The sequence below is a fragment of the Battus philenor genome, unplaced genomic scaffold (genome assembly GCF_028537555.1).
Source record: "Battus philenor isolate CCGP_79_NKW_IND1 unplaced genomic scaffold, ilBatPhil1.0.hap1 SCAF_27, whole genome shotgun sequence".
Lineage (NCBI taxonomy): Eukaryota > Metazoa > Arthropoda > Insecta > Lepidoptera > Papilionidae > Battus > Battus philenor.
In genome coordinates, this window is record NW_027181690.1 from 5,089,309 (window position 1) to 5,158,313 (window position 69,005).

A 69,005-nucleotide genomic window follows, 5' to 3' on the forward strand; every position below is an offset into this window, starting at 1 on the left:
TATGTAGTTAGTCACTAGCTATTAGCTAGTTCCTAGGACAACCTGATTGGGGCCGAAAGGTTTCAAACATAGTGCAGGTACGCCCCCCACGAAGTGAACCGAATACGAGCCACTGGATGCGGGCAACGTAAGACCAGTTTTATGGCAGTCTTTGGTAAAAGTCTATGCTTCGCAGTGGGCGTCTATCAGGTGAAAAGAAGTTCCTTTAAAAAAGATAATAAGTAAACTTTTGCTCAATATTGGAATGAAATGTAGCCTGTCACTGAAGTCTGTCTCAAGCATTCGCGTAATAAAATGGGCGAGGTATAATATAAAAAGTAATCGTGATGATGGACAGTTTAAAGTTTTCCAATTTCGCTTCAATTTAATAAAAAACTTTGTGCGCAGTTTCATAAAAATTCTAAAGGAGTTTCGTCACATAAAGATAAACGAAACTAACTTCAACTGTATGAAGTAATAAACTTTTTTTTTCAACCATTTATTATAAATGTGGTAGAAAATGGTATCCCAAATTTTATTTGTCATGAAAAGTCAATGTTTACCTAAGAGGTACGATTAAGCGTTTAGTATAAACCCTACGAGGGTTTGTACTAAACGCTCAATCGCACCTTTTTGGTTTGATTTTCTAAGATGTTGTCCTCTCCTGGCATTTTGCTTATGACCTGTAATTATATAAATGGATAAATAAACTTCTTATTTAGTAAATAAGTTCGAAGAATTCCTTGAAAACCTCGGCTAAGGCGGTTATATAAATATTTCACCGGATCGAGAGGTCGACAAACTTTAAGTTTGGTCTTTGCTTGCTTCGTGGAGTGATTAGGCAAAGCAGAATCCGAAAGGGTCGAATATTATAAGAATATTAAGCTAATGTCGAAACATTAGCTACAGACTCATTACCTCGTTAAAAGGTTAAGGGGATGTTTACACATTTTACAGAGGGTACAAGTACAATCCCCGTTAGAAAGAATTTGGTAAAAATCCTTAAATAATCTTATGTGAAAGTTGAATGTTATACATCTACTAACTTCTATTTTATAGAAGCTTAATTCCCCAATATGGTATATTAAAAAAACCAAAACAAGACCAAAACAAGAAAGTCAAAACGAGAAAAGATAACTATTCGTGATTCAATAAATCTTTCAGAATTCATATTAAATTCATATATTTATTTGTTTATAGGCTGCATACATTGTACACACACAGAGAATTAAATCTAATTTTTTTTCACATGTACCGGAATTAGCGTTAAATATAGATTATAATAACATTATTAGAGATGATAGTATACAAGTCTATCGTATATTATAATTGGAAAAAGATGAAAGATGCAGTAAGGATACATAGTAAAAACGTATTATCTTTACAACCCTCTAACTAGGATCAATGATCTTTGGTTTGCTTACAGTGTAGTGGCAGTAGTTATAGAGTGAAGACCGGCAAGTAGACCGACCACTCAGTAGGCCCTGTAGGCCCAGTAGTGGACAACCTACTGCTGAAAGAAAGATCATTATCTCGAACAAATTATATTTGAGATTGACTGGTGTTTGTTTAAAGCAAATGTTAAATCTAATAGTAAAGTATTTTGTGAAGATAGATTAGGTTCTGTTGTTGACGCCTGTTGAAAAGAGAGCTGATACCAAAAGTACTCTTTGTTCATGTGTCAAGGAATTATACTTTTATATATTAATTTGTAATGTATCAAGCTATCCGCACGTAATCATTTCGTCTGTACTCTTTATAAATAAAATACCAGCAATGAACTACTTAAACTATAACATTTTTAATGAAGCTCAGTGAAGGGAAGATAAGAGTCCCTAACTTGATGAAAAGCTTCTACCGTGTACATATGAAGAAAGAATAAATGCCTTTTCTCAAACATTAAATTAGTGTTCCCATGAGCACCATAAGTCAGGACTATAAATTGCTTTCTCAGTCTACCGAACTCTCAAAGGTATTGTAACTTCGCAAATACTTTCTAGTGGAAGTTATTGAGTTTTATTCCACAGCTCTTCTAGTTATAGCAACACGGAGAACTTGATATCACCAAACCAATCGCCTAAAACTACTTCGATGATTAATTTAATAATTAAAAAATACACGAAATTATTTACTCTCCTTTGTGCTAATGATTATGAATCATTAATCTGTTTCAAAACGCAAAACTCAAGAACATCTTTACTAATTCAGCTATTTTTTTTTATTCGCATGAGGATTATTCTAATAAGGAGAAATAACAAAAAAATCTCAAAGAAAATAAACAAAACAACGCTATTATTTTCTCATATACACCTCAGTACAATAAAGCAATAACAGCTATACTTCTACCGAAACCGCTATACCGCGCCTTAGGTATGCCCGCGGCAAGAAGGGGGACCTTCTGTTTTTTCATCGCACCTTGGTTTCGGTATCACTAAAGAACCTATCTAGTTGTCAAATATTGAACATCAATGAAAACAAAAAAGGCGTATAAAGTCTTGCAGCTTCCGAAACGAAATCACTCTGTATTATTTATACATTAAGTCAATAAATAAAGTGATTATTGTGAAATACGCTTCAATTGTTTATTTTATGTATTGGACAGCTATCCATAAAAAAGTAGATACTAAACATAACTTTACCGTCGGCTGTCATATAATCACTGCGTCAATACGCGTACTGACGACATGTGCAAGTAAAAGCAAATCGGCTAAAGAATGCATTCAAAAGCGTACGCTAATTGAATTATGCGATTACACCCTTTATACGCAATGCATAAATAAACCGCACTGTTTTGTTTTAATATTGTGACATGACATCATTTACGAAAAATTACTAATTATTTTGCACATTTTGAATATACTACAAATTGTATATATATTACAACAACATATTGTAACAACTCGTACATATATTACTATGTGACTATTTTTTGTGATACAAAATCTTAGCGCTTGTTTAAATTTAAATTGCTCTAGTAACACCCTTTGAAATATATGATAATAATGTTAATTTCGCTTACATGTATTACATAGCTTACATGCTTACATATGTACACCATACATGCATTTCTCTAACACAAACCATGAAAGAAATCCAACACTATCAAGTAATATTTTACTATTTGTCCGTCTCACATGGCAGTAAGAGATAAATGTTTTATTTAACGGTATTCTTTATATGCGAAAATTTGTTGTGTTTAATATTTTTAGCACTAAAATTACATTTCGTCAATCTACATTTATATAACTCAATAAAAACCTATCTTAACCGTGTCGAATCGGTCTTGAGTTTTGGGCTTCTTCTTATCTGCCTGTAAATGCCCACTGCAAAGATCCCTCCTGAACATAGCCACGATGTTCGTTCCTGCGCTATCTGCATCCAGCGACTTCCTTAACGATGCCATCGGTCCATTTAGTAGAGGACCTATTCACGACACCCGCCTCGTGGTCTCCAATCGAGAACCTTTCAGTCCCCCTGCTACTATAGACAAGCGATTCTTTGACTCGCGTAGTAGATTTTAGTTCTTCTGTGGATTTCCTTAAATCTGGTTGAAAATTTATTTGTACAAATACGTTCAAATGGTTAAAATTAGTGACAGGTTATAATAAAGAAGCACGCTTTTTTCTGAACGAATATTTTAATCTGTCACAGGTATTAAAGATTTACGTATTAAAATCTGTACTATGTGCGTACAATTGGCGATAAATATTACATGTTCCTTCACATTCAGTACAAACAAAGGAACAGAATACATATACATTATTTGGAATGATTTTTATAGGTCATTTGTGAGTCTATTTTATAAACTTCTGTCCCAGATGTAGATATTCAGAGAGATTGCTACATAGACAAACGGTTATTAAACTAAATTTTGTGAAGAGAATAGGTTACAGAAGTACTAGAGCAGTGGCAGCGCAGCGGCGAATCCTAACTGCAGAACCTAACTACAGAAGGGGTATAGAAATAAGTATAAAAAGAAATAAATAGGCTGAGTAACAAAAAATATATAGGAACGAATCGTGGCACCTATTCTTGAGGGAAGGCGACGTAAGAGAGGCGAGGTATGAAAGAAAAACAAAGAATGAAATAGAATGAAATAATTAGCGACGAACAAAAGAAGAATGAATGGGTGACATTGAGATGGAAGAAAGGAAAATAAGAAAATAATAAATTTAAATAAATTATGATTGTAATTGCTTCAAAGACGAACTCCAACATTTTCATTATGGAGAAGGCGGCGTTAGCATCTAGAAACAATATCTAAGCGGTCTAAGCCGTCTATTCCTTCTTTCTCCCTTTGTAACGGCAGTTCCATTCGTGAAGCAACTACAAACGAATTAGACGCATAATTTCCACTCACCTGTACAAAGTGATCAGTCTAAAATAAATATTTTTCTCTCTATTGGACTCGACGGGCCTATAGCTTTTTGCCTATAGCAAAAAGCTATAGGCCCGTCGAGTCCATTAGAGAAAAAAAATCATATATATGTTTATATCATATAGCCACTGCAAGGCATAGGCCAGATAATAAACAAAATGATTTTAGTTTGAATTTGATAATAATTTTGAAAACACTTTTTTACCATATTATCATTACGATATTTATTATTTCTGACCATTGATTGATAAGCTGTACATACATTCACGCACTTTAAAGCTTTTAGACCAACCACTCTTATCCAATCACCCTGTATAGATTATATTGGATTTTGCTTTATTACTGTTTTAAATCCTTTAGCTGGAATCCATACGGGCTTAGATAACCTGGCAACTCGTGAGGCAATATTGGAAAAATGCAGTAAATCGATTTGCGTGCATAACTGACCTTGCATGCATTTTCGTGAAAATTGCATTGTGTCTTTGTAAAATCTGTAATCGAACTTTTACTATGCAATATTCAGCGACTGAATACTTTATATTGCAGCAATCATTTTAAAAATAGAAGCTTCACGTCACGTTAAAACTAATCCGGGATAAAGCTTGGGCATTAAAACTTTTCTAAAGGGTGATTTTGTTAAAGCTACGTGAAAAATCTTCGTTATTTAAATTATTTGTATATATACGTAAATAATATGTATATATAATTATGTATATATTTGTATACATACGTAAATAATATGTATAATGTACTTATGTATTCATTTGAACATCAAAGCTCTTATCCACAACCAAAAACCTGTACATCGCAAAGATGCTCCAAACCACATAACATTGGCCTAGGCAGCAAATACAACTTACATGTATGTTAGAGCCTTTGATTTGTGCACGAGATAATACTCGTACTATCGACATTTTACAATAACGGGAAGCTTTAGTTCTATCGGAATGGTACAAAACCAGTGCAGTTGAAACTACGGTAATGTACAATGTCATTGTTCCTGAATTATCACGTAATAAATTTAAGAATTTCATTAAACAAAAACTTGTTAAAAACCCTATAGTACTAGGAAGTATTCTATAAGTGATAAAGAGTGTGGATTATTTTTTCTACTACTCTATTGTAGATATTGTAAAAGTGTCTACTTAAAAACCTGTCTGAATTTTTTGCACAGCATATTAAAGACCCATTCTAGTATCCAGTTTCTATTAAATTTAGTTCTTCTGACATTCTTCTCGTGGCTTACTCAAGTGGTCACTCTTATGATAATGTGTATAATGTTATGAATAAATGTGTAAGTATTCCCCATAAAGGTATCAAGACTAGATAGGAGAGTTTGTAGAAGTCTAACATAACCCTTTCAACTGATAGGTATGTAAGATTTTCCCATATCTAGTTGTCGTCGTTTCAGTCCATAGATGCCCATTGTAATTTATAGGTCTCCCTCAAAGATAATAATAAGCATAATCGCCACCTTTAACAGGCGGGATAGCGGTAGCAGTGTGGTATTTGGTATGTAAAGGTCGCTGCTACCCATGCTCTGAAACCTTTTTATTAGGAGTGGCAATCCTATATCGAATGGAACCTACGAGCTACCATAGCAAGTCTAAATCCTCTACCGCTGGGCTACCACTGTTCTCAGTTTCCCCATGAGAGGAAAGTAAAATGCAGCTCCAGTTCTACCTACCAGTCGGGGCCAGATATCAGTGACTGTAAAAATTCAGTTGTGAAAACTTTCCTGTAGTTGCCACAAGGTTTGCCAAAATTTAAAAATAAAAACTGTTCAATACTTCTAAATCTAATATCTGTATCGGACTTAAAGAAGTGTCAGAAAGATCCAGTCGTATCCATGTTATTTCGCAATATAATGGTATGTATTATTAAATTTCCGTGAATATATCTCTGTAATATCCAGTACAAATGATATAACTTAGCCATAAGCGAAATAATACCACGTTCCATATCTATTGTTGGAGAAATATAAGACATATAATCAACATTTATGATCTGAAGCGTTGAAAAAAGTCACACGATACGGAGTAATGTCATCACTAACTTACTTCAGAGGCACTGTATTATCATATATATTATTACTAAAGATTTATATACCTATACTATATTTACCATATCATCTATATAAATACGAATAAAAATAAATCACGTAATGCGTTTGTAATAAAAAAAAACTATTCAATCTGTACGGCATTTTTTACAATTTATCGCTAAGGCTCAAAAAAACTGTGAGAAATATAGTAGAATCGACACTATTTTTTTTCACATATACTATATATTAAGTTATAACATCTGTCCCTAAATATCAATACGATGTCAATCAAAACCTAAAGAAGGCGTGTAAACATCTAATCAAACCAAAAATTTCGTATACCATATAGCATTGTAATAAAAACATAATCACATTATAAGTGTTAAAGTGTACAACAAAAATAACTTATTTTTATAAGTCATCGTTGTTGATTATAAACACATCGATTCAATAAATAAAGACATTATTTTGAAGTGCGTATCATTCGTTTATAAGCCTACGGTACAGGCTGAAACGTGGACTCTCACTATAGGTGTCATAATCAAGTTTAAAGCCAGTCACTCGCTACGAGCCATGGAGAGGAGTATGACTGGACTCTACGAGGTCGAATCAGGGATAAGGAGATCCGTAGTCGAACGGAAGCACACGACATAGCCCAGAAGATGAACAAGGAAAAGTGAAATAGAGCGTAAAGGTTCTGGAGTGTTATGAATCCGCAAGCGTAGCGAAGGATGTCCACCCACAAGATGGATAGAGATAGAGATGCAGGCCACAGTGAACAACCAACAAATGAAATGATGATGATGATGAAAGTAGACCAGAAACTTGTTACGAACAAACCCGTCCGATTGTCTTGACACCTAGTAATAAATATGAAACAGATATAAAGATTCTTGATACTTCATGCTTTTGTCTGCCTATTTGCTAATGGAAACATTTAGAGCTATCGTTTAGGTGCCAAATTGACATTATGTTGACATTATGAAAATAATATATAGTTTGTAAAAGATAAAAGTTCGAAGCCGTATCATCCTAAAACGAGTAATAGATGCTTTATCGGAATATATTTCTGCTATGAAAGTACCTAAATTGTAGCCACGTTAGGTCCGTGTATATTCGGCGCGACCCTGACATTCGTTTCATATGTCTCGGCATTTGAAATATTAATATTTAATTTAACGTATCTATAATTATTTTATGCTAGAAAAGTTAAAGATTTTAACTATTATGAATACATAATATACTAAGTCTGTTAGTGCTATTATAAATGCAATACTTGAAGTAGTTTCTTGAATATATATAAAAAGAGTGCAGACATTAAATCCATCCTATTTAACTGTGAAATGATTTTAAGATGACTTATATTCTATCGAACAGTGTTTTGAACGAATTTATTTATTAAAAATTTATTAAAGATACTAATAGACATAAGTTTAAATAAAATAGTGAAATATAAACTTATGAAAACATTAATGATAGATTACTAATTTGTTAGCATGTTTTATACGAAAAGTTTTTTTTTTTATCAAAAATGTCTTCATACGTGAGATTTGTTTTTTTTTTAATATTTACCTTTTATTAAGTAAAATTTTGATTAATTAGGTTCAGAGTTAACAATCAATATAATCCAAAGCGCTCTCAAAATCAAAATGAGAATTTAGTATCACCGTACAAAACGATTGTCAGTGTCTCTCTAGCCTTTTATTATTATTTATTTCTATAGTACAGATCTCATAAACATAATACGTAAATAAAATAAATAGTTGATTGACAGACGCATTACATCTCTTTCATGTCAATAATACATTCTCAAGGCATGACGTAAGTCAGGTCATTAAAAATATCTGAATGCCAAACTGATAATCCACTTCGAATATTCTTTGATATCTATTTAAGCTAGGTCACGATCTACATTAATATTAACAGATGACTAAGTGTCTGGATTCATGCTAAAACTCTGTAATATCTCTTACACTTATAACATACACTTTATTCGGATTGTTTGACTCTTTCAGGTTAATAGGTTTTTATACATTGTAGCAATACTTCATTTTTTAAGTCTTCAAGTCAAGAGTGAATTAAGTATCTTCTAGCATGTACCATCACAGGCCTCATGATGCAGTTCCAAAGACAGGCGAGACAAAGGACAAATGCTTTTCCTATAATCAATAAAACAAAACACACCCAGGTTTACGAATTTGCCGCTCACAGTACCAGAGCATTTCATTGCCGCCATTCAGAACCATTCAGAAATGAATATTTGTTACTCAATTTACCACTTAGCCTGAAAACATAAACAAACAAAACTTTGTTGTTTTATTTTCAAAGTGAATCAAATTTAGTTCGTAAAACGCTCTTGAGTTTTAGCGAAATTTGAACAAGTCTTTAAAATTTGTTGTACTTAAAAATTTGCCACCCCAAGCCCGGGCTGATGCGGCTCATGACTAATAAGCCCGGAATTAGGCGCGAGCTTGTATTGTAAGAATAATTATTTTATCATAAAATATCAGGCATGTTACATCAAGTATTTCTTATTACAATAAAGTCCAGTAGGTTACAGCTCTCATATAGAATTTTGTCAAAACCACGGTAACGCCTTCGCTTTTCAACGGCAAAGGCCTGCTTCGATGTCTTATGGCAGAGCTGAAGTCCCTCACCCATTATCCTGAAGACACGAGCGAGGATTACCTCACGCACCACTGTAGGGTCAGGACTTACTTGTGGCGGATCACCCCATCCTTCGACAAGACCTTGCAAGAGGAGTCGATAGGCCCTCTCCTTTGTACAGGATGTCTGGTAGTATATTTATGTTATTAAGTACGATTAAATAAATAACAAACGGTGAGAAGGGACGGTGGTGCCGTTGGAATCACTGACCGTGCAGCTTTCTCGCTCATAATATTCTAGTGGTCAAGTGAGCATTGCGCGTTCACTGTCGAGCGTTGAGTATAACTTCTCCTGCTGTACGAGTCTTCAACTGCGAACGCAGAGTTTTGAAGTTCTTTCTCTCACCCTCTTCGCAGCCTCTATCAGTTGCATTAATTTTTGCGCAGAAGGACCATGACCTTTTGTTTTGCATTATCTGCCTATCTTAATCTTCCTCTGATTTCACCCTTCGTTGTTTCAGATTAATGTTATTGGTCACGTATTAACAATATTAAAACTTCGAATTCACTGAGCTGTGAACCATATACGGATTTAACTTCGGACGACAAAAGACCTCGTGAATAATAGATTTATGACGTAATAATCTAACCGAACGACCAATTAATAAACTACAATCGGAACAATATTATTCAGTAACAAACCTAAACGTATTCATGTCCTTACAAATCGATTAATGTCCTACTTTTTTCTTATGTAACGTACTTTTTTGTCTGGTATATAATAATTGAATATATATTTTAGCGTTGAGAAGCTAAGTTTTCATTTTTAGACATTTCTATCAAGCAATCAAGGAAATTGGTTATAAGCATAAAAGCTCTAAAGAAGTGAATTTATATCACAATAGTAAGCAAAAAACTTTAAAGTTTTAGTCATCCTGTATGAAGCTATCACTCTGAAATATATTACATTATTTAATTTTTTATATTGAAATACGGCAATAACTCCCTGCAATATACTGCAAAGGCAAATAGTAAACAATAATTAAATTCAGATATATATAGTAATTCGAATTTTAAAACGGCTTTTCTTACTACATTATCATTATTACTGAATTCATTGATATTTTTTAGAATGTGTCATACATTTTTCGTCTTTTCAGCCGATGCATGCCCACTGCAAGGCATAGGCCTTCCTCAAAGATCGCTACGATGTCCTGCACTGACTGCATTCAGGAATTTCTCGTGACTTTAACTATGTCCACGGGCCATTTATTTTTTTATTTATTGATAACAAATGTACTATACTAAAGTATAAACAAAACCTGATACAGTACCTACATCCTATTAGCTCAATAATGTTAAAAGCTATGGATAGTGGCTTTACATTAAAACAAAACGCAAACGCAACGTTAAGATACAAATCTTTATTTTTAATATATTTAATAGAAGCTTTAATCAAATTTAGTTACCTATAACGACATTCTTCAACTTGATCAAACGCATGTTAAGCTAAGCCCACAATAAACTAAATCAGGTTTCATCGATTAATATTTGCCAAGCCGTACTCTAATTATAAATATGAGTACTTTAGTATATTTTGTAGATGTTTATTTAAACTACTTAAGTTTATTGCACGAAAATATACACGGATTGCAAAGCGTACATAGTTGCCTACAGAGTTTAATTTGACTCATTTTTCAAAGCCTTTGTTTTATATCTATTGCTCCTTATGAACAATACTATTTTTCTTTTAATTATCAACTAATCTCGGTAACCCTTTGTAAAACATACTTACAGCCAGAACAAGGAGGTCTAATATTACTAATTTGTCGTTGACAATTTGTAATATATATTCCATAATCCGTCAGTAAAAAGTAATAAACTAAAAGATATATTATAATAAAAAAGTAATAAAAATTTTCACCATAAATCAGTATATCTATATGTTGATTTTTTTAAGTATAGAATCGAATCCAGGACACTTGACTGACACAATTGACGAGGGACCGCGTCCTTCACTTTACCCTCTTGTTTCCGAGTGTATCAAGGTGATGTGACATGTGGAATAAACTGACCTACTTCGTAAGACGCCTTTGACACTTTCATACCCTCCAGGTGTCCAAGACAATGCGGAAAAGGCTTTACAATACATAACTTACCTTTTGCGCAAATCTTTTAAAAAACAAGGTATTCTTTTTCTTATAAAAGTTATAATGGACTATGCTTATGTTGTTGAAATCTTTGTTCACTAAGCTAAAACTTTTCCATATTTTTAAAGCATTTATTCATAATACGACTCACCAGAGTCCACTTTTAATAAGTATTTTTATGTTTCTGTAATTACTTGAGACTCAGTGAAAGATGACTTATCCATTAGAAGTCAATTATTATCGTTAATTACACAAACATTTTCATCGTCATTGTTTCACCCCAGACGACGCGCACTGAAAACATTAAGCCTCCCCGAAAGATATAAATGATGGAATATACCATACTCACCACGCTTAGCAGGTGGGTTGGCGATCGCAGTGTGGTATTATAGTACACAGAGAACGTTATTGCCCATTCTCTGGAAACTTGTTTGTGCGGTATGGCAATCCTATATAATTAATGCATAAAGTGTGAATTATATAAGACGCAAGTCTCAGTTCCATATTGTTGAACTACCACTGCTCAAAATCTTACCATGTTTTAAAATAACTGTAACGGTAGTATCACGGGTCAATAGAAGGGTAATACGGCCACCTACAAGGTAGAGACGATCATATCAAAGTATTCGAAAAACGTCTAATACAAATCGCTTCCAACCGGTCCAATTTGTAATCTACATGAATGACATAGGTCCCGTAGTGGACGTCTTACAAATGAAAAATTGATGATAATATTAAAAAGTAATAGTACTTGCCATCAGTTATAAAAATTTATGGCTGGTAATGTAAACTCAATTTTTATTCTGCGATTTTAAGTTTCCCAAAAAGAACATTGTTTCTTTTTAAAATTAATTATTAAAATTAACTATTTCATTTCTCACTACTGACAAAAGTTATTGGCCCTTCTCTATCCAAGTTTCGTTATCATTTCAGTCGTAGGAAGCCCAGTGCTGTACTCAAGTCTCCCGCGTAGTATTCAGTTTATGGTTTAATTAAAAAAATTGTGTTATTATTTATTTATTTAATATCTTAATAACAATGATTTATGACAAAAATAGGTTTTCTACATCGTACACAGCAAGGCTTCAATAATCTGATAATATTATCATAGTAATGCTTTATGGTACAAGGTACTATTTTGATTACATTCTTGGGCAAAGTGGAAGAACAGGTGATAAATTTACTCTATGGTTTTTTTAAACATAACATAATTTTATTATTTTGTCTACATCTCCATGGCACGATCTTAAGATTATAAACGAAGCCCAGCTCAGCTAAAGAAATTAGCTCTGATGGCTGTACTTCTAAAACATTTCATTGTATTCCAGTTAATTTAAAGTAATAAAATATAGAGTTATGGTAATTCTAATTGTTTAAGTAAAACTTTACGAATTATGAATACAAAATTTTGTTCTTTTATAGAAAATAGTGTAACATAAAAACAATTATTTGTCCTTAAGAAAAACCTAAAGCTCTGTTAAAAAGTCGAATAAAAATAGTTGATAATCAGACATTCTTCATAAATTTTAAAGGTTAAGGCACACCTTCAGCTATAAAATTTATAAGGAATCTTATAAATAAAAAAAATGTTTATATTATAATAGTTCATAGCACAAGGTTCCAATTTAAATTGAGTGAAATCAGCTCTTAAAAAAATTATCTCGCTAAGCCTCTGACTGGCTACAAACCATTAATACATCAGCGATTTGATCTATGTAGTAGATAAAAATATTACAATAGTCTTTGACTAGCATTTTTTAATCTCTGCTTTAAAGTGCATTTATTAACTTCATAATATAACACGTGATCATGTATACGGTCAGCGATTAAAACACAAAAGGGAGCTATTCATAAAATTTAAAATGTGAGAGCTGGATACTTCGTTAGGAAAAAGTTTCATGAATGAAATTATAATGTCGATACATAGGTGATATTTACATATGCATATTACAATCTAGTGCAAATCAATAAATATAAAAAATAGCGTCGTTCTTAAAGGTAGCACTAAAAATAATGATAAGCTCGTTATATCTATCTGTAGGTTTCATAAAATTAGTTATTCATGTGGGCAACCGTATTCGGTTTACAATACATTCCCATATCTTTAAATTATCACGTAATAAATTTAAGAGGTTCATTAAACAGAAACTTATATAGAAATCCTTTTACAGTGTGAAGGATTTTAAGTGATAATAAAGCTTGGGAACTAATTGCATACCACTAAATTAAGGAATATATATATATATATATATATATATATATATATATACATAAATATATATTATTTATATACATATAAATATATCATATATATATATATATATATATATATATATATATATATATATATATATATATATATATCATTTTGCTGTGGTCTCTTCTAACATCTCTCGTAGCTTTTAATTAAAAAATTTCATTAAAAGTAGGCTCAATATGTTATTATTCTAGTTTATACGTATAATGGTCAATGTAAATAATTCTGTATGGACAGTAACACGACGAAACATCATTAATCTTTGTCTCATATCTTAATCCTCGTATTAACATTTAAACTTCTAAATTTAAATTTCAACATCTTTACTTAGTGTAATACTTGACTCTCCAGTTCGAATATTTTTTCTTTATTTTTGTATAAATAACAAAATTCCGCCTGTTGCTTTATGTATATACATATCAGAGTAGTTATAAATTTTGGTTAAATAACAATAAAAGGTCATATTAAGAGAAAGCAGGTGCTCTTAGTGAATATATTGAATAACCCCTCAGTATCTATTCGATTTTCGACCTGTTTTGCTTGTTCGATCATAGTTAGTCAAGTTTTGGTTCGTATAAACATATGATACACCGTATAGCGATATTATGGTGACGTATATAAATTAGAACACAGGTATGATCTAAGAGAAAGTTTCAATAATTTAGCCTATAACATTTTTTATGTTTATTTACCTTGTATAAAACTGGAAAAAAGTGCTCTCTTTGTGTATAATGGCTGTGTTAATAGACGTAAAACTGTTTAAAATGTGATATATATTAGTGAAATAATATTTTGGAAATATTTATATTAAACCAATATACATTTCAGCAAAACTCTATCCAAAGCTGTATAAAATGCTCCTAACAATAGAGTCACATTTACCAAACAGTACCGTCGTCCTATTTCGGCATCGATAGGTGATACCTTCGAATATATCTACGAAAACTTATACAATAACTTACCTTAATGTTTAACAGCAATATGGTTGACAGGGACAGCTGAAAACCACGAGATATAATTGTGTGTTTATAATTTTAGACACGAAAACGCGCGATAGTTGAACAGCGAAACGCGTGCTCTTGCCTCGATCGCTGAGGCTCGAATGAATGGAAATCAGGGGTTGACATTAGAGGGCGGAGCTCCTCTGGGCGGATTACTCGACTAAATTGGAATGTCTTGCCAACATCTCGCGTTGCAGAGTGATATGGACCTATTATTTCTGCCGAGCTATACGAATTCGTAGTTAGCTGTTAAGAAACGCATTTTCGGCACTTTTTCAGTTATTCCAATTTTCTCATATAATGCGCAGTAAGGCGTAAGATATAGAACGACAAAAGCCAAACCAATTAAATTCCCGCTTGATAATTTTTTTGACAGTTTAATCGAAGAATTCTAATCTTAACTTTAATAATTTCTTTAATGGAGAAAGATAAGAACAAGTTTTATTTTTTTATTTCTTATAAAGGACTACCAATTACAGTTACAATTAATAACATATAACCTTCTTATGGCAGCCACATTTACAATTGTTGATTCACTAATTCTTCACCCGTTCGGTGTATCCTTCACTACTGAGGTCCGTGACTCTCTTTTGTAAATTTATCACGCACAACGTTACGCTATCTGTGCTGGGCTTTGGTATGTACTATTTCGGTGCCAGCAGTATCGAGTGTAGCTCGGACCACATCTGTCGAGCGTATAAGGATGCACCTTCATGGTCGCCATCTATCCAATTTTCCGGCATCAAAAGCTTTACTGCCTATATTACTGAAAAACTCGAAATCATTGTGCATATAATGGAAAGGTGCAAGGACACATTCGTAACATTCGCCTCAAGTATCACATCCCAAACGCGTAGACAATACGTCCACTTTTCTTAAGGTCCAAGCCCCAGCCCCGGATAATTATGATTATAAATACAATTACTAAAGTACAGAAATTCATACTCGAAAGAGATATAAAGAATACAAGTACAATTAAGAGCTGTGCACCAACACGAGTACTATTGCTCCCCACACTAGACATAATCTCTACCGCAGGGGCAGTCACAGTGATATTCACAGATCAAATAGCACAGCAACATACAAAATAAGATTAAGAGTACAATAAAACAAAGTTAGAGTACGTAGTCTAATGAGATATACACAGGAACAAAAGTATTATACTTAATATTGAATTAAAGCAACAAACCCAAATACTATTTTATTACTTTCAAAGTGTTTTCAGTCTCGTCAAGAGAATAAAAATAAAATAAAAACATTTAGACCTATGAAAAGAAATTGTACACTAATACAGTACTTAATAATAAATCAAAATAATAATTAATATAAGTAAATGGAAATTGAAACAAAAGTTTAAGTTTCTATTATTATAAAAAGTGTTTAATTAAATTTTATTTTTGGCTATGCAATCTTCATCCGATGCAAAATGCTAAAACTATTTTTATATATTGCTATTGCACGTAGTACACATACCTTACCGTGACCTTTTCTAATTTTACTTTGTAGATTCCAATTCATTTTTCAAAATATACAATTTTTATTTCTGTATTACCGGTATATATTATTATTATCGTATTAATATTAATAGTCGTTTAAGACATAATAGAAACGTATATTTCGTTTAGATGGAATTAGGCCTGTCATTAGAGCATTCTTGCTTCTCAAAGCAATGTTAATGTTCTTATGTGTGAAAATGTTGTGAGATTCCATTCAAGATATTAAAATTCACATCTCCAGAATGACGCATTATTTTTTCTACTACTACAGTAAGACATTAAAAAGCTTTCCGAGAATCAAAAGGCACTGAATCTGACCTGAATACCGAAAGCGGCTGGACAGCGGCGTCGCGTCCAACTCTCATTTACCGGTCTTTTGACTTATTTAGAGTAATTTTTTAGGCGAGAGCATACTTTTTTTAAGTGGAAGTGATATCACATTTTCCTAGGAATTGCGTTATACAGGATGATTGGTTATTGTACAAATATATATAGCTCTTTTGTTATCAATTAATATTTATGATACACTGTCCAAAATACAATGATTTAAAAAAGAATAATCAACGTGACGTGTAAAAGACGTCATCAAAACCCAGAGTACTACAAAATAAAATTTATTATTGTTTACTATTATCCTTTGACTTTGTAGAGGCAAAAGTTATTGGCTTGTCGCAATACATTGTCGTAGATTCAAAAAATAAATAATCTAACATATTTCAGAGTGTTTAATATGTAGATAGAAGAGTAGCGAAGTAGGTGTCAAATCTTTTAAACATTTTGCTGACGTATAAGCTATACATTCACCTGCTTAAAAATTTTATACCTATAGCCAATTACCCTGTAACTTCTGTCTTGATGTCTTCATGAAATTGAGACTTCATTGACTTATCAAATATTTCTATGGGCAACATATTTACTTTTACAAAAGGATGATAATGTTTCGAATACTTTCATTGCTAAATAAAAAAAAGTGCAAGAAACGTTAGTAACATTAGATTTACTACAATGGGAACATAGATGGCAAACTGAGAAATGACGTGTTCGCGTCCAAACTATTTAAATATTGTCACCACCAACCCACAGGTTGGGGATAAGGAAACGTGGACTCTCAAAAAATACGCCTTTTAATGTTCTAGAGTTCGGGCAACGAAACTGGCAGCTATTCCGCCCACAACCATTCCTTTTTTGGTTCTCACTCAGCACTTACAGTTCATGAAACAGCCCTTCTGTTCTCAAAATCATGAGCCTTCTTGTTCTTCACTTCTCTTCAGGGTGTAGACTGGCCTAGAATGCCTCCAGTATTGGCTTTTATAATCGTTTACGGCATAGAATGCCATGTATGTAATAATTTTGATATTTGAAAGTTTGAAATTAATGACATTATCAATTTTCTTGCAAGCCAGCTGTAGTATACCTTTGCACGTTACAAAACTATAATTTTGATACTCGTTCTAACGGATTTTAGTCATAGAAACTTCTTCAATCTTTTCTAAACATTTTGTGTGTGACATTTATATTGACGCTTCCTGCCTTCGTGACAATATTTATTAAATATATAATTTTATATTATTTAAAATTGATATGTAGTCCTAAGTCTCTTTCGGCTGTTCTTCTCAGGTCTGAGATATTTATCATCAGAACAGGTAGCTAACTTGACGTAAATAAGTGATTAAAAATAAGCATATTATATAATTCTAGAATTTGATTTGAATATTAGTAGGTGATTCTGCTACCGTTAGATATCTGTGACGAAGTTTCATGACAGTGATATCATTTGATAGTGTCTAAACTATCAAATGATATCACTGTCATAAAACGATGTGACAATCATTGGATAGTTCAGATGTGGATGTGTGTATATATATTGTAATAATTATTCAAAATACTTCTGATGTTATATGATACAATTATCATACAACATCAGAGATATACAAAAACAACGTACAACGACACTACAATAGATATAGTTGGACAGTAATGACGTCACAAGATAATTATAATAATGGTTTGACCTTGTTAGTTAACTTATCTTCGTCGGACAATTATAACGTCGCAGGGAAAATTTGATTACCGGAATTTGTTGTGGACTTTTGTATCAGTGTTGGGAAAGTCAATCTGCTTCTAGTTCTCATCAAATCGAATTATCCTAAGATTCTTCTTATAGCGGACAAGTAGAACTTTACTGTAAATAATCCCAAGTCTATAATAACGTGATTAATATGTGCTGGCATTGTAAGATAAATATTACGTTGCACAGTTGGTTTAATCGACATTAAATAACTATAAAATAGTTGAGTAGTTTTAGTCTATGTATGGTATACATGTCGTTAAATGGTTGTGAAGTCGGAGAATATCATATCAATATTGTAGTAGCAATTCAGGAGGAACGGTGAAAGAAAAGAGACAAGGTATGAAGGGTGAAGAAATGGATGGGAATAGAAAATAATGTAACGGATTAAAGAATGAGTGGAAAATATTAATAAGGACGTAAGAAGAGTGGGAAAGAAAAGGAATGTAAATAAATGATTAAGCAAAACTATGCCTGCGAACCTAAGACAGGGGTTCTAAGAGGAAAAAAAACTTCAAGAAAACATCTCCGATGGTAAAACTGAAACAGTAGTATATTGCCAGCTGATATAAGTCCAAGTACCATACTAGAGTAAAAAGTTGATTAGTACATAAAAGTAAGAGTGAAAATAACTTTATACATTAGATAAGTTGTAAATATACAAGAAAATGCACTATTAAAAAAATTTAATATGTAGTAAATAGCAATAGTCAAATAAGGAACACAAATGTGCTAAATGAAATTTAAATCTGGAATATAGATTGCTCGTATATATTGTACAATAAGATTTGACTTACGTAAGTTTAGTAAATTTGTTAAAATGTATAATAATAATAATAATAGTGATTTTACTGAACAATTGTAGAAAAAAGTTAGGATAGGCACAATGAACAATAGTGGCGTAGCGGTAGAGGACTGAGACATGCGATCGCAGGTCGCTAGTTCGTTTCCCGGGGTACAACCTTATGTAGTTGACACTTTCATTAATTATAAAGTATTGCCACTGTTCACAAAAAAGATTTCAGAGAATGAGCAGCAGCGTTCTTTACATACCATAATACCACACTGCGATCGCCAATCCACCTGCCAAGTGTAGTTATTATTACCTTTGATAACTTTGAGGGAGGCCTGTGTCTTGCATTGAGCGTCTATGGTCTGGAACGACAAGACCCAAGCCTTATAGAAAAAGTAAATGATAAATGAAGATATAAAAACGTAAATAAAAATAGAAAATACTAGATGAAAATTATGGTCAATTAAACTTAAACTATTTATACATATTTAAAAACGTGTCAAACATCAGATTTGGTGGTTGAATATCTATCGGATTTCTATATCTATACTATTCTAATTCCGTCATAATTTTATGTTCATCCTTTGCAAATAGCAGTGACGGTTAACACAAAATGTTTTTGGGAAGCAAATCTGGATTCTTCAGTCATGAATAAGTTCTTAACTATTGAGTCATTCAATGACATGGCTTGTCATTAACAATTCCTAACACATTCTTTGTTCATCATCATTATTTACCATAGAACATCTTCTGCTGGACATAGCCTCCCTCATAGATTTTGAATAGGACCGGTTAGTAACAGCCAGTATCCATCGTTTTCCAATGAACTTGACAAGACCGTCGCTCGTTGTCGACCGTTCGTTGTGCTTTCCGATTCGTGGTCCTACTTCCAGAACCTTTAAGCTCAACTGTCTTTAGTACTGCGCGTTATGTGGCCGTCAAACTTCGATTTCACCTATGGGGGTTTAAAGCTATGTCAGGTTATTTTTTTTGTCTATAGAACTCATTATTCTTGGTTGGCATCACATTACAAATATACTTCGGTAACCCTCATCAAAGTACGTGAGAATTAAATTTCAATGCATGTCGATTGTAAAGTTTAAATTATACCGATGTATTGGGTAAGGGGAATTCGGAAACGAGGGATCGTGTCCTGTCAGAAGTTGGCCGTGATAAACAACAGACTCCGAGCGTCGATACAATTTAAAAGCCATTATACGGACACGAACATCTTGCCACTGAGATTATATATACATGATTATATATGTATGCTTGTTATATATATATTTTTTCTATTTTAGTTTTAATAACCGAATATTTTTTAACTGTGAAGTAAACAGACGGGATAAAAAATTCGCCTGATGGATATTGTTAGACTTAAATATACATAAACAAGTAATTTTTGTGCAAAGATATAAAATAGATTAATTCCTCTAAACTATTGCAATCTTAAAAACTCAACAGTAACACTCGGTCGTGGATAAACTAAAGCCCTTTATAAAAATTTGTTGAAATAAGCACGGTCATTTAAAGGTCCTTTACTTGTAATAAAATCAGCGTTTACGAGTAAATTTAAAGTTTATATTACATGTTACCGTTAGTAATAATTGGGGGGTGGGGGGCATATTCAGTAATGAACAATTGAATCGTCGTTAGATATAGAAATAGGTCTTTCCTAAAGTTTATGAGCAGTGGAAGTACTATATAATCAATGCATAAAGTATGATGGTTCATACTTTATGCATTTATTATGAATAAGATTGTATCCCGAGAACCAAAACCGTGACTTACGATCGCTAGTCTCAGTCCGCTACCACCAGGCTACCACTGCTCGCATGTTTATAAGAATATATTTAAATGTATCCTAGCATATTCTTTAAACAATATTAAATAAATAAAAAGCAATACATATTTAATAACAGCTATGTACATAAGGTTACCGATCTCTATCTAGATATAAAGATAAGCTTCTTACACCTTTCTCTAGGCCTTATAAAATTCTTTGATGAACAACTTTGTACGGTTTTGCAACACATTACCGTAAAATGCCTATGAAATATGAAATGAAACATTAAATTATTTACCAATGATGAGATGTCCGACCGTTTCGCATGCCAGATTTTTAAAACTAATTTATAAATTATCTGTAGAATAAATTTTGTCTACAATTATTCAATAGGATAATTTATAAAATAATAAAATTATATGTTACGGTTTTTTTTTTTAATTTGTTTATTTTTGCATTATTAACACATTCCGTGAACCTTATAGACATTCTCTACATGTCAACTTAGAGTGGTACAGATATAACCGGTCGGCAGTCGCAAACATATCAACAAAGAAACACATAATGTGTATTAAACAAGTGATGTAATGATAATAACATGAATTTTTCCCACAGATCTATCTCGAACTTATTCATGAGCAATTTTGTTGACTCTTGAAAACCTTTTCATATCATTTTAGATACAGATATGTCTAACACTAAGTCAAATTATAATATATATTTTTATATCAGAAAGTAAGGCGTGGTATCAACAAGTATATTATGCTTTTTCTATTTCTTTTCAGTCGATAGACGTCCACTGCAAGACATAAGCTCCCCCTTAAATCGCCACGGTGACCGGTTTAGCGCTGCTCGCATCCGGCGACTTCTTGACATCAGTCTACTTAGTGGGGGACCTTCCCGCGCCCCATCTACTTGCTCGTTGTCCGCGTCCTCGATCATCGGTTGCATGAGCAGTATTCCCCGTCAACTGCCACTTCAGACGAACAATTCTTCGAAATACGTCGGAAACCTTGGTTCTTCTGCGGATCTTCTCATTTCTCATTTCGCAGCGAAACTCCAAAGACAGCTCTTTCCATTGCACTCTGTTTGACCTTCACCCTTCTTATAAGGCCTACCGTAAGCAACAAGCATTGACTGAAATTATTCATAGTGTCTGTATTGAATATATAATAATGTATGAAATATTCATTGTGTCTGCATTTACCACGTCATTAAGACACCTTTTATTATGACAGTTATTTAGACCCTTGGAACAAAAGATACCCTGAAAGAAGATGTCGCAAAATCTTACCTCTTTAGCAATCTGGCCTGCGGTGTTACCTACATAGACCTCGTGTCTAAGACATGTCATGTAAAAAATTGCCAGACTTAAAAAAATCGTTATAACATCACATTCAGTTCCACGAACCTATTTGCAATCTCTTAACAGACGCGGCGCTAAAAATAAAACTCCTTTGATCGAGTATCCGTTTACATCGATCCGGAACGATGGCCGATCGTGTTTTCTTTTAAATGAAACAGATTGGAACTCGTCTTGCGTCAATATTTAGTCTATGCTATCGTCAAGATCTCGTCAAATATTAAGTCTAAACGAAAAGAGTCCTCAATAAAATTTTATGTCAATATAATAACAATTCGAATTATGGTGTTTGTCCTGTTAATTGCTACTTGTTTATGTGTATCGTCCCTAATACAAAATGATAAAAATAAAATGTCGTTACTGTGATATAACTTTGAGATGTAATTCTTTTCCATACTAATGTTTAGGTAATCGAATATGAAACCGATTAATGGAGACTAATTGATCATAATAAAACCGTATCAGTGGTGAAGATCATCACACGAATTTGTTGTTGGCAGACTTTCCAGTATATGAATGGACTTAAGAAAACCTACACATATTACAAAAGTATTAGGAAGACACTTAAATACAACTGTAGAGAGAAGATAACTGCCCTCTCCTTCATGTCTCTCATCTCCATCTAAAGGTTGTCTGGTAGAGATCATGATCATGTACCATGTGTATTGTACATATATTTTTTTCAATATTTGTTGTCTATTGTCCACAAAAAAGTTTTAATAAATTAAATTAAATATTTGTATTTCCGAGAGACTATCTAACCGATTGAACGATGATCTTTAAGTAAAATACCGATGTTAAATTATCATTAAAAATAAACATAAGTAATATACCATTACTTAGGCTGCATAAAATTAGCAGCCCTTAGGTAACTGGGCAAGCTTTTACTATTTTATTTATAAACTATTTTATCGTATCGCTAAAAACGCAATGCATTCAAAAACTTTATCAAACAAAATTTGACTGAAGAACTACAGTTTTAGACCATGTGAAGAAAATTTTTAAGAAAAATCGGAAAAAAATCCTGTTTGTTGTGAGCTCCTCACGGATTAGAACCTGTTAAAAACCTTTGAAGCCACGTTTTAAACTGATGTATGCACTTATATGAATTATAAAATTCCTGGGGTAACATATCTCAACATGTGTATATACTTTCTCAATATGAGCATAGAATCTAGAACATGTTGTATTTGAAAAACTTAGATAACATTGGGCCTGTGTTGGATGCTTTACGTATCGTAGGCAATCGTCAAAAGAGTAAATATAAAAAGAGTTTGTAACTTTATCCATAATAAATATACAGATGCAAGGATATATTTTTACAAAATACAAGAATGAAGTAAAATACCGCCAATTGCTCTATCTTTTGCCTATTTTTTTGAATTAGTTTGAATATTCTAGATTTACAAGTTATAAGCATGTTATAATTTATTTATTATATTATAAAAATTTAGATTCGATTTGTGTTAGGTTAGGTTAGATTAGAGTCGCGGGTGTTTAAGATGGGGGCCCTAAACTCCCACTAGCTTCAGCGACTCTGAGACGGACAAGGGGATGATGTGGTCGCGAACCATCGTAATAGCACTACGAGGGATTCGGGGGTAGCGAAAACCACGCGTACCCCGGGACGGATTATAATAACACAGCGCTGGAAAAGATCGGGTGGCGATCCCTGACCGGGAGATACCGGGATCCCGCGCATAGTGTAGAGGGCGATTATCGAGGGGGTTTTAGTTGGAAGGAATCCCACATAATCTTGTCCTACTGTCCAGAGGCAAGGCATCTTAAATATCCGGAATTTTTCCCCCAAACAAAAAAAGGTTAGGTTAGGTTTAACTATAATTTTCCCATTGGACAGGTACGAATGCCTGCGGTCTGCATTTAGCATTTTAATAAGGTCGACTGTCCACCTGCTGGGTGGACGTCGACCTTCACTTCTTCTTCGTCGACTTCAGAACCTTAAATCCTCAGCGGCTCCGTGTTTTCCGCGCTACATGACCTTGCCACTGCCACTTCGACTTACCAATCGGCTGGGCCATATTGCTTGCTTTCGTTTGTCTACGGATCTACTCATTCCTGATTCAAATTGATTTATTAATAACATATAATGTATAATTTAAAACCAATTGCCAACCCGTCTGCTAAACGTGGCCATTATGGTATATCCCCAATGGATATCTTTGGCGGAGGCCTATACCTTGCAGAGGGCATCTATGAGCTGAAACTATAACTTAATTATTCATTTCTATGTAAATAGGCGTATGTGTATATTTGTGTAATAGAAGTTACTGATCTTGCTTCCTATAACAAATGTGTCATGAATTGGACTCTACATGTGCTAAATCATACATCATCTGTCATACGGCTCAGCGGTACTTCAGAAGGTCGTAATTCAAAATTACGTTTGTCTTCTTATTACAAGCGTTACGCCTATTAATTTCATGTACGCATATCTGAACAGGAATTCAATATGCTACGCTGCTATGGAAACTACATTCACACCTATTTATAAACACGGCGTGAGATGTTGTAAAATTTAGTCACCTAGTAACTAACTAAATGTGGCCATATCCTATTGCTATAAATATTTCTATATATAATAGATTAGGTAATTTTAGCACTCACAGCTTAGTGGTTAGGAACTGTGAGTAATAATAGGTCGTGGGTTCGATTTTAGTGACTTGTGTAAATTATATACTACTGCTAAATAACTTGACTTCGATTTACATGGTATCGCATTGTGTACGATGTGAATTAAAAAACGTTATTAGTAAACTGTCATTAAATACATATTATTATATTTTAAAGTATTCGTCCACATTGGTGGTGACTACCTGAGCAGGCGACCTTATTCTGGGGAGAATATCCTGAAACAGAGAAACATTCTGCACCTAACTTGCGCCCAAGCGGTTAAACGAGTTCTCATTAGCCTAGGCTACGATACAAAGGTAGGTCCCAGGATATTCACTATCCACGAGGTTCAGGGGCTAAAGAGCGAAGCAGTCATCGTTGTTCGTCAAACAACAGACACCCACAGACTATATAACATAATGTATATGTGTCCGTTGTGGGGTTTTCGCAATATCACATCACACAAACTCATGCTTTTACTACACGGATGAGACTCAAGATACGATGGTGAGATTCATCGATATGGCTATTACGGCAACCACCGCACAGATACTGGCGTACAGCCTAAGGATAGCAATACGGAGTATATATGAGGAAGTGATAGTACGAACTATAATTTAAAAAAAACTGGACATTGTTAGGGTGTCGTTAAAAACAAATAAGGCACCAATAATTAAAAATAATAATAATAATTACTTGATTCCAATTTAGTTTTATATAGTATCAAGCAAAAAAGTGACTCTAAATAAATTTTGTTAAAAAATAAAAGTTGAATAAATATTGCAAAAAAAAATATTTCAAAGTATTCGTCCGAAGTGGTTGTTTGATAAACGAGACGAAAATAAATCGAATCTTCCAGAATCTTATTTCGCAATTCCACTATCTTTTTTAAACCATCACACCTGCAAGTGTGTCACGTGTTGAGATATAGCAGATGCAAGCTCTTGCAACATACAACTATATAAAAGAAATTTGTAGGAAACGAAGGCCAGCAGAAAGCCATGACTATGAAAAATTTGAACGGCAGGGCTTTACACCGCACGTCAAATGATTTCATCTCACTAAGAAGTACGCAGTTAAAGTAATATACAGAGCTGATTGACAGCCTTCGGTAAATGATAAGACCGTTGTAAGAAGATGAAGAAACAGAAAAGTAATGGCATAATTAATATTAAAGCGAATAACGTCTAGTCAAAAATTTTATCACCCGAATATGTAATATAAATAAGTATATCAATAAAGAAGAATGGGCATGTAAATTTTAAAGTTACTATTTTTGTTCCGAAACGACTTACTGTTACAAAAATCGAGAGTGGATTTATAGTGTGATCGCGATTAAAATGGATATACTATCAATGTGCTAGCCATTTTCTTGTAATAAGTTCATAAATCAATAATAATTTGATATACTTATTCTTGCATTTCATAAAAATATTATACATTTATGTAATGACGATTTGTAGCCTATTCGTCATTATCAACATCATTTTATTCATATAACCTTCTTTTTAGATTTTCATCAAGACCGGTTGAAAACGACTGCTTGGGTGGACGCTCAACCCTGCGCCTGCTCGTCCCTGGTACTCCAGAACCAAAAGGCCCCAGTAGACATCTGTTTTACATCAAAGAATGCTATAATTACTTAGCAAAAATTATATTTTATTTTTTTATTTATGCATTGCATTAGTAATAAATACAAATATCTGTTCAAAGAAATTAAAAAAAATGTTTACACTATCGATATTTTTCGGCACATAAAACATATATAAACAGTTTTATAACTTCAATCAATAAGATCAGAGTAACCGCATAAAAGTAAGATTTACGATAATTTGGTGTAAGCGGAGTCGTACGAGAAATTTGTTGAATCGACGCCGGCGGCTCCGATAAACATAATCAACATTAACCATTGCCATACCGCTCACTGCGGATTACCGGTTTATATTACTTCTTAGTACCATGTGACGTAAAATGTTTCCAGACGTTTTTATTCTTCACGAATAACCAATTCAATTTTCATCTCACGTATAACATATAATTAAAACAGCATTACCATTTAAACATTTTTATAAAAAACTGTCGAGTGTTGTTAGACGTTTTCTTTTCGTCTTTTAAACCGAAAACCGTCATTTATTTACACTTACTTACCTCTGCTTGGCGATAAAAACAGGCAGCCCAAAGTAATTGTTAGTTTTGAATTACTTGACAAATAAAAACGCATGTGTTTTTATAAATATCAACTATGCCGTCGTATAGATTGTTTTTTTTTTTCATTTCCTTTTAAGAAAACAAACCAATTTATATTTGTAAAGCACTGTCAGCTAACAATTACTTTAATATTAACAATGGAATATGCCAGGACCAAAAATATTGTTTTGACACTTTTGACTATAATATATTTATTTGGGAGACCGGAGAGTAATGTCGCTATGATTTCTAATCAACAATATATTCACCTTGTTATCAACAACCTTTTGTCATCTATTATACAACGTCTTTCAAGTACGTAATTCCAAATGACTACCAAATGGCTATCAAATATCTACATGCGCAGAAATGACATTATTTTCCGGTCCCCCTAATATATGTGTTGGGCAGTTCACATTCCAGAATGTTATATGAGTAAAACTTTAGTTATTAAAAGAAATATAAAATAAACATAATGTATTTATTCTTAAGTAGCGAAAAATCTTAACATCGTGTTGTCATTTAAACGATTCCTTAAAAAAAATTGTTATGATTTACATCCAAAAATTATATTTCTCATGATAATACACTGTATAAACAAGTCGTTTGTATTGGTACTCACTTTAACTTAAATAATTAATTAAACATAATTAATAACATAATAAGCTAAGGGATATCAACTTAAAACAAAATAAACCGATAACGATATGGAATATAACTACAACGTTTATCTCAGTAAATATTATAATACAAAAAAAATATTTTTACGTTTAAAAAGAACTAATAGCAAAATAATGATTTTTAAAATATACGGAACACCTGAAAGAAATGATTTAATAAATATGCCCAATCACTAAGAAGCGACATCGTCGGTCATAGGTTGAATACATTGCTTTGCTTCAAAATTTTTTTGTGGTTATGTACTTATCTTTATCTTGAATGATAATACTATGACAAATTACTATGTGTCAAAAATCGTTAACAAAAATGTTAACACTAAGTAATTTGTCAATTATTTTCCACACTATTAAATTAACACTTTAGACGCCCGCTAGTACAAATCCTTGCTACATTTATTTTTCCAATTAATGTCCTGAAGTATGTAACATCATCTATTAATTCACAATACATGTACATGCATTGTAATTACAGCACTATATCTGAAAGTTGCACATGTAACTTTTATCGAAATCAATTGGATGCAATTACGCCGTGCTGATAAATTAAAAAAGCTATATCATCTGCCAAGCATGGCAGATTATTGCTATATATGTTATTATATGTTCTCTCCCCCTCTCCTACTTTTGTGGGAGACCTGTGCCATGCAATGGGCATCATCATGGGCATCATCAAGCTGTTACAACGATAACGACCACGACGATAATTTTAAACACATCGCATCGTTGTAATTCATTGCGTATGTGGAGCTGCCATTGAAAAGTTCTTAATTACATTTTGAATTCCACTTTGGATGGCGATATTTCACTTTAAGTACCGTTATAGTTTCATTAAGGGGAATTTTTATTTATGGTTTAATGACCGTCGCTGTCAAGGTTAAGAATAAATTGTTCACAGATAGTTATAGATATAAAATATTAGAGAGGCGAAAGTACAGCTCATTTTTTTAATTAATTAATCGTACATCCAATCTAAAAATCGTTGGTTACTAAGAATAATTAAAAACGTAATGATAACTATCTGTCCCTCTAGACTTTGTATAACCAGAAGTTACTGGCCTAACGCTTTCCAGTAGAAAAAAATAATTAATGTAGCATTTTCTAGAGCAGAGTTCCCCAAACTTTTTTTGTGTCGTAGACCCCTTGCCATGTTTTTTTGTGTTGGGTAGACCCCCTACTTACCTGATATTGATTTCCTGTAAATTTCTAACTGTAGTGAAGTTCAGTGTTAAAAACTTTAAGTAAAAACAGATGTTAATTTATACATTTATTAATTGAATTTAAATTAAAACTACTCAAAATAAAATTTTGTATGTATTTATAAATAATGTAAATGTTTTGATATTATAAGACAGTATGGTGTAAGTAAATAGGTACTATCAGTAAATGTGTTGAGATCCATTATCGTGGACCCCCATTTTCAATTCATGGACCCCCAAATTTTTTTTCGCTGACGTAGACCCCTTGCATGTTGTCATAGACCCCTAGGGGTCGATATAGACCACTTTGGGAATCACTGTTCTAGAGTAACCACTTTATACAGGGATGATTGAAAATGTAGTTAACCAATCACCCTGTTAAAACCTCTATCTTAGGGCGTAAATTAACATAGTTATTTTACTACCAATAAAACAATATATACTTCCTATTGAAATATTCACTCATCTGTTGTTAAGGTTTATATGGTTTCAATTATATTTCAATAACCATGAAAGCAAAGCCTACAAAAACTTACAAACCAAAGCTTAATATTGAAGTGAAACTAATAAAGATTTTTGCCGCAAACAAGTTTATGTCGACCCGAAATTAATCGTAAATTATGTTGTTTTATTGTAGGCTGTTATGTTGTTTACACACGATTCAATGTAGACGCGACAAATATTTAAATAGATTGCCTTCATAATTATTGTTTTTCTGCCGCCGAATAGTCGCGTACTAACTACTATTTATTTATTAATTTTAAGATAACATCCAGTGCTAAAAATAAAATTAAAAGTACAGATAATTAACTATACACTAATCAAATATACATACAGTAAATTAAATAAAAGTAGAATATTATGTAATAAATATATATTACCAAAAAAAGGAGAGATGAATCTCTGAAGAAACAACCTCAGTACTTCTCTAATAAATAATTAAAAATTACGATTAATTTGTCTGTTTTTAGAAAGCAAGGACACTAGAGACGTAACATCGCAGCATTACATGGATTTACCATGCGATTGCGGGGTGAATCGCAGGGAGAGAGGATTGTTACGGTTTCCGGGGCTGACTGATCACGCAGGCATTAGCAGGCTTAAGGAGGCTTTCTAGCAATCCACTAGCTTTCAGCTTCACCGACCAAACAAACACCTCTTTTACTAAACCAAATTTGAGATAATTATACTAATCGTGCTTTGGATGCAGATACCATATATAAACCAATGTTCTCTCTTAACAGGTATATGTTTATTTACGTATATATACATTTCGATCTAACTTCCACCGCAAACAAATTCATTATGAACTTAATCCCAGTTATTTCCTTAATTAGGTCGTAGTACTTGTACTCCTTAGGGTGTAATTACACGTTATAATTGCCTAAAAGTATATCGATTAATGTTGCCACTTATATATTATTGATTTTTACAACTATAGGCTCATCTTGAGAGTACCGCAATGGGTGTTTCAGTTTGAGGGCATTGTAGGTAATAGGTGTTATAATATATGTTTATGTATGTATGTTTGTAAATAGTACATATGTATCGTTTGTACACGTCAACTACCCATTATTTATACTTCTATCTTTTTCATACTATGGTTCTGTAAAGAGATTGCCTTGTGTGATAACGACTGCCCATTGTACTCTTTTGTTTATTACTCCCTAACTATTTAAATGTATCCTAGCGTGTACAATAAAGAATATTAAACAAAATCAATTTGGAAGTTCTTCGGTTTTCTTTGGCAAATTCACAATCGCTCGACGAGCCATGGAGAGCTATTCCTAAGCGGAGGAGCCTCCAAAGTTCTGGAATGTAGACGACGATCGCAGTTATGGACGTCTATTCACAAAATGGACAGATGACCTTGTTAACTATATCGAAAAATGCTGGATACTGGTTGCCTCTAACGGGTCTTATTAGAAATCTATGGGCAAGTCTATGCCCAGCAGTGGACATCCTAAGAATTTCTCGTTCATGTCCTACAGTTTGATTTCGCTAACAATGTTATTCATCTGTAAGTATATGCATTAACTTTAAAAAGTTATTTCCAGTGTAGAGAGTAAACAGTGTAATTCTTATGTTACGAAAAAGGTAACATTTCTCTTTTGAAAGAGCCTCCGCTCATAAATTTTATAGCGCGTGAAATTGTTGCGCTGACCTTCGTCGCTAATACTTTACTACAACAATTTCTTCTTACTTTTTACATCAACATTTCTACATTACAAACGTGTCACATTTTTGCAATTTTAATCTCTTTTTACTTGATGCAATATGACTTTGAATTTCTTCGAATTTTTTATTATTCTGACTGAAAATGTTTTCTAATTCCTTCACCTTAGAATGGAATCCTTGGAGGCTTCTCCGCACTTTATTATATATTTTCACACAGAAGATCACTTTGAAAAACAAAAGAAGCAAGTCGCCTAACGCTGCGACAGCGATATCTTGAAATCTATTTATACATATTAATTATAGTGCATATAATAGTACATAGAACATTTATAGTGGATAACTTGTGTACGTCATGGGAAGAACACGAATGAGATTAATATTAATAAAACTGGAATCAAACTGAGCTTTAAAATACGTGGCCAAAAAGATTCTAAACGCATACAAAACTAAAAAGTGACTTTATCAATCTCAGTCTAGTTTTTATTTCTTTTAAAAATATTCTCAATACAGTATCAATCTGCAACAAATTTTAGCTTATTATTATTACTTAAGTTTTGGATCAGCATTTACAATTATAATGCGTCCGGAACAGCGGTACCGTTGATTAGGTTTGCGCGCTTTCCTACAGTGCTTCCCATGTCAGACTATAGTATGCAGATATAGTAGTAGTAGATTATAGTATGCCTTTACAAGAGCTTTAGATACTATTACTTGGTCTGTCTACACAGCAGTACTTAATACTTTGTAAAGGACAATCTTGCCATCGCAGGTCGCGAGTTCGATTTTTCTAATTTTAAGGAACCAAAATACACGTCAAAAAAGTTTTTACAAACTAACGTAGAATTAATTTTAAATTGACGATTATACATGATTGTAATGAACTCCTATAATAAGGTTTGACTTTATAATAATTAAAAAACATAATTTTAACCAAAACTTCATTTAATAAAAATAAAGTAAACGCAGTTAACAAAAAACATTTTTTTTACTATGGAAATATTTTTATAGGTAACAAGAACATTAACATGAATTAATTTATGTGAACATCAAACGTAAATGTTTAATGGAACGTGAAAGAAAGCCGTTACTGTTCCGAAAAAATAAACAAACCGTTAAATCATTTAAAAAGAGATATTGTACAAATGTCAATTATTGGCGGGCTCCATTTCGCGCACAGATTCAATATCTGCCTTGCAGAAGAAGCATTGTTTACTGTTCAATAGGTGCTGCATAATACACGGCCTGCAAAAAAGTTTTTTATTCAATAATCAATCATCCTGTAAGTTTAGGAGTAAGGACTCCCAAGTATACGGGGTTATTGATTATAGGTGTTAAACTTTTACTCCTATTTCCGATCTTCCTGTACAAATTGATCACCCTCAAATATGTTACATTTATTTATTTTTCTGTTGGATTGCATGACCTCACAGCTGAATAAATTTCGGAAATCCTCCACAAATAATGCGATAAGTAGGTTTAAGTTTTAACTTACACTGAAGACACCAAAATTAAAAAATAGGCATACTCCTTATAGAATTCGTTCAACATCTGATGGTATAACAACATCCAAGAGAACTCTTTTGCAAGAGATCTTCTCGGCATATGTCTGTTATCAAATAGAAGTACCCGAGCATTATTTTTTGATTTAAGGTGGTGTGTCTAACTAAATTATTGAGCTGAGGAGATCCGTATCATTACTAACTTATGCAAAACGATGTTTTGCAGATTCTTAAAAGAGGTTATTTACCACTTTTCTACATTAAACCTTTACTTTTATGTAAAACTTTGTCAATCACAGCTCGTTGAAAGCTGAATGCTTAACTGTGTAAAACAATCAAACTCTCTAAGCCTATCTTTGAGAAAGAGGTCCAACTCACCTGGGCAGTGTTCAGAAAACTATGAAACATCTTCTCGTCCGATTTCCCTCGACGCCTTAAGACGAAGGTCTACCACCAATGTGTGTTCCTAGTGATGACTTATAACAGAAACGTGGCCTTTCATTTCGGGCCTCATTGGCAAACTAACACACTCAGAAACGAAAAGATCCGTAGACGAACAAAGAAGTAAACGTAATAGGGCATCAGATCGGAAGTTAAAGAGGCAGATGGCAGGCTACATAACTCGCGGAGCAGACAGTCTTTGGAGCCTCAAGGTTCTGGTGTGACAATCATGTATCAACATGCACTTCATAGGCCATCCACCCATATGGGTCTACCTTGACAAAGTCGCGGGAAGAAGCTAGATGCAGACCTATAACATCTGGTCGTATTAGAAATCTATGGGGAAAGCCTATACCCAGCAGTGGACGTCTTTTGACTGCAATCATGATTACGAATGCTTACCGGCAGGAATGATGGCCGCACGGCACGAACGCAGTATCTGCAGGCCTAGCGTAGCAAATGGTACAAAGCAGCTCAGACTGCGTCCCACTGGAACCCGGTGAACTGATTTTGACGACTGCATCTCTTGCTATCCGCAAACGATTGATCACATCTTCAATAGCCTTTAATTCATCTAATGTTACGTCATCCGGATCTGGAAATGACATGTTTATTATACATAGTATATAGTATAATATAACATGTTCATTATGAATAATTTATTCAAATGGAATACAAAAACAAAATTATTTGTTGGCAGGACTGCTTTTGATGGAGGAATATAAGTTAATTCTTAGTATAGGTGATAGATAGGATATAAAAAAACTTCGCCCCATTGACACAAAAAAAAGGGTTGTCGGTTGAACCGCCGGGGCTTGCGGATGTCTAAGAGAATTATTACACTGGTAGCTGAAAATTATATCTGCTCTATTCTATTCTCTGTTATATTCTTTCATAACACCTAACAGTGTAATTAAGTAGATTTTTGTTTAATACCGATAACCCTGAGTTAATAGGTAAAAAGGCTTATACGGTACAATTAAAGAACGATTTATTTTATGTATAGAATTACTCAAAAAAAGAAATAGAACCTTGAAAAAGTCTAATGCAGTGAATAATAAGTAATAATATATTTCGATATACACTTTAATAATTGTGTAGACTCATGGTACATTACGCTATCCGTTGTCGCCGTTTTTATCATTTTGACCAGGATTATATATTATTTTAGTACGAATATATATTCGAACTATGGTTTGCAGCAAGTTTTACAGCCTTAAAAAGGATTTAGTCTACCGACTGATGTTTGAAACACCGTTACCGCGGTACCAAAGTTCTAGAATATACTGATAATAAAATAATCTATTGCATAAAGAATCATGTTAACATGTCCTTTTAATTAAACCTCCTTGCGTCGTATTCCTCACAACTGAGAAGCATGACCCTCTTTAGAAAGTGATTTTGAATAAATGTTGTGCAATTTTTTTTTATTTTTTAGTTTCTTACATATGGCCTCGAGCGATAAGACCGCCTTTATACAACCTCTTTTATTTAACTTTTATTTATCACCTATATTTTTGTCATAAGTCACTGCATATTTTTCTTTCTAGACACAAAGACAATTGTGGACATGTTTTTAATTTCAAATGTTTCGTTATAAAGAGTATCCGAAATCAAAGCAAACATTATTTAGAGCAAAAACTAGAGTTAAACTAACTTAGAGTAAAAACTCACAGTCATAGAAGGAGAACTGTTTATCTTCCGACTTGCCCAACATGAACTCGAGACCGTCAATTCGAAACAGTGGCTCATTTACAAGCGCCCTTGATACTTTTATTAGATGCTGAAAACAACATACTCAATTAATAAAAAAAAAATAGTACAGTAACTTTGAGATACTTTTCCGATAGCCGGGCGTCAGCAATAAATCTTCAAATAACACAATTCCCCCAAGTTCTTACAATCTTGAAATATTTATTAGAAACATGTGCGCTTTTTCAGAATTAGTTGGGAAAAACAGTTACATTTACTTTTTTCTCAAGCTATAATTCTTGAAAAGATAATTAAAATTCGGGATTATTATTATTTCCTTAATCATTTTCTTAAGAGAGAAGTATGTGATCAGAATTATTATGTTAAGTTATTGTTATACACATATAAATACATATATATATGTAAATGTTTATTTAACAGTGGTAACCAAACAAAATTCTTAATATAAACGCGAGCAAAGTCGGTTTGCACTCGGCTAGAGGAAAACTATCAAAACAAAATTTAAGATCATATTATGTCCGCATTACTAACGTCAGCCGGAAGTTCTGGCTCTAATACTCTGATAAGGCAGCCAGCCACGGGCGCCAAAGCCACGTAGTAGTGAACACGATCCGTGTCGGGGAGACCTCTGGCCACCAGACGAGCAAAACCAGCACCGCCTCCACCACGAACGCACACACGTGATATAACCGCCATGAGGATCTAAAACAGTAGGAATAATATAAGTATGTAGTTTAGCCACTTCGGTCCGGCGCACATCGGCCACTAAACCTCCAAACCAACCCAAAGGCTGCATACAGAGTGTGAGCGTCATCCTCGCAGAGAGAGTAGTACTGCCGCTGAATAAATATGAATACGACATCATCCTGATATCAAATAAAACGAAATAACGTATTAGGTATATAAACATACACTACAATTACAAATACAAAGTAAGTAAAAAGTTCGTGACTGTTAACTAAAGCCAATGTTAGGCTGTGTGCTTTATATAACGGACTTCGGTTAAAGTTAACACTTTACTACATCCTTTCACCTCTGGCCATCGTCTATAGCCAATTTTCCAACCGAAGTAGATGCCTCCTTTAAAACTTCCTAAACAATAAATTTAAGACATAAGAAAAACCTTTAATTTAGTTTAATTTAATATTCCGTACACGCTATGGTTCATTTGAATAGTTTCATAATAATAAACAAAAAAGTACAACTATAGTATGGAAACAGTAGAAGTATCAATACATTACTAAACTTTTCTTACGACTCAAACTTCAAAAAATCCTAGGCGTTGGTTATTTATACGATTGATCTAAAATTGGCCAACTGTAAGCTGTATTAAACCAAATTAACAAAATTTAGTGAAAATCAGAGACAGCAAGCTATGCCATCCTTCTAATAAACAATAAAAACATAGCCTTTAGATGTTTATATAAATTCATATTAATATTAATTAACAAAAAAAAATTGTAATCCCGAAAGGTAAAACGGCTCGATCAATTAAGCCAAATTTTTTAAATTTTATTCGAGGCACAAGGGAGGTCCTTACGGAGAGATAAATGGAAAAACTTTCCGGAAAAAAAAGTAAAAACAACATTACTTTTCCCATATAAACCACAATAAGTGAAAACGGCTATCCCACCTTATTAAATATTTAACAAAAAAAATATTAAGCCGTATAATCGTTAGTATGTTAACAAATAAAAAATATAGAGTACCATACAAAATAACAGTGATTATATAACGACCTCAAAGTGTTATAGTGTATGAAATAGTAAACTTATTTTTGCGAACAATCGTTAAATATTATTAAAACATTAAATCAATTAAATTATTTATTAACTTCATAGCTGTAAATATACATAGCCTAAACCTTTATAATGCAATCACAAATTCAGTTTTTCTTTGCATCGTAATGACATTTCAAATTGGAGTAAAATTTTTTTTTGTTAGTTTATCGTAAACACCGTGTTGTATGTGTGTAAAGTTTTCACCCGTGTTGTGTATGCATCTATCTATATACTATTAAAATATTTTTTACTTATGTATAATTATAATACGTAATTGTAGTTTTCCTAATAAATAATAATCAAATAATGTTGAATATCTTGGATTATAATTTATTTATACCTATATATTTATTAGAGATACAAATCTCCTTTTAGGCCGACCAAACGGTCGTGTTTATGTAACAAAATCGTTGTTAAAATTATATAAATACAATGTATTACTAACTTTATATTAAAAGAAATACGATATATTTTTTTATGAATTAGAAGCACGTGTTGTAAATTTTTTTTGTTTATTTATGGAGCAACTATGAATGAGCTTCAAATATGCTTTTTTGTGATCCCTGTTCGAAAGCCTATCATACACCCTCTAGCACAAAAAGGGAAAGGCACTTTTACATTTTAAATAAATTTTTCACATGTGTTTTTTTTTTGTCTCTTCTTCCAGTTTTCACATAATCGTTCATTAACTCTTCTAACATAAATCACATAATCTAATATTGCCATTTATTCTTTTTTTCCTTCTTTGGATCGCCTTTCATCCTCTCCTCAATTATCTATGTATATATATAGAGCGCGAACATTTAACAAAAATTTTTATGTAGGTTCTGTTAGATTCAAAAGTCCACAGCTTTAGACAAAAAATCTACATTGCCACACTCAAATAGGTTTCCTCAATTTATTAATTTTATTTTGGAATGCTACATTCCAATGAGTAGTAAAAATTTTTCTAGAAGTTGGCAGGTAATAAATTTATAATTTAAAATCCACTTACATACGATTTAAAAGTATGGAATACTTAGCCACAAACTATACATAATTGAACAATAATCTACCTGACAAGTCCGACCCAGAAGCAGCTCGTTTTGGTTGTCACTCGCCTCTGGCTTTGTGAGCAAAGTGGGCAATAGATGCAACGTCATTTCCAGTGCTCTAGCCAGCCCATGGTATAGATCGAAACAAGTCGCACACAATTTTATTTGACGCGGTTCTAAGTGGGCGTCGATGTGGACCCTGTCCATCTGAAAAAACAACTTCAACTATCTTTTGTTTTTCCGATAGAAAATTGTTGCGTTACTACCATTTACAGATTTCATAAGCTTGTGCAGACAGAGCGCAGCAGCTCGAGTTGTTATATTACATGCAATGTTACGAAATTAAGTGCCCGTTGAACTTTGTGCATCGAATTTCTTTTCGGCAGATATTCCGTAGAGTATCCTGGCTCAAGAGTCTCCGAGAAAGCACCTGAGCTTGGGCCATCACTCTGTACTTAAAGATAGCCGAAAAATCCGAACCTCAACTTGGTCGATTGCTCTTTTCTAAGCAAAGAATTACCAGGTTCATCCTAATTTTATTTCAACAATAGCGTTTCTGACTATTTTTATTTTTAAATAACAAAAAAACTATCAATCTAGTAATTAAGGCTTGGATATATACAATCGATGTAATAATGTAGAAAAAAATCTCCAGTAAACTAAAATAAGGTACATAGAAGCAATTAAAATCACTCAAACTGAAACAGATACCTCTTGCATCATTGTAATGAATTCCGAGAAAGCCCAGTTTAATTGACTAAGCAGGGAGTTGAGGTATGAAGCGGCGTCCTTTGGGTTAGCTGAGAGATAATCTCTTATTCGGCCCTGAATTACTTCAGATGGACAAGGTCCTGAAAATCATAAACTCGTTATTTAAGTATCACCTGATGTAAATACCTTTAATGTAATATAAAGTAACATTCAGGTCGTCGGAAAACGCCCGCATTTGTCGTTTCAGCCCATAGACGCCCATGGACGCAGTTGTCCATCCTCTGGGAACTTGTTTGTGAGCAGTGGTAGTCCCATATAATTTAATGCACAAAGTGTGAATTATGTAAGTTTGTATGACGGGAATCGAATGCGCGACCTGCGATCGCCAATCTCAATCCTTTTCCGCTAAGCTGCTAGTTATATCTATAATCTAAGTAAATTTATATAATAAATTATAAGTGCTACGTTTGTTATATCACTAACCCATCGTGTCATACTGTATTAATCTATGACCTAGGAATAAGAACGAGGAAAAGTAGGCGATGTGTGAAAGAAGATATGAAAGAAAAGCAAAGAAAGAGATTGTGTAGGACAATAAATAATAATAAAATCATTAATAATTGGTAGCCTGGATTATATTTTACATATTGTTTCTGCTTATAAGCCGGCCGACGTGTCGTGGTAATGTAACAAAACCATTGTAAATATTAAGATTATAAAAATACAAGTTAGTAATAACCTAATAATACTTAGTAATAAGAATTTTGTCCAGAGAAATATGGTATATTTTTATATATTTTAAGCGTGTGTAAGTTCTGATTTTTGAAGGAAGGCGAGGTGTTAAAGAAGATATAAAAGAGAAAGGAAGAAAGAGATCGCGGAGGACAGAAGGAAAGCAAATAATAAATTGGAAAGGATTAATGGAGAATGATAATGTAAAGTCCCCAAACATGGTAAGGGGAACATTATACGAAAACCCTCCTTGTCAGTGTGTTACATACATTTCTATAATTTACAATCTACTTACGATTATTGGATAAAGTTTATAGTTATAAAGTAATCAGGGTACAGTTCTATAACATAACTATTTATGGGTTATAATTATAGGTAGCTCAAGGACAGTGTAATGTTTACTGTAATGTACCTTATATTATAATTACAAAGTAATTTTAAACTTACCAAAGCATTGACTCATTAATCCAGCGTCGACTTTAGCGCCCATATTATTCACGGTGGGTTCTCTATCGCCAAATCTATAAAAAATATTCGGTGAACATGCTTTTTAGTAGCCTACTTAAGGCAGCATTAAATTTAAATAAGGAATTTTTATTCCTAATTAAATCGCCAGATATTCGTGTTAAAAGTTGTCAAAACAGACTATATATAACGATTCAAAAAAGATACTTTAAGATTAAAAATTATTTACTTTAGAACTTTGTAATGCTGAAATTTATAAAAATAGAAGAAATCAATAGCTTTTAAAATAAATGCCAGAAGCAGCATTTTAAATATAATAAGTGAAAATAAGCACACAATTAAATTGACTTGAAGTCGTTGGCTAGGGTTACAGTTTGATAATACTTTTTTCGTATTTTCTGTTATTCAAAAATAAATAATTAATCTTTGCTTGTGTAATATTTTGCTTACAATTAAAATAACACTTGACATTTAGCAAATATTTCAGAGAACTCAAATGCCTGGATTCGCCAGTTACTGAATTAATACATGAGGAACTAAAGTTATCGTACTTGGCAGCCAAATGTGGCCATTGTCGGTGTCGAAAGCCGAAGCCGGAGCCATGCCAAAAGCGAACGAGGACCCAGTTGGACTGAGCCCAAGCACGGTTCTGATAAGGCCTCACCAACTCTTCCACCATGCACATCTGCCTGTGAAAACGTTATTACATAGTCTAATCGTACCTTTTGTATTACAATTAAAGCTAATTTTTTTCTTTCTCTAAAAGTGACCTTACTTTGTGACGTACGCGTTTATTTAATAAGATTATTGCTAAAGAACCTTCTATTCATCACGAAAGGCATTAAAAGACGGCAACAAGTTATTTTTATGGTATTACTGTGATACTGCGAAATAGCCGGCACCTTTCTGCAATGTGTTAAAGTTTAACATGGAGAGGCATTGATGCGTTCTCTAGGAGAATTTTTGAGAGCATAAATGTGAACTCACTGCTTTACGGGCACCTTCTCTATCGCCCTCATGGTGGCCGGTTGCGTGGCGAACGATGCAAGAGTTTGCACGAGCGATTCCCTCGTACTGGCCAGCACGATTCGTTGATCCGCGAACTCAGCGCAAAGGAAAGACGCACAAGAAACCATCAATTCTTCCCAATCTAACTCACAAAACAACTTTAATACAATATTTTATTTATTGATGTCACCTAATGCTATTAATTATTACTTTGAGAATATAACATACCTTCTATTTGATGTATAGGTACAGTGGGATGCATGTAAAGTCTCAAACTGTTGCACAGTTCCAACATGGCGTCCACGTGGTATTCCGGTATAAACGCAAACAATGATTCTGCAAATCCACGTGTTCTTTCATCTAATTATTAATAAAAGATTATAAACAATTCCATTAAAAACCTCACAGTTCTAAATTTGTTTATAAATTATTGATATAAACAATTAAACTGGCATGGAAATACAGTTACGCACAATTTACCGTAAAATCTGTTAAATGAAATTAATTTTTAAGTGTTACTTGTGTGATATATATGAATTTATACGAGTTTCAAAATTCTTGAAATTTTAAATTAATATCGAATAAGAGCAGTTCCTCTCTGATCCTTTTGCCAAATTACTCCATGAAGCATCCGCTTTAGCGTCCTTAAGACTTGAGTGGCCTACCAACTAAGAGAAATAACGCAACGAGCTAAATAAAGAAACTCCTGAAAGAGCTCCTATCTATCTAGACCAAGTCTTAGATGTCTTATATGTTCTACCATCTGAACCTCACAAAATTGTACAATAATAACGATCAAAGAAAGTTAAATTATGAAAAAATTATACGTTAAGCTATGCAAAACTTTGCACTCCTTAATGCAAAAATAATAGTTAATTTTTACGATGCCTTACTGTTCAGTAAATGTAGTAAGTTAGTTAGCTAATATTATTTTTGTACACCTTAAAAATATATACATAAGTGCTTAATAGTAGAGAAAAAAGTACAATAGGCGGTCATCACACGAGACAATTTTCTCCAGACAACCACAGTAGGGAAACAGCAGAAATATAAATAACGGGTAGTCAATGTGTACATATAGACAAAACATACATAATTACAAAATTAATATGTATACATACATATACATATAGCATATATAATAAGAACGGTGTAATACATAATTATAATAATAAATAAAAATCATACCTACTTGGATCGCACTTGTCTCAGAGAGAATAAAGAAAGAAAGAAAAAAATAAATTAAAGGAGATACGTACATAACAATATATGTATTATAATGCTAGTCGTTCAAACTTTATTCAACTTAAATCTTCGTTAATTTTCATTACGCTCGTAGCTTTAAATACACAAATAAATTAATATAACTAAGTCAATTAAGCAGAGATGAATCATCACGATAGCTGGATTTTATTATTTAATATATTTATTTTAATAGTATATGTAGATATTTAAATATACATATACATGTACATATACGTTACGGTATATTAAGATATAATTATATGATGTAGTAGCTATTACCTTATTTGTTTGTTTTTACGTGATTCTCTTTCTTCTTAATTTAATTTCACTTCATTAATTCTATTTCTAGTATTTTATATTAACTAGATTCACCTGCTTTATAAATTAAAAAAGAGAATGCATTCGGCATTAAGTTATACATTTTACGAAAATGTATAAAAAGTTCTAAAATAAATAGATAATTAACTAACGTGGATTTATATGATTAATATGTGCTTGAGATCCTTGTCGAGGTGTGGCAGCTCTGGATGTTTGGCTTTGCGGACTGAAAAGATATACAAATTACTCACGATAAAGAAAACATGAGAGGACCAACTAGTGCAGGTTATATAGTTTAGACTTGGTACTATGTTATAAATTTTTTTTCCCTTGCAGTATTAAAATTTCTCCTATGTTTGTAGTTTTTACAAATTGCTCAATTATATTGGCACATTTTAATTAATTTAATAAAATGTAGGTAGAAAGTGCGCGAATTACTTGTCAAAATAAGTAAATCAACTAAAAGGTGATTATGCTCTAGTTAAGAACGCTATAAGCCTTTTTTAATGAAGTACTTAACAATCTCGATGGTATATTGATGGCTGTTTGATATCACAATAAATAAAAATCATACAGCTTTATAAACTCGTAAATAACATATTTTACATTTATGACTCAATTTATATAACCAGTGAAACTATATTTCACAAATATGGTGCTAACATTAAATTTTCTTCCGTCGATGATATTGGTTATAAATCATAAAATATTGCCGGGATCGAAATGAATCAAGATAATGACATTGTTCTTAGACTCCACCTTTCTTAACAGCACTTGATTCTCTATTCAAGTATATATATATAAGTATATATATAATAATTTCTATTTTCTTTCATTTTACTGTTTAAGATATTCTTACATAATACACGCTTTATATGACTTTAATAACTTCCTGGAGCCATTAGGCCATTGTCAATAAAAATCTGGTATAAGTGTCTAATTACTAAATATATACAAAAGAATTAATGACTTTATTTAACATAGTGTCTATGTAAAGAATATCATTACCATCATTATAGAGGCAGGACTCCAGTGCATCCAAAACAGAATTAGTTAATATAATTTATAGTTAATAAAATAATAAAAAAAGAATAATTTAGATACTACATAGATATCCAATAAAATCAATAGAAAGCTGCCTACACGCATAGTCTTTAAATATCATATCAGGGTGTTCTGTCAACGTTTTGGCTAGACATCCTAAGCAGCAGTTGCCGGTCCATGCTCTCCAGTCCAGAGCCTCCAGTAGCCATCTGTTCTGAGCGCTATCCGGGCACGCCCACTGCCACTTCAACTTGCTAATCGGCTAGGCTGTGTCGGTGATATTCATCGGTTTTCGGATCTCTACATTCCTAATTCGATCTCATAGATAAATCCCTAGCATAACCCTCTCCACAGCTTACTAAGCAACTGTGCCCGTAAGAAGTGTGGACCTTAATAAAAAACCTTAAAAACCTTAAAAAAAACATTACTACTACACAATAAGTCCGTTGAGCTCTGATTCGGACACTAAAACTATTTTACTGTATTCTTAAATAATCTGTTTTTCCATTAATAAATCTAAAAACTTCTTTGTTCAATTACCTTTGATCCGAGCTTGAAGTATATTCCAGTTGAAGTGATGCGTAACTCGAATTACCAAGGAGTGAACTCTTCCCGGGTAAAATTTCTTTGCTTGCAACCTAAGCTGACGAGATAATTTTTTTAATAGAATTAAAATTTCTGGTCTACTGAAATTTCCACCGCTTTGTTGATATATTTAAATTACTTATTAATACATAAAATAAGTATAAAAATAATTATCGTACTTCAATATGAGTTGCGTAATCCGGGTCGGAAGAGAGACGCAAGGAGAGAAGGACACCAGAGAAGTGCTTTGCTAGTTCGCGCTGTCGTTGTTTAGTCCAAATAGCACCTATTACCCATGCCATTTGTAGCGCTCCGGACTCTAGCTTTTCCTAAAATATCATTAATTTTCATCACATTTAAAAGCAGGCTATATCTTATTTATTTAAAAAATTATAGCCAGCCATCTGTTTAAACCAACATAGTCCTTAAACAATTTTTTTGTATTATTTATTAAAAAATATTTTAACAAACTAAATCACGGAAATCATATGCTTCTAAAAAATTTTTACAATAAAATTAATGTTAAATACAATAGATTCTTTTCCCTTTGACAATAACTTCACATATACGTGCATTAAAATATTATAGAGTGAAATATATAATTAATAATGTTATTTGTCTGAGAAAAAAATAACCATTTTTATTTGTATAAGTAATAGTAAATTTAAACTTTAAAAGTAAAAATAAAAACAGTACCTCATAAATCGATTTAGATCTCTCTAGCTCTTTTAACATCCTCTCCATTAATTGTTTTTTAATTTTATCCCCTTCCGTTAATTCTATTCTTGACCCTGTTTATTTATTTAATTTAGTAAAACCTTATATTATAAAATTTACATTAGATTCTTCGCTATTATACAAATCCGAAGGCAAAAACTAATGTCCTAAGATTGTAAAGAAAATAACTAATTAAGAAATAGTTTTCGAACAATCTTTACATATAAATAAATTGGATTGTTTGTTTGTTTATTTTAAAATAATCGCTTTTTACTACATGCATATAAATAAGTATATACACGATACATATACAAAAATTACTGTTGTTTGTGTGTCTGTTTTTCGGCTAATCCCTGAAATGGTTGAACCGATTTTGACGGGACTTATGCTGGCTGACTTAGGCTACTTTTATTTTAGAAAAAATTCTTTAACAAAAAAAAAACATTTTATATGATATTCTACGCAGACTAAGTCGTGGGCATAGCTAGTAAGTTATACAAAACATGGAACAAAATGTAAAAGTAGAGTAAACAAACATCATCGTAATTCTCTTAAGAAGAAAAATACATAATACATATGACATAATTCGAGATAAACAACCTTATTAATATACATAACATACCAACACCTTCCTTCATTTCCGAGCTTACAGTGGCCATTCGATGTTCTATATCGTGTAGGCAGTCCGCCAAATCCAGTTGACTATCTCTTAATTCGCAGAGCTTAAAAAAATATTTTAATGCAAAATATCCTTTTAAGATTTATTTTACTTAAAACATTTCAAAGACGAACTTTGAAAGGTACGATATAAATGTAATTCAAGTGATTTTGTTTCACTCTTTAATAGGCGACTGCAAATCATTTTGAGTTCCAGTTCATAGTGGCATACCATGTAACGAAGATGCAAATAAAATGACGAAAAAGATATTTACTTGTATTAGTATGTTTTCTGATTATACAGAAATCCTACACAAATTTAATACTATGGTTTTTGAAAAAAGAACACTTTAATAACACTTCAAAAGTTAAGGGGATTTGATCTAAGACATTACAACACAGTGTCACTTCGTATGCCGTGGTTTGCCGATTTTAAGGACGATGGACAATTGGTAAGAATTGTTTTAAGGCTGAGATCTTGGCATATTCCATTATATAAATTTTCTTATCGCAGTTTTTGTGGTGTGAAGGAGAACGGGCATCATGACTCGATGGAATGTCCCAAAATACGAAATAAGAGAAAATTACTATCGAGGCAGCTGAAGTTTAGTCCGCACGATGTTGGCACCGCACAATCTATTTTGACTGAACCTATATCGGTTCCAAATAGGTTTAATTTTTCAGATTGAAGTCTTACCTCCATAATCATTTTTAATGTTGTAATGGTTAAAAAAATTGTAGCAAGCAAGAGGGAACATAATTTCAGCAATAGACCCTCCCCCCCTTCCCTCCATAAAAATAGATAAAAATAAATACGAATGTAGCATACCTTTTCAGCATGCTTAATAGCAGCACCATGATATAAAGCAAGTAGACCATCGAGCAACCGTAGGTGCGCTGACCTGACATCTATTGCTCCAGCACCAGGCATCATAGACCTGGTGCCTTTAAGAGCAAGCGCCGTCTCTCCAGTGGTTCTTCAAAAGTGTTGAGACAAATCTTTACTGACTTATAAATTAAGTTATTGCAACAAAGTCATCATTCATTTCAGAATTAGAACCTCCATTACCGTGTGTATACCTCTTTCGTAAATTTACGAATAGGACTGGTTGGAAGCGACTATATCCAGCGATGGTGGACCGTCCTACGCTTCGCATGTGCGTGGTCAAAACAATGTCAAGCAATGTAATAATTAGCGTGTATCCTTCACAAACTAAATCATTCAAAAACATTCAGCGAAAAAACTTCTTATCTAAGTAAGCAAATTATAGTAACCAGTTACATAGCACAATTTCCCTATGTAAAATAAAATATTTCTGAAGGTTTTTTAGAATTTTAAATACAGTTATTGTTATTGTGAGTTACGATATATATTTTAATTTTAATTCATCACCTGTTTGGCATTGGGGGCATAGCGGCGTGCATAAATCTAGCCATAGAAGATATTACTTGTGGTAAAGAAGCCAACGCTGGGGATCCTGCTGCCATTTCACTGACCCCTAAAAATTTTATACTCTTGTTTTTTTATGTACCATTACTAACATGACTCTACATATGTGCATGTATTCTAAATTTATTACTCGACATAACCATCTACTAAATTAAATCATATAATGTACAGGAATTAACAATAAAGCAAATAGGCAACACTGAATTCGTACCGGCGTCAATCCCACCAGCACGATTGTAATTCGGCTCGAAACTTTGTATAAACGGATTATCTTCTCCCAAGACATCTATGAGATCTTGTCTGTGAACAACAAGTGAGCGCTAGTAGAGCGCTGGCACATAAATATTTATAACGTTTGCTTTGATCTTTAAACACAGACTAAAGATATTAAGAATTTTTTAAAACATTTTAGTGTAGTAATAGTAATGTTAGTATAGTATACAGATTACTTCATTTATCTACATCAGTTATAAGCTTAGGATTGTGTTGCGTCATTTTTTTTGTATATTTTAAAAAATTACCTCAAAGTTCTCACTAAAAATGGCAAAACACCGCCAAGTCGATCAACATTGTAAAAATCTAATTCTCCGTCAATGAACGTTTTCGGCGGTAAATGTGGTGGGTTACTTCTGAAAAACGAATCACAAATATCTCCAGGCACTACTCGCTTTAAGATGATAAATAAATAATTAATTAAACCAAAAAATAATTAATCTATTTAATTTAAAAAAAAACACCTAACGTACAAATTTCGCAGAGGGTTTTCCGTATTCCATAGTTTTAATATAGCTGTGAGCAATCTAGCGTGACAACACCAGGATATTGCGGGTGAATTGCGAGAAACATTAAAAAGACGCTGCAATGAAACAACCACTTTCATTAACATATTAAAATATAATCCAGCAATATGCGATTATTTCAAAATTTTCTTGAAAAATATTCACGAAATTTTACCAAAAAAGAAAATTCACCATATCTAAAATACAGTTATCCATAATGTATCGTCTGAATTTTTCCAAAAATATTTTCCGCGTCGATGGAACGACATTCGATCCGTCTGAATTGTCCAATAAAATGAGGATAAATTCCAGCTAGAACAGAGAGAATTTTATTACCAAACGTTTGTTATCGCTTGACAAAAAGAGAAATAGAAAAAAGCGAAAATATGTAAGCATTAAATATAACCTGTATATTTTCTAGTGGTTGAATGAATTCGGTGATTTTTTGACAATCTGCTTTGTACTGTGCTTCTACAGCTAAATCGTCGTCATTAGTAGACTTCAGTTCCTTTTCTGAAAAGGATAATCGCTTGCTAAATTACCATTATCATTAATATTACACATGATTTAAAAAAAAATATTTGTTTTTGTCAAAGAAACGCAATGTATTGTATATATTACTTAGTCTAGCCATAAATATTGTGATATTAAAAAATAAACAAAATATTATTACTTTTGAATTTGGAACCAGTCATTGTTATATGAGTGTGTTTTTTTTATTTTCGCGAAAATATGTTGTTAAATATTTTTTTGATATTAAACTAGAGTGAGATGATAAAGAGAACCAAATCTGATTGCATTTCATAAAGTGGGTGTAGTGCCAAAACAAAAAATATTTTATCTTGGAAGAAGATGATAGCAAACTAGGTTGTGTATTATAAAATATGACTTAGTACTTGCAGCCTATAAGACACTTGTCATTTTGAAAAACCGCTACTTAAGCGGTACACAAAGGGAGAATACAGAAGAATTTTGTTTGCAATTGAGAATTTTTTTACAATTTAGCAACGTTTTAACAAATAAAATAATCGTATTTATTACGAAAGCTCTAAATGCTTCCCAATTAGTCAACAGAATATAACGTAGGCTTTTAATAGACTTCAGTGATAGTTTATTAGGCTGTTAGCTATGAAGTAGTGGCTGTGCGATATTTTTGTGAAAAAGGTATCTAAATACACAAGTGCATCAAAATACCATTTTTAACAAGTTACCTAAGTCCCTCAATAACAACATGTTCGATAACCAAGAATAGTCCTTTCAGTAAGACTCGACGCTGGGTCATAAAGTTTGATCCATCAATCTTGGTTAGAAGCTAACGTTCCGAACTTCATGAGAGCTGAAGACTGGCCGTCATTAAGTCCTGATCTTAATCCATGAGATTATGTCCCGTTTTGGTCAGTTTGAGAGAGTAAGTCTTGCTCTTAACGCTACAATAACTTAGAGTCCCTAGAAGAATCCATATGATTGACAGTGAAAAATTTTACCAAAGAAAGACCGTACTGCTATCGATAACTAACTTAAAGGACTGTATTGCAGTCAATGGAAACCACTTCGAATAAGATTTATATATTTTAATGGTTTTATGTTAAGACTATAGACTAATTATTTTCATGAAATCAAATCAATTCAACTAAAATGGGAAACTTAAAAAGTATTTTTTTTCTTGATTAGTAAAAATTCAATTGAATACAAACCAGAAATTCTTGGGTCTGTTTCCCCTTGCACCGACGTAGGTCTTTGCCACCAAGGCTTTTGTATGACAGTATGCAAAACGTTTTCATCTGGGCATTTCACATTAAGGAAATTATCGAACCTATGTAATGTTTATTATTAATTAGTTATCTAAAAAAAATTCTATATATTTCTTGACGTTAAAGTAATTTAGTCAAAAAATACATGTAGTATCATTTACATTAAATTTTCCAATGACACCAAATCAACTTATGAAAAAATTAATTTACACATATTAAAAAATCAAAACATAATACTGAATCTCTAATTTATCATAGGTATTACATATATATTTACACTTTTTTGTACACCATAGACAATAAATAGATGAAAAAAAGAAACAATTCATATATATATATATATAACAAGAGACGGTCTTATTTCTTGAGGCGATCTCTACCGAAAAACCTTTGGATGGAGATGAAAGATATGATGGAGAGGGTAATTTAGGGTGTACGTACAAACTAATACATACATTACTATATACACATACATACAAGAGTACTTATGTATACATATATATTTACACGGAAAAGATTACTTCTCGTTAATCACTGCCAAGGATACTGATACAAATTAAATAAAAGATATGAAGGAAAAGTTTAAAACAATCTCTTAAGAAATTAAAAATTAAAATAATACTCACGTAATCTTATTGAAAAACACGTATTTGACAAGATGGTGCCTCGTCTCACGATGTTGCATTAATACACACAATACAAAAACACCTTCGATTTGTTGTTTAAAATTCATATCCTACAAATATCTCTTATAAAACATTACTAAGCACTAAACTATTAGTGATATTATAGGCAAATAAACTTTTAAATGCAAAATCGCCAGGTAGAGCAGGTTGTAACTACTCTCGGTAAATGAAATTTAATATATTTTAGCTTGACATTGATTTATGGAAAGTTTGGATATATTTCATTTACTAAGAGATACTATATGTATAAAAAAGCATGACAATTCATAGTTCAATGTTAGTATTAACTCCGTCAATATTTTTAAGAACTGTTAGCTTACTTTTTGGAGATCTAAGAGACATCTTAAAAAAACTTTCTTGCGGTACTAATTTTTGCTTTCATGGAAGGCCGCCAGACTGCTTCCAAAAAATACAAACTTCACTCGTTTTGCTCGGTCTTTCAAGCTGAGCTTCTCGCCATTTCGAAAGCCTGCTCGTGGGCCTGTTCAACATACCCGAACACATACACAATTATTCACACGGACTCACAATCTTCCATCGCCGCGCTGCAGAATAGAAGCAACACCCACCCCATCGTCACACAAATTCACAATCAGATACACGCACGCGCGCCAGCTACATTACACTTTACATGGGTCAAAAGCCACACAGGCGTCGTCGGTAACGAGGAAGCCGACTTGGCAGCAAAGAGTGCTGCCGCAATGCACTCTCCACCGGCTTATGTCTACTTCCCAATGAGTTTCGTGAAGAGCGCAATCCGCGCGGAACACAACCGCATTTGGCAGGCTAGATACGAGAGCTCGGCACAGGGTCGACATACCATAGGACTCCTTTCGAAACTCACCGACATAAACAAACTGCGAAAACTCATCAAGACATCCTTCCATCTGACACAACTACTAAGCGGGCACGGGTACTGCAAGCAGTACCTGCACCGCTTTAAAATAATCGATAATGAGACTTGCCCATGTGACGACTCCACAGTACAGACTTTTGATCACTTACTCAGACACTGCTCCCGATTCGCATCCAAAAGACATATCCACGTGACCTTATGTGAAAACCTTAATATATCTCCGTTCAGCTTACCGGACCTTCTCAAGAAAAAATCTACAGCAGAATCTTTTGATGAGTTGGCCCGGCACATTGTCCTAAATCTCAAGGCATTTAACGGTCTGTAGCGCTTGGGCAGTGACTTAAATAAAATAATGTAGCAACTAATATATAATTGTGTATTCCAAATTGTATTGTTAATATGTATAAATTTTAGCTGTATTTACCTATAGTTATAAGTGAAAATTGTGTAAAAAAAAAAAAAATTGTAATAATAATATAAAACGCTGTCGTGCCTCGCAGCTGGGAGAAGAAAGATCCGTATCAAATAGCGGCAACCCTCTCCCACTGTCTGCGTTTAGTTAAAGCGAAAGATAAATACTGTAAAAAAAAAAACACCAGCGATACAAATTAGAATCAATAAAAAAAAAAAAAAAAAAAAAAAAAAAAAAAAAAAAAAAAACCTGATTAGTCGTCTAATATCTTTTTCATTATGCCATCAATTAATGCTATCCACGGAATGCAAATGTTATATCATAAAGTAGATTTGCATAATTTTGTAGGCACACAAAAAGAAAGTCCTGCAAAAGGTCTTTTAGATCTCCTAAGTAATGAAGTGCTACTATTTTAGGTACACGACTTATTTAAAAAAATCATTACCGGGGAGACAGAGTCATAGAGCAAACATTCCCTCACAACGCAATGCTCGAATATGTCGCACAGAGCGGATTCGTCCAGAAAAGTCCACAACAAATCTAATAAGATACACAGTTTTGTGTGAGGTTGGGTTAGTATTTTCTCCGACAAATTTACCTGTACAAATATACAATATGTTTATTTCTTTTCTGTTGCTTCTTCGATTTAGTTAATCCTGCAATATCTAAGTCCACATTGACCTATAAAACGAAGCCCATTTAATGTACCTAGGGACCTTCCTTGCTTAACATCAAGCATAACTTTTGTTCTTTACTCTAGATCGGTTCAACTACTCTAGGTAGGTTCAACAATGTCGTACTAATGTTGGCAATTTCACTACTACCGTTCGTAATTAAAAACTTATTTATGAGTATGTAAATAAATACATCCAGATGTATTAGATGCTACAACACATTACGGATGTGGTTGAGGCACTTGCCAAAAGGTCTGCCGAAATCAGAAACAATATTTATAGTTTTGTATGTAAACATAAAAACTAAATTCTTCCTGTTTTGGTTTCTGAAAGGGCCTAAGTAAATATATCAAATAAAATACGGGATTTGTTATCTTTAAGTTCTCAAGAAATCAGAATATTTGCAACAATAAATAATTAAAATTGAATAAAAAAGCTTGTTATATTTTAAAGTACATGTCGATATTCTTAGTATTCAGTTACTTAAACAATTAAAGAATAAAGCCATCGCTTATCATATTATTCCAGAGTTACAAGGCGCATGTAACCATCTAACCTTTAGTTCAAAATTTTACGATAAATTTGTGCCAAAATCGGTTGGCACAGTGCAAACCATTAACTAGCTGAATATTGCAACCGCAAGGCCCGCTTTTACCTTGTTGGCACGTGTCTTCATTTTTGGCAAGCGTTTATATAATTTTCACGACCATTCAAGGTCAATATTGCCGCACTTAATTTCTAACTTCGCTAAATAAATACTTCAAAGAATGTTCTAGACCTATTGAACAAGTTAAATGCACCCTATTTGATAAATAAATCGTAGTCTTATTAAAAACGTCCTTTTTATATCTATGAGAGAGGCTATATTCAGTAAGAGACGTCATACGGTTAAAATAAAAATGATGATATGTAGACAATCATTAATCATTAATCATCCTGTTGGAAAAAAAATCCTAATCGCTGGTATCAAATTTGAATTTCTTCTATTTTATAACGTACACTAATCTTTCTAACACTCCCTCTTTTTTTTCTTTCCCTTTCTCTCTCTTGCTCTATTTCTTTATATCTCTGCCCAACACAACTGTTGCTACGAGTATCTTTATCTAAATCAACATATATAATTTCTGACCTCTTTGAAAACCTTCCAACTATAAATGGACATTTATAGGGCATTAGCCTATTATAAAATAAAACGGCTTGCCCATATCAATGCATTACTATAAACACATTTAAAAAAATTATCTCTCATTATCTGTTTTCATTTGAATTCTTATTGTACTATGCACCCCTATTGTCCGGCGGCAAAATAAAATGCGGCAAAACCACCTAGAAAGCCTTTTACATAAGAGACATATAGCCGTTTTATGAAAAATGTGGTTTATAAATCTTCACATCGTAAATAAAAGTTTTTTTTTTAGATATTAATTATATTGATAATACAACAATGTTTTTATCTATAATAAAAAGTTTGAGATGGTTTATCTATAACAACTTTTTAACAAATGACAAAGTTTTAACCTGCTACTATTCTTTATGAGAGTTGTTACGCTCTAGCGAAATGTGTGAGTGTCTATTAGGATTCAATGAAATACTTACAAACTCTGCATTCTTACTCAATGTATAAAGTTCGACGGCTTGTTGATCAAGATTTATACTCCTGGACTTGACTCCCAGATATCCACGGAATCGGGTGAGAAGTTCACCAATCACCACATATGACAACTTCAAACAACCGCCTAGTTCTATGACCACCAGTCGAGCTAGCGACATTAGAAATGCCTGCAAAAACATCCAAGATATAATTTGTTTTCTTTTTGCCTTGCGCTGCCGAAAGCGCCTTAGATATGCGCACGCCAGACGGAGGAAGTATCGGCCATTATAATCCATCAGTCCGCCTTCAACTCTGGGACGGCTCTTTTTCCTGGAAATTTCCTAGGCACCTCGCTGCATCTTTCTAAAGCACGGTACTGCAGATCCAGTGGTACTATAAACTCGAGGACTTTCTTAAGACCCTCTGTTCGGATTGTGACAGTAGTTCATCAGCATTAGATGACGCAAAGCTTACACGATACTCTACAGCATGTCCATGTCGTGAAGCCTCGTCTTGGGCTATCAATTCCGATTCTAGGGTCACGTACTTTTCAATCGATTGCTTGTTAACGCTTACACGACAAACTTTGCAAAATTATAATACGTTAACTATATATGTATGCAAGCTATCACTAGCCTGGTTGCAAGGAACCGTGACTAAAGACCACAGTCAAGAATTGGCCATATGCTAACTAGGCTCCAGTCTACGGTCTTAAAGTCGAGAATAGCCTAAATCCAAATCGCTAGATAATAGTAAAGTTTAATTGGATTAATGTTTCTTTTCCTTTTTTGGGAAAAGGATTTTGTTTGAATAAACTTACATTTTTTGTTTTAAATTATATAATGTATATTAATTCATACTTTAACTTTTAAATAGGTTAAATTCTTTCTAGGTGTGCTTCAGTAATTAATTCTGCTTCTAAATATTATGGTCCGAGTATAATATAATAAGATGAAATTAGATGTAGTATAATTCAGATGAAATTTAATGATGGGTGATTTTACAATTATAAAGCGCTTTGGTAGTCATTTTTATAATTGCATTGTATTCATTTATATGTTAAATTACATCACTCACTAAAGTGCTAATGCCCTGCAAATGTATTTTTGTAGTTTAAAAGATATTTGGGAAGACAGAAAATTTAAACAAATGTGAATTTAAGAAATACAGTAATATTTTTAACAAGTATATAGAAATATAAAAAAGGAAGAGAGATAGGGAAAGGACAAAAAGGGAGAGTAAGAAAGATTATAATAAAATTGACAATATTATAGTGTTAAAATTTGACAAATACGCTTGGAACTATACAAAGCCAAGAAACTTACTCTATGAGGGAAAACTTAAATCTCATCAGTGGAAACTTAAGCAAGCCGATTGTAAAGCCTTCTTCTGCTTTATTCCAATAAGTTGACATCGTGAAATCGTTTTCCCCCGTTAATCGATATTATTCGTTATCACCTTAAACTCTACGAATAATCTTTTTATGCTTACTTTTCTCGACATTTTCTTAACTTCTGTATTTTGAACATCAAGAACATTGGTTGGCGACGCTCGTGGGCTGTACACGGAGTTTGAACTGTCAATACGAAGAGCTATTTCTTCCTCGGCTGCTTTCGATGAATCCGATTTAGCCTAAACATTAATTTATTCCAGAATTACTAGACGTGCGTTATAGAATAATACAAACATTGCTTATAGTTTAAGATAACAACGACTAGTACGAAACATGAAAATGATTGAAAAATACAATCCATATTAAGCTTGGACTTTCGTATGTATTTATCAACGTTTTAAAAAAAGAATCTGACGGCTTTCAAGTCAAATATTGTACAGACAGATTAAACAGAAAATAATTTAAAACATACAATGACAGGTGCATGCAAAGGCACCCTCGAATCATTATCACTAACCTAAAACGCTTTTTCTGGTATTAGCCCTGTCGTGTGTCGAGGAAAATTATTAATAACCTTTTTACATATGTAAATATTAGCAATAAAAACTGGACGTCCATCTAGAAGTCCACGCTGTAAGACGCTGAACTCAAGCCGGTAGGAACCGGTCCTATTATAAACATGTGGGACTATATCCAGCAGTGGTATAGTCCCACAGCTGAAATAATGATGTTAAACAAAAACCGAATTACAAAAATTGAGTACGGACATTGATAAAAATTAATTTATTACAATAAAGATTCTACAAACTTCTACCTTAAAAAAAGATGTACCTTACTAGATTTTTTATCGATTGATTTAAAAGTCGATAAGTGAATGAGCTCATCTATGATGGCATCGAGCCATTTAAACAGAAGAGTCGCTCGGGCACACTCCTTCACTGGCGGAGCTTGCAGCGGAGCAAACCCATCGACAGGGAAACTGTTAAATATATGCAAAATTATACCACTTATCTTCTTTACACTATTAGTGAATTTTACAGATAATTTTAATATAAACTAATTTCGGAAAGTAACTGAAATAGCCCAGCGGTTTGGCAAGTTGAAGTGGCAGTACACGGATTAAATAACGTGGAAAACCGATTTCCGCTAGAGTCTTAAGGTTCTACAGGTGGAGATCTTGAATCGATAAGTGCAGCGTTGTGTGTCCACCCACAATGTGGTCATATGATTATATTAAAATTGCCGGAAGGCGCTCAATGCAGACCGCTTCCAACCGTTCCTTCTGTAAATCTATAAGAGGCACCCAACATTGAGTGGTCTCTACAGCTGCATAATTGCAGCTGCTAATAAAACCAGTACCATCAATATATTTTTTCATTAAATTAAATATTCCATTAATTTTGAATAGAGATACATATGCAAGAATAAGAAAGGAGCAAAAAGCTTGAAGTTAAGCAATGGATAGATTGACGTATCTTTAATTTTACACCTCCTTACTGAAACAAAAACTTATAAATAAAATTCCATTAAAGTGTGTAGGATTTTTTAGTCGTACTAAAACTTATATATGAATTTCTCTCTTACTATAGCAAGGATATAGTTAAAGTACAAGTTAAATTAAACCAGTCTGAGTTTGTTGGGAGTTCTGAGATCAGATCGTATTAGTGACTCTCGTAGATTTAAGTTGAAAATGCTATTTATACGAGAGCTCAATCAGATTCTAGTTTCTACCAAATAAGGCTCTACTGACATTCTTTTCGAGGCGTACACGAATGATTACTATAAAATAAATTTAATGAAATGTACGTATTGAATGAGACTAAAAATAAATGATTACATAAATAACTACTCTGTACAAAGAACATTTTACCAAGCAGCTGTTAATATTATAAATGAAAATAAATACTAACACAAAAGGCACATGGCCAAAGTTGGCGTAAAGATGCTCTTGCATGGCTAGAGAGACCGCTGGGAAATATGCGATTCCGGTACCGTGACTCACTTTGTCAAACGCCATACCCAATGAAACGCCATTCCTAAATAAAATACATTATCAAATTCTAAACAAAAAATGATAAACATTGACTACACTTTAGACACACATACAATTACACATAAAAATACAATAAAAATATACACATAGCTACACTTAAAACAGAATAACAAAAATAAACATTTATCATTAATAAGAACATTGTAGTTCATGTATGCTTCGCAGTAGTGTAAAACGGGACATGATCCAATAACAAAAATCACCCAACGGGCGAAAAACTGCTTTCTAAGTACTGTATTCATTATTACCATTTATTATTAAACATTTAGTATGTTTTAAATACAGGCAGAGAATACCTAAAATATTCCAAAGTACCCTTGTCGAGATCTAGACAAGAACCAATGACATCACCGGGTAGCCACCCATGACCGTAAGGTGATGTAGCAACGTTCCACCTTCTCACTCTGCCGCCATCGTATGCGTAGGAATTGGCTGTGTCGCCTACACCGGTGTCCATTGAAAATGTACAACCAGCCGTGCACCAACCGATCTGTAAAGTTATCATCATCACCTCATCACCACCTTATCTTATACTTATCTACATTCAATGAAAGAATACTCCGTTATAGGTTATTAAAAGACATGTGTGTCGGTTAACTTTAAAATTTATAATAGGATATCTTGCCAGATGATTTTAAGTGTACTTACCTGCATAATGCCCTTAGTTCCAAGTTGTACTTCATACATCCATTTCCCGCTGTATACGCAAGCGGTTGCTCTTATCGTAGCAAAACTAGACAGACCTTGGACACTAACTCTTTCATCGCCGACTAACACCAAACGACCAGTGCCTAAAATAAATATATTTCCGAAGATCATTATTGACACTTCAGATACTAAACATACAAACTAGATTGTTTAAAGATACATTTATTATTATTATAAATTTTGGAACACTTATAGTAAATATTTGTGTACGTAATGAGAAGAATGAAATAGGAATCCATTTTGAAAAAAAAAACTAGAAATAAAGTGAGCTCCCTTCAAATGGCATTTCTCAACTTAAACTTACAATGATTCTAAACGCATCCTGGTTTTAGAAGAGCCCACAACAAACTCATATAGTTTTTTTTTTGCGATCCGAATGTGATCATTTTTACTCAACAGTAGTACGAGCAACACATTCCCTAGCTTTATTGCCACTTAAAAATTCTTTAAGTCTATGTTACCATTTATTAATGAATTTTAGTTTAATTAACCTTTTTAATTTATTACCTGATAATTCAGCGACATTATACAGGATTTTATTGAGAAACCTTACACAAAAGAGTTAAGATTTATGGAGTCTAGTGAAAGGTATTAGGTTTATATATGAAAGTATTTATTTACCAGTAGAAGCATCAAAAACGACAAGTTTTGGTCCAATACGTCCAGGTCTCTCATCTGATGTCTCCTGTTTCTAAATATCACGAAATTACTTTGATAATTTTGATACTTTCATTTTTTTATGGTTAATTGGTTAAACGAAAGGCATTGATCCTATGATTAGCGACGCCATTCGTGCATAACCATGTCCTGCCCGTCAACTTGTGACTTTAGACAATAGTTTCGATTGCTACGTTGTTCATGAATCACAACAATAATTACATACTACATTCTTCAGCAAATTTTCCCAAAGTGCATTACGTACATTTATTTTACATATACTTTTAATAACAAAGAAATGAAATTACCGTAAAGACTTAAATCTAACAATACTGAATAGTTTTACTGTAAAATAAACTGGATACTTTTGTTATGTAGAGCTATAAAAAATCGATCCTTTAGGAGGATCCTTATGGAGATGCCCATGACCAGCAGAGGATGTCTTGAAAAAATCAATAGCAAAAACGTTTAATCAAAAATCTAAACTGATAACTAAAAGTTTATAGTGTTTAGTGTTATAAGTAAAAGTATATATAGTACTAAAAGCATGTGAAAACAAAATTATCAATACAATTATTTTCTGTAAATTTAATAATTTTACCAGATGATGGGCTCATTCTAAATATATTTAGTATGTTTTATCCGTAAGCATATATTACTTTTTTTATAAATGAATAGAAGAATTCAATGAATAAGTTTAGTACTCTAAATTTATCCTAAATAATTCAAAAAATGATGTCTGTTTGTTTTGGTGACAAATTTTACGTTACAGCACCTATCGTAGTAAGTATATTTACTAAGTAGCAAATTATTTATACCAAAACTGACGAACAGAAATTTATACTACTAATGAATATATATATTAGAAACTTACGTCCATTATGGCTTGATGTTTTTTGGCAAATTTAGATTTGGGCGTCATAATTTTCGCGTCAAGAACCTTCGTGAGATTTTCACGAATGTGATTCAAGTACTTGCTTTTTCTGTCAATTGCATAAACATAATTTGTAAACATTTCTTTAAAAATAATTATTGTCATACTAATTGATTAGTTCTTTAAAAATAATATAGGTCACCATCAGCCCATAGACGTCCACCACGAAGTATAGGAAGATGTCTATGAAGGGGATATAGGACGCCACTATCCATATCCTAAAAGTTTATGATTAGTGGCAATGTTATATAATCAACGCACAAAGTGTGATTTATATAAGATTGTATCTAAGGAATTGAACTCCTGACCTACAATCGCACGTCTCAATCCTCTACCCTTGGGCTACGAATGCTCGAATATGATATGTAATATATGTAAATATAAAAAAGAAAAAATATATGTGATATTTTTTCATATAAACAATACACCTAATGTAGGTTTAAAATGGTAAAACTACATTGTTTTTTAAGGTAAACTTTATAATTGTTAAATATAATAAATATAAGGAATACGAAATCATTTGCCGCTTAACAAATTCACACGTATTTATCATAGAAATATTTACTAAGTAAAATTACTTCTAGATTGGATGAAATATCTCAGTGGATATTAACCTCAACAGTATTTAATGATCATTTAATTAACATTTTTTTACTGTCAATTGTAATATGCATATAAATTACACGTAAAATAAACATTACGTAATTACAAAATATATGTAATATTTATTTTTAGTTAAGTTGTTGAATTAAGATTTTATTTCAAACTTTCTTTGTTCGTGGGTTAACTGAAAGAATGATTAATGTCTGCCAGTCCCCCTTTAGTATACTTTTAAGATGGCTTAGTACACTTTTAAAGTTCAATGAAATAAGTTAAATTAAGTAAATCAAATTAACTGATTCTGTCGATCTGAGTTATCCTTCATTACGAGCTCATTGCCAAATATCCTCCGCACCATGTCGTGAACCTCGCTTTTCTCCGCGGAGCCACTGCAGACACCAAACATTGTTCGTAGTACGTTCATCTCGCCCAAATTCACTAAAAACAATCACGTATTAATCAAAGTTATTGCTCTACCGTCAACCGTAAGATATCTTCTGTTTGACATAACACTTCCTCCCGGATTTTTAAAACACCCGTTTGGAAGCGGCTTATCCTGCGTCTTGCGATAAGTTTGACAAGGTCGTCTGTCTACCTTGTGGAAATGGAATGGAAGTCCTACGTGCGCTTGCCGGTCTGTGCTCTTTATTCTAGGTCATCATAGAATAATTATCACAAATTTTACAATTTTAATTACACCTTGAACATCTTCTGGTAGCACGTCTGTTTTACAAGGGGTTGTTTAGGTTCATCATCATCATCATTTCAGCCTTAAGACCACTGCTGGTCATAAGACTCCTTCACAAATTCCCGAATATATTCTGTATTGAAAGCAGCTAGCATTCCATGTCTTCTGACAACTATCGGAGGCGAGAAATATTAATAGATCACTCAATTTACCTATTGGGTTAATAAAGGATATAATATTTGGAAAAGACCTCCATAAAGAACATTTTTTAACAACAGTACCTTAAGTGAAATTCAATTCAAATAATTAATACCGTTGAGCTGATTCTATATCCGCCTTATCCTTGAGTTTGTCTAAGCTGTAATCACCATTAAGGTTACATGACTGCCCGTTATAACGTACCATGACCGTTATACGAACGTAACATACAAAAAGGTATTCTTTGTATAGAAATGTATGAGACTAAGCCTTTTATCTACCACCGCCACATGCACAGAGCGGCAACGAATATTTTGCGCTTATTCGCGTTACGAAACATAGCTAGCGGACAAGCATAATTCATTCTTAACGCGAAGAGTAAAGCTCCTCTCTACTGTTCATAAAGGTACGACAGTTCAGACGATCTTTCTGTTAGAAAAGAAGAAATATCTTATGGGTTTTTAGTACTAAGATATGCCGATTTCTTCGCGACGTTTTTCTTCCATGCTAGCAATAAGTATTTGCTGTAAAATTCACGCTACTTGCTATTAAAGCTACAGAACGCCTGAAGCGCCTGCCTGAAATGTTGGCAATATTGTAATTAGCCAAGTCTTAAAGTAGTCATTTGTAGCCGCAAAACACATACACCCTCGCTGATAATAATAAAAGCAGGGTCGGATTTAGGCAGGGGCCCAAAACCAAGGCGACAAATTTTTTTCGTGGGAAAATTTTGAACGCCTGTTTAAATTTAGTCATAACACTTAAATTTTAGTTAGGATTAACTTAGATTAAGAAAAAACTGACTTTATAAAAAATATATTCATTTCTGAATAGGAACGAACTAAATGCTTTGTCGCTGCATAATCTGTCTCCGGATATATGCGTGATGACAATTGAAAATGTTCAATTCAAAAAATGCTCAAATCAACAAAAAGTTCTTGTAAAATCGATCGATATATTACTAGCGTAATTGTAAAATTCTGAAAAGTTCGTATCTTAACAAGAATCTATTTCTAAAATTGACAGAAAAATACGTACATTTTTGCCACAGAATAACGATTTAAAATTGATTTGAAAGTTCGTTAATCTTATTGAGAATACGTTACAAAAAAGTTAATGATATTCGTTGCACATTCATATACCGTTACAAAAATTAAACCCTTATCAATGTGACAGTTGAATGACATTGATTATTTTTTACTATTATTATTGCTATTTTTCTGGCCAGTTTCATTAAATAAAGATAATTTTAGGTTTTATTTTATTAATGTTTATTTTAAAAAATATAGAAATTATTATTAAATAAATTATAAAAAAAATTACATTTATTCATATCACCCATTAAAATTTTCTGACTGCTAATTAGTATTTACAATGTTAAAACCTACGAAATTAATTGACAGAATTCAGCGAATGGACAGTTTGAACTGGCAGCAGGCAACTCGCAGAACAAATAGCCGTTAGGTCTTTAAGATTCTGACAAGGAGACCACAGACCGGTTGGCGCAGTGTAATTTGTCCACTCTCAAGGTAGGCTAAAGACCTAGTTAATAACGTCTAAAGATGATGCAGACTGCTTCCAATCTGTCCTTGCCTATTATTCTACTACTTTCAAACAAAAACCTGCTTTTGGAAATCTATCGGCCAAAGAATTTTTTGCGCTTTTGGGTTTTTAGTCCAGTAAAACTGTATTTGTCTGCATCTTTTTTAAGGTCATTAATGATATTTTGAGCTACGTCTATGACGTTATAAGTACTTCTTTCTGATTTCGCCCATCGAATCAATGAGCTCCATTTAGATGTGTAAATAGTATAACATTTTGAAAATCTTTCAATAGTGGGGTGTACGGAGTCGTTTTTATTCTGAGTGTGGCCTACTTTAAGAAAACTGTGCTTTGTATTCAAATTAAACTGTTTAGCAGTGTACAGATACATAAAAAACAATCCTATTTCGGTTTTGGCCAGTGCAGATGTCTGACCAAAATCTAATATCGTCACAACCTTATTAACTTTTAATTTAATTATGTCATAAATACAGTTCGCTTTTTCGTTCGATCCCTACATTGCAGTGTGTTTATTATATATTTATAATGAGTTATGGACTTTCAACCTTTTGGTGTAATAAAATAGACTAATTTCACCACTTGGTCACATCAACACTTTGTAATTCAAAAGTAGCGTAGAATATTTTTTGTCATTGTGATACACATTTATCCTTTTCTTTTAAGGATCTAATCTGATTTTTGCTGACTATATGATTGCGAAACAATATTTTATTTTCACGAGACACAGAACTGAGAAAAATTGACAAATATGGCATTAGCCTTTTATGGCTGGTGAAATGATAAATTAATATTTTTCTTTACTATATATGTATTGCCTTAATGACACATTTATTACCATATTTAGATGGATCATACCATTCTTTGTATAATTTCAACATTGTAATATAATTAAAAGAGCCATCTAAATAAAGTTCATTACTGTCTTTGCGACGATAATGTGAACCAACCAGCACAATAGACTTGACGTGGTTCAGCACACTTTTGATAATCATTACATCAATAGATGTTTTATTGTAATCAAAGGATATGGTGATATACACAAACTCGCCAGAACTCGTCTTGTATAGGTTTCTAACGACTCTTCGGTCCTTGTAGATTTAAATTCATGTTACATATGTCTTTATACTGTAATAAAATAGTGTTTTTATGCAGACCTTCTTTTAATAGCTAACATAATTAATTATATCGCTAAGATGCGTTTACTATAAAAAGTCATAATGATCAAAAAATTGGTTTTGTCCATATACATAGCATCCATCGATATAATTAATTTAACACAAACTCTTCGTGTCTTATTTTATTATTATAGAGAGACCTCTTTAATATTATTTTTCTGTACTCATTATTAACGTTTAGATATAGGCTAGTTTAATTATTGCCAGGGCTGTATACGCCTACAATAGACTAAATGTTTAAATTTTGCAATGTTATATGAAACCTATGTAAACGTGTATTTTACTGTACACGTACATATTTAGAGCAAATATTTTCAAAGCTTAATTAATAGACTTGACGTATCAAGCAATACGTAAAACATATTTTCCTTTTACCATAACAACCTTTTTCGTTGGCTAGTAAACAAACGAAATATTTCAGCATACTTTTTAATAACACCACTGCGATTATAAAGAGCAAATATTACTTTGTTTGACTGTCATATTGTACCAATATAGAAGTATTTTTATATGCTTTGTTTTGAGTATTTTTTATGCCAAATGATAATGAATAATTGTGATGGCCTTTTGAAAAGATGTCATGTAAACTCTTTAATCTCTTTGTTATTATCTTAATGAGGTAATGAAGTTAGGATGAAATATCTTTATTCCCGTTACTGGTTCAAGCGACAAATAAATGATCATTATGTTATATATTTCTTAACTTTAAAACTTTAGAAAGAGTTTCAAAATCAAAATATTTGTGAGCGTCAATCTTGGTGCAATAACATAAATTTCTTACTGTGTGCAATTGGTATTTATTTCTTGTTTTTGTTTTACACTTTTATATGTTCGACATTGTTGCATGACCATCTATCATTTCTCCTTATTTTTCGGTTGTAACACCCGGTTCCTAACATAACTAAATGTTGACGCTATATATATTGAATAATATTTACTTGAATATGTGGTTATTCGACACATATTCTTTGTTCGAATAGGCAATAGCCTGTAATATACAGACACTTTCAAATCGTCTATCAACATAAAATCTCGGCATTGCTATCCCTACAGGAAGCTACCGCCGGCTCGGAAGGCAGTTCTGCTGAGAAGAACCGGCGTGAAACTCAACAGTTACTATTTGTAAATACAGTTTAACAAAGAGTGCATGAGCATAATTAGCTTCCTGAGCGTGTATCAACAACATTTAATTTCACGCATTAACATCAGTACAGTATTCTTAAAATCATCAAAATATCAGCCGATAGGCGCGCACAATGAGGCGTAGGCTTCTTCTGAATGTCCAATCGCCACAATAACCGGTCTTATTCTGCCTGATTTCAGCCACCTTGAATATGTCGTCGAACCATTTAGGATAGGGTGTACCATACATTAATTGACAGGAAATAAGTAACACATTTACCAATTAAAAGCTTTTACATATCGGTATAGTGATTATAGAACCAATCATGTTTTATACAATATGTTCGGTCGCCAATATAAGCCGATGTTTTGTGGACATATCTCAATCTACAAATTATTCTCCGGTGTACTTGTACTAACGTTAACATATATACCCATGTAGAATCTCTAAAAAATATATATCACGTTTAACATATTGTATTCCTGGACGCACAGTGATCAGATAACAGGTGTATTATTTACATAACAAACATAATACAAAGACATTAAACAATACTAAACTATAAATTTAAAAAAAACTAAGTTATTTCATAGCCCACGTCAAAATTGTATTAAATTACTTTTAAGTTCTTTTCTTGATCATTGCACAAACAGTTAAAATATATATATTTATAAACTATCTGATAGAGCGTTCATAGAAAAAACATACCTTAAAATTATTATATTTCATAGTAAAACATGAGAAAACACGCTAATGTATTTATTATTACTTAATCGCAAATAAAACTGTGCGTATCTACGACAGCGGAAAACGTTTGACGCAAGCCGCTTTTTAATTGACATTTTGGGTACCTATAGGGAGGCATATGTTCAGAAGTAGACTTCCGACTACAGAAATGGTGACATATAAATTAGCTACTGTACACATAATGAATATGGAATGATATAATGAACAAGAATATCCTGGGAGCATACAGGTCATTAAAACAAATAATTATCTAAACTTAGATAGAAGCTAAGTGAGTAAATTGTTTGATTTTCTTTCAAATATTTCTTGTTGTCTGTTTTTAAGTAGATCAACAGTTCAGCCATGAAACAACAAATATGAATCTAAATACAGACGAAATCGCAACAGCATCGATGTAGCGCAGCATAATCAAAACAACTGGAAGCGACTTAATGGTGTTTACAAACACTCAGGTTCGTAACATTGCTACAAACAAGCGCACCGTGAGTTTAGTACAAATAATGTTTCCAGTTATGCGACAGTAACGGCTGTACGTCATAACATTTTCTTTGTAGGTACACCAGACAGTTAGTCGGCAAAATTTATATAGATACTTTCTATATGAATAGAAAAAAATATATTTCAGCTACCTTTAAAATCACAGTCTAAAGGTAAAAACGTTTCTCTAAAGAATATAAACGAATGTATCTTTGTTATAATTATTTAGACTATTAGATCTATATAAATCAGGAGAATCTGGTAATATAGAAAATTCTTCATCACAGCACAAATCACGAGGGCAGTATTATTCTCGATATTTGTGTACGACTCCGTCAATTCAGGCAGCTGACAGAACCTAACACTAAATTAACTATATATTAGAAGGACCAGAAAGTAAGGTTCTTTTTGTCGACTTATGTTATAGAAAAACGGATTGTTTTTTATCACTGCGGCATTGAAAATGTGTATACTAGATGGCAAAGGGTTTTGATAACGACGGTGAATATGTAGTTGATCAGAAATAAAAATTTGTTAAAAATGTAGTCGTATGAATTTAACTTAAGCGACATTACTTTCTGGTCCCCCTAATACCTACATGTGGGCGAAATAGTTTGAGCAATATTTTTACTAAACATGATTTAAGCAACTCGGACATCATACTGAAGGCCATATGATGTTCACGACATTTTATAATGCTTTCACACCAACATGTCTAGTGTGTGGTTATAGGTATAAAAACCATCGTCCTGGTCATCGTTTTAGCCTGTAGATACTCACTGCATGGCTTTCCCCAAAGATCTCTATAAGGGAAAAAATCTATAAAGATACCGTAAACGCTACACTTGGCAGATGGGTTGGAAATCGCAGTGTAGTATTACGGTACGTAGAGCACGCTACTGCCCATACTCTGGAAACTTTGTTTGTGAGCAGTGGCAATTCCGTATAATCAATAAAGTTTGAATTATGTAAGATTGTATTCCGGGAATCAAAATCGCGACCTGCAATCATAAGTCGCTGTCTTTTACTACTGGGCTACCATTACTCCGCTGCTTTCTTAAAAGGGGTTACTTTATTTTGAATTTATCAGAAAATAGCTTTAAAGTTTTAACACCTATTTCCAATCAACCTGTATAAAGTAAACGCACTGAAATATGTTTCATTAATTTATTTTCTCTACGGCAATGCGATAGGCCTATCACGTCTTGCAATACACAGTGTGCAAGAACAGATAGTAAACAATAATAAATTTTAATGTGAAAAACGCTTTCCAAAATTTGGATTCATAATTTTGGGAAGCATTTTTTTACTATAATATCATGACGTTATTGATATTGATATTTCTAAAGGTCATTGATCTTTGCGTAGGATGTACCATTTATTGCAAATGAACTATACATTCATCTTTAGAGCTCATATACTTTAATCAATCACCCTGTATATATACACAACTTGTGAACTTATCTTTTGTGAAAAAATACTAATTATGTTGAATATACTATATATAGACTTTCTCAAAATTTTGAACACATAAACACAAATCATGTTGTGTGATTTTAATATGAGTTTTTCATTGAATATAACACCACTTCTAATTTAAAACAATTTTCGTTCAATTTTCAATAACCGTTTGTCACTTTAGATATGATGCCTATGGTAGTTGAAACTTCGTCGGTAAATTTCGACTTGATTGAATCGTGTGCACTTTGATGCTATATGGAATGCATATTACTATGGTGAAATTTATATGTAATAAAAAACAAAATTCAAAATGGCGTTCATAATACAAAAATAAATACTTTACAATGTTAATAACAGTATTTTTCTTGATTCTTTAGGATAAACTATTTAATTTAATTTATATTTGCTAATGTATCAATTAGATTACTATAAACAAACAGACACGCTTATGGAATTTTTCCAGCAATATGTTTGAATTTATACCAGATACTTTTTAGCGATTTATAAAAATATTTTGTTATAGCAACTACTAAAGTTCAATTCAATAAAGTTCCATCATTGATTGCTTGATGGATTATTCATAGATTTAGTTATGTTCAGACTTTCGTTCTCTCTCTCTTGGGCCGTCGTGTTTAACTGTATAACCCTCACGCTCCAAGGAGTGACTAAGCGCGAAAGCCTCTGTGAGTTGGACTGAACATGGACTTTTATTTATTCAGATAATGGAGGCTTAGAGCTGCCCTCTAATCCGGTTAATTGGATTCCCCAGTCAGACTAAAGTTTACTCCCTTCGAGACTCGAGACTTTTCTTCCAAGAATTTTGTAAAACTAAAACTTTTAACTCTTCAGATCATCAATAAAGTGAAAACGCAATATTAAATATAATATATTTTCATTTCATCGTCATCATTTCAACCACAGAGCATTTGAATATAGAACACCTTCATAGATTTCTAAGATTTCGTCCCGCGCCTACTTAACAAGGTTATTTATCGACCTTGTGGGGGGATGTCCTCTTCTACATCAGTCCCTGGTCTTCACTCCGAAATCTTAAGGCCCCAAAGACCAATTTTCGATTATCTGATTCTATTTATTGATCGTTTGTTTATTTTCTGCTTTAGTTTAGAATAAAACTTAATGCTAATGAATGCAAATGGTAGACGTTGTGGCTGCCTTTAAAAAGTGATACAATAAAATTATTCACAATTCATCGTTAATATATGTTAATAACTATAAACACTACTGATGGTTCTACTTTAATCAATATTTAACAAAATAGTATCTTTACGATACAAAACCAAACACTTTAGCGATAGAATTCTGAAGAACAGACTTAAACAACACTTTTTAATGTACAAAATATTTCTATTAGTAATTACCAATAAATGAATGAAAACATCCGTTTAAAATACAACTGCCTGGCTCTAGTTAGTGTAACATACAAATGTACCCTTTTTTAGTAATCATTCAACAGCTATATGTCCTGTGGATTGATGTTGATGCTTTATGGTAGAAGTGCGGATATTGAAAATATATTTATTTTACGAAAGAGAGCCATCCGAGCTATTTGCGGTTTAGGGCCGCGAATCCTCTTGAGATATCGATTTAAAGAGCTCAATATTCTTCAAGTCGCTTCACAATACGTTTAAGATAATGTATTGTACTAGAGGACGTCCATAGTGTATTTACAAGGTTCTTTAAAAACTGACTATACCAAAGTTTCGCCTACAAAAAGTCTCTAATTCATTTGTAATAAACGGAATCAGATTTTAAATAAAATGCCGCAAAACATTATTGGACTACCGTTAACCAAATTCAAAACGCATTATGAACGAATATTAATGATAAGAATCTTAGGCAGCAATGTCGCCTATGTTAATTTAATTTAGGCTACAAGTTCTTAAGTGTATGTGTATAATATAATAAATGTATGTATAATAAATATAAACCTTTGTTAAACTTAATTAAAACATGTGTTATTGTGGAGTTTCTTCCTGCTTGTTCTCCACCCTGCGCTGCATAGTTAAAAATAAAATAAATAGATAATAAGTTCACGATCAATAACAGTTGTGTTAAAAGTTCTAAATATGAATAAACGAATTTTATTATCTTTTATCTTTACCTTTAATAGATCATAAGAACAAAATGTGTTCACACTTTGGCGATTTTGTAAGTACATATTTTTTATCAATTATGTATGGAAAAAAACTACGTGTACCAATTTATTAGGTATCTAAATGCATTTAAAATAGATTAAAATATCCGAATGAAAATGGAATAGAGAAT

General features: G+C 32.7%; 1 protein-coding gene across 1 annotated transcript; it reads right to left on the minus strand.

Annotated features, from left to right (window-relative positions):
- Positions 1-31,938: 31,938 nt before the first annotated feature.
- LOC137925547 (E3 ubiquitin-protein ligase RNF123-like) lies at positions 31,939-59,711 on the minus strand. The gene is given in 34 exon segments (XM_068769005.1): positions 31,939-32,035; positions 33,136-33,328; positions 34,408-34,516; positions 34,978-35,148; positions 37,283-37,468; positions 37,973-38,112; positions 39,152-39,225; positions 39,721-39,858; positions 40,157-40,319; positions 40,406-40,530; positions 41,889-41,966; positions 43,325-43,422; positions 43,549-43,698; positions 44,066-44,153; positions 44,705-44,808; positions 45,573-45,720; positions 46,137-46,242; positions 46,405-46,493; positions 46,715-46,822; positions 46,940-47,049; positions 47,165-47,284; positions 47,379-47,485; positions 48,604-48,785; positions 49,350-49,459; positions 51,123-51,275; positions 52,948-53,130; positions 54,434-54,574; positions 55,167-55,314; positions 56,246-56,371; positions 56,685-56,878; positions 57,037-57,179; positions 57,718-57,787; positions 58,628-58,736; positions 59,584-59,711. Coding segments are annotated over 34 exon segments (4,389 nt in total).
- Between the last annotated feature and the right edge of the window lie 9,294 nt (positions 59,712-69,005).